General features: G+C 36.2%; 4 protein-coding genes and 1 non-coding gene across 5 annotated transcripts; 4 read left to right on the plus strand and 1 right to left on the minus strand.

The window, feature by feature from the left end:
- Positions 1 to 28,987: 28,987 nt before the first annotated feature.
- LOC124387885 (regulator of G-protein signaling 20) lies at positions 28,988 to 34,836 on the plus strand. The gene is made up of 5 exons (XM_046852503.1): positions 28,988 to 29,101; positions 30,164 to 30,351; positions 30,917 to 30,997; positions 32,099 to 32,333; positions 32,426 to 34,836. Exons 2-5 carry the CDS (start codon positions 30,167 to 30,169, stop codon positions 32,618 to 32,620), a joined length of 696 nt encoding a protein of 231 aa, XP_046708459.1. The 5' UTR covers positions 28,988 to 29,101; positions 30,164 to 30,166; the 3' UTR covers positions 32,621 to 34,836.
- A 331-nt stretch (positions 34,837 to 35,167) lies between these two features.
- On the minus strand, positions 35,168 to 39,509 carry lypla1 (lysophospholipase 1). Its single transcript, XM_046852504.1, has 9 exons — positions 39,207 to 39,509; positions 37,437 to 37,468; positions 37,281 to 37,346; positions 37,125 to 37,172; positions 36,957 to 37,027; positions 36,810 to 36,883; positions 35,900 to 36,001; positions 35,614 to 35,787; positions 35,168 to 35,513 (listed from the first exon to the last, which is right to left on the minus strand). The coding sequence occupies exons 1-9, from the start codon at positions 39,273 to 39,275 to the stop codon at positions 35,460 to 35,462; spliced, it is 690 nt and encodes a 229-aa protein (XP_046708460.1). The 5' UTR covers positions 39,276 to 39,509; the 3' UTR covers positions 35,168 to 35,459.
- Positions 39,510 to 41,450: 1,941 nt separating this feature from the next.
- Positions 41,451 to 41,522, plus strand: trnaa-ugc. Its single transcript has one exon. It is a non-coding gene; the product is annotated as a tRNA-Ala (tRNA).
- Positions 41,523 to 41,721: 199 nt separating this feature from the next.
- Positions 41,722 to 45,275, plus strand: mrpl15 (mitochondrial ribosomal protein L15). The gene is made up of 5 exons (XM_046851793.1): positions 41,722 to 41,889; positions 42,773 to 42,930; positions 43,039 to 43,204; positions 43,828 to 43,951; positions 44,829 to 45,275. Exons 1-5 carry the CDS (start codon positions 41,785 to 41,787, stop codon positions 45,164 to 45,166), a joined length of 891 nt encoding a protein of 296 aa, XP_046707749.1. The 5' UTR covers positions 41,722 to 41,784; the 3' UTR covers positions 45,167 to 45,275.
- A 13,469-nt stretch (positions 45,276 to 58,744) lies between these two features.
- Positions 58,745 to 60,418, plus strand: sox32 (SRY-box transcription factor 32). Its single transcript, XM_046852090.1, has 2 exons — positions 58,745 to 59,104; positions 59,382 to 60,418. Exons 1-2 carry the CDS (start codon positions 58,810 to 58,812, stop codon positions 59,984 to 59,986), a joined length of 900 nt encoding a protein of 299 aa, XP_046708046.1. The 5' UTR covers positions 58,745 to 58,809; the 3' UTR covers positions 59,987 to 60,418.
- Positions 60,419 to 67,963: the final 7,545 nt, after the last annotated feature.

Consider the following 67,963-nt stretch of genomic DNA (forward strand, 5'->3'; position numbering starts at 1 on the left):
CAGACCAATTTCAAATCTCCCATTTATGTCTAAGATTTTAGAAAAGATTGTCGCTGCACAGTTATGTTCCTACCTGCAAGAGAACAATATCTTTGAAGAATTTCAGTCAGGTTTTAGGCCCCATCATAGCACAGAAACTGCTCTAGTTAAAATAACTAATGACCTGTTTTTAGCTTCAGACCAAGGCTTCATCTCGCTGTTGGTTTTACTAGATCTTAGTGCTGCATTCGACACTATAGACCATGATCTCCTCCTAGATCGCTTACAAAATTACATCGGCATTCAGGGACAGGCATTAAGCTGGTTTAAATCCTACCTGTCCGATCGTTACCATTTCGTAGATTTAAATGGAGAGCTATCCAGGCTAATGCAAGTAAATTATGGCGTGCCGCAAGGTTCAGTTCTAGGACCCTGCTCTTCACAATATACATGCTTCCGTTAGGAAATATTATTAGAAGGCATGGAATTAGCTTCCATTGTTATGCTGATGATACTCAGCTATATATTTCATCTAAACCAGGCGATACAGCTCAATTAACCCGGATAACTGAGTGTGTTAAGGAACTAAGAGATTGGATGACCCATAACTTTCTACTTTTAAATTCTGATAAGACTGAGATTTTGCTCATCGCCCAAAAACTAGTATACAGACGCCCAGCATCTCAACCTGCATTTAGACGGATGTTCTGTAACCACTAGTTCAACGGTAAAAGACCTGGGTGTTATTTTAGACAGCGACTTGTCTTTCAAAAATCACATCAATCAAGTTACAAAAACAGCCTTCTTTCACCTTAGAAATATTTCTAAGTTAAGAAATATGTTGTCTATATCCGATGCAGAGAAGCTCGTCCATGCGTTCATGACCTCCAGAATAGACTACTGTAATGCGTTACTAGGTGGATGTCCTGCATCATTAATAAACAAGCTTCAGTTAGTCCAGAATGCAGCAGCCAGAGTTCTTACAAGGTCAAAAAAATATGATCACATAACCCCGATCTTATCGTCCCTACATTGGCTTCCTGTTAAGTTTCGAATAGACTACAAACTATTACTTCTCACTTATAAAGCACTAAATGGTTTGGCTCCCATGTATCTATCCAGTCTTTTAACACGCTACAATCCGCCACGCTCCCTAAGATCTCAAAACTCTGGGCTTCTAGTAGTTCCTAGAATAGCAAAGTCCACTAAAGGTGGTAGAGCATTTTCACATTTAGCTCCTAAACTCTGGAATAGTCTTCCTGACGGTGTTCGGGGCTCAGACACACTCTCCCAGTTTAAGTGTAGATTAAAAACATATCTTTTTAGCAAAGCCTACACATAACACACATCACATCATAACCTTGTGCTCCAGAACATCTGATCACATGCACATTATCAACTTGTGCTGTTAATATCATGAACAGCAGCTACGCTAATTCCTCTCCACTGCTTCTCTTTCTCTCCCCATCCCGAGGCATCCTGAGGTTGCTCCAGCTCCAGTCACCTCCCACCTCGTGATGATTACGGACCTTTGAAGAAGTAGATGCCGAACTCACAAACATCCCGAACCATCTAGAGACGTAGCAGTGCCATTTGGATCCCGCTACATGTGTGGAGTTTTGACATTGGACCTCCTGGAGTGTTTAAAGGCTCTGGCATGGAGAAGCTGATGCTGGATCTGTGGTGATCACAAATGCTGAGCTTATAAAACTCGGAGCTACTAACCATATAGACTGTTTAAGACTGCAGAAAGAACATCACTTATAATCTTATACTCCAGTAATCATGTTAGTTCTCACTGTCCAGTGTTCTGTATTGTTGAAAGATTTATGATCAAACTCTTGATGTCACCCAGATGAGGATGGGTTCCCCTTTTGAGTCTGGTTCCTCTCAAGGTTTCTTCCTCATAACATCTAAGGGAGTTTTTCCTTGCCACAGTCGCCACGGCTTGCTCATCAGGGACAAATGCACACCATTCACCATCACTGTTGATTTGTGTAAAGCTGCTTTGAGACAATGTCTGTTGTGAAAAGCGCTATACAAATAAACTTGACTTGACTTGACTTGACTTTCAGAAATTCACTCATCTGGGTTTCAAAAGTTGTTTTTAACATGTGAAACTTATGCATGAGGTTCTTTTAAATCTCTTATAAGGACAAAATCTGAAAGTCTCCTATAGAAACATGGTGGCAGAGCAGGTGTTGTCAGTCCCTCATGCAGCTCTGGGTTTTGGGTTTCAAAGTGCATATTCCCCTGGTATGCCATTTCTGTGAACAAACTTGGTTGATCCAAAAGTTTAAAACCCACTCGCTGCAGATCCCAGAACATGGATAAGACATCACTCTGATGCCAGCTACCATCCGAGTTGAACATGATTAGAAATCTGTTGTAAGATTTTTATACCGTTCATTTCTCTCAGGACTGTGTTTTCCACTGGTTTTCTGATTGACAGGGAACTAGTAATTGTCATCAAACCCCAGACATCCTTGATTAATTTAATGACTATAACTCAGGGGAGCTCCTAAGTTGATATTTAATGTGCTTGTTAGGTGGTCTTTATACATGATAGTCCTTTCTTGATAAAATTGGGTTAAATCAATGGCTGTGATTTTCTGTATAGACTCCACAGAATGAACAATAATTTCAATGCATCAGCCAAAATGGTGAAAAATGTCAAAAAAATTATTTCAAGTTATAAAGACAGACACACACTTGAAGTGAAAAGGGAGTGAGAGAGAGAGAGAGAGAGAGAGAGATGCAGCTGTATTTAATATTTCTAATTCATTTAAATGTTTCAAATTTATAATAATTTATAGCACGTATCCTTTAAATACAAAACATTGTGCACAGACAAGTTGTAACCCTCTTGTTCAAGCCAAAAACAGCTTTAACACATGGTTCTCTTGTGTAATTTATTCTTTGATTGTACAATGTGTGCATAAATTATCTACTTTTTAGGTTTTTTTTAACTAAATAAGGTTCATGTGCATTATACCCATGGTTAAATTTCCACATGCACTTTCTTGATTACGGATGATGACATGCTTTGATTGTGCTAGTGAATTTAACTGAAATATATTAACACTAATACACATACAAGTTAGTTCATTTGTTAGCAGCTAGAAATCTTGCGTGTGTGTGTGTTGTTAAAATAGGAGATTATCCCTGCTTGGCCATTTAATCAAGCTGCCTGTGGTGTGTTCTCACATTTGCGCTGTGTGTGTGTGTGTGTGTGTGTGTGTGTGTGTGTGTGTGTGTGTGCGTGTGTGTGTCTTTGTGCTTTTTTCACATTTGCATGTTGTCCCACTATAATGAGTAGCCATGGAAAACTGTGACCACTAATCGAGAGACGCACACAATTTTGTAGTGTTCCTTCTATTTTGTCACTGTGTTCAACACAGGGTGTGAGTGCAAAGAACAAGCAGCTATGTACATATTACAGCACAGTAAAATCCTTCTCTTTGCATATTGCAGCTTGTTGTTCTAGGGTCAGAACACAAGGTCAGTTATGATACAGCAACTCTGTAGGGGGTGCAGTTAAAGGGCTTGCTTACAATAGCAGTTTGGTTGTGCTGGGGTTTGACCCCCTCAGCCTGATGAGTAACCCAGAGACTTAACCAGTGAGCCACCAAATGTTTTATATTTCTACTATGTAAAAGTGTTCAATAAATGATGCTGCATACTGTAGCTGAGTAAAAATATAATTATATACAAAATCCACCAGTGGCAGCTGGAATCATAGCCAAATTCAAGATGCAAAACTATATTGATTATATATATATATATATATATATATATATATATATATATATATATATATATATATATATATATATATATATATATATATATAGGTTTAGGTTAGGTTAGGTATATATATATATATATATATATACTATATAATCAATATAGTTCTGGCATGGAAACAAAGGGATAGACAGGGATATGCTGTAAAGCTTAAACATTTAGCAAGGGCAAACGATGGAGGGTATAGGGATTGATTAAGATTAAACAAGGCATAGTTGAAACCAGTGGCGGGCGGTCAGGGCCAGAAAGCCTTCTCTGCTGGCCTAAACAACCGGCCTATCAGAAGCACTGACCTACATTTACAACCAAAATTCTAATATTTGTTCCATGAAATTGTATCAATTTATTCCCAACAGTCTTCAGTCATCAGTCCCAATATTCATTTTATAGCGTTTCTCTTGGCTGCACTGCTTCCAGTATGTGTATGTGTATGTTAGATTGTTTTGTCCAATCAGATTTCAGCCTCTATGTGCTGCCATGTCAATCTAATCTGCTCAGGGCTTTTAAAGTCTGTCCTGGTGGCCCTTTCACCATAGAGATTATTACCAACGAGTCTGTTTCTTTAACCAATCACATTTCATATTCGCCTCACAGGGCAGCTAGCTGGCCCAGAATAGCATTTGCATTTTTCTGTCCTCTGATTGGTTGGTCAGAGGAAACTGTTACAGCCAAGTTCGACTGGTAAAACACATGTGTAGCTCTGCACACACTAATACATTAGATTTAGACTTTTTTATGCCTATGGAGGAAGAGAAATTGATTTGGTCTCGGACATACTTAAAAATAAAAAATTTTTCCAGAAAAGCTAGACATCTTGAGAAGAGGTCGACCAACCCTGAAGAATCAATGTGTGTCTAATAACAGCTAGCTGGTAACTTCCAGACCAGTGAATACTAACGGTACCACTGGCTTACAGCCTCTGAGGAGCGGTGCAAATTATGAGTCTGCATGTCTGGTGAGCAGGTTGTATTTTATTTAAAATTGTAATGTTTTTGTCATGTTATTAGACACACATTGATTCTGAACTGCTCCAGATGATGTAGGTGCACAGTTGCAGTTGTAGTGTAGAAGTTTGGAGTTGTCTTAACTGGGTATTGTCTAAAATGGTATTCACCCTCCACATGTGAACTGCTTCTCTCTCTGTAATACCACGCGTTGTTATACTGCGTTTTTGTATAGTATCGATGGTTAGTAGGATCGTTTCTATAATTGTGATGTGATAGTGGTGGTATTAAGAGGTGGATTAAGTCAGGTAAGTCCCACTGAAGGCTCAGGTACCAGATGCACGGCCCGCCACTGGTTGAAACAGGAACTAAGAACAGAGGAACAGGAAGCATCGATTACACCAAATTCTAAATAACAGTGGAATTACAAATCAGCAAATACAGCTAGAAGCATGCAAAGCATGGATTACTGGCAAGGTTCTAAAATTAAAGTAGTTAAAATGCCCACCAGAATTATTGGCACCCATCATGAAAATGAGCAAAGAAATGATAGGAAATGAAGCAACACATGCAAGTGGGTAGAAAAAGTTGTTTGAATTTATTTATTAAATTTTCTTAAGGTTGTCAATAATTGTTGCACATGTATATTTTTGACAGAAAATTTTTGTTTGACCAAAAGTTTCTTATTTGTTACTTTCTAATGACTATTATTTAGGTGAACGCATTATATTGAGTCTGATGTCAATGCCATAATGTAATTTGTTTTTATATAAACGGATAATGTAATGTAATGTAATGTAATTTGTTATTTTGAAATAAACGGATGCTAGCACATTTAAATAGCAGTTTGTATGTTTGTTATTTGTATTGATAATTAATGAGTGCAAAATTGTGCATGCCTGTGTTTATTTATATAGATTTACATACCATGTTAGGGACCAAATGTCATAAGGATATTAATATCTGTATGTGTGTGTCTGTATTTCATGTCATTCATAACATATCTTCAAGGCACACTCATCTTTCATTCATCATAGAGTCTCTCAATCACATTTCACTCCCTCAATCACACACCCATACATGACTCAATTTTTTGTCACACATGTTAATATATATGTAAATTAGGGTGGTGGAAAGGATGGGTGATGTCCGCAGGTGTGTGTGTGTGTGTGTGTGTGTGTGTGTGTGTGTGTGTGTTTGGGTGAGAGTGAAAGAGAGAAATGTCCTTCTACATTCCATGCTTGTAAATGTAAATTCTTAAAGCAATAATTCTTAATGGATTACATTTTTTTCAGCACCTTTTTACATTTTATAAAATTTTCTATATGCCTTTGGACATCTCTCTTCTCTCTCTCTCTCTCTCTCTCTCTCTCTCTCTGTCTCTCAGAGTAATTTATGTACGCTTGACTAGTCTCACATGCTTTAATGAACTCTGTATGTAGTCTCAGTGATTATGTGCTACACAAAATCCATGCTGCTTGAAACACTGTTTTTATGAGTACACAAGACGACTTTGGATTTCTCCCTCTTGTTGCAAGATTTATCCTTTTCTACCGGCAATAACCTGGCAACGTTTCCAGGCTAGTGCTGTAGCTGTCGAAATTGCAACACCATTCTGTGATTAAATTCACATCCGTCTTTCGTGATTTCTGTTAACCTCTGCAGGAGAGAAATTTATGATAACATTTATAGGCATATAGTGTACAACAATGTGCCGAAAGTCTTATAAATGTTAAATGTGCTTCAGGCTTTTACAGAGATAAACTGCATGCAAAAGTGTGTGCATACATTATGGATAGAAGAAAGTTCTCTAGGTGGATCTTTCATCATGAGTAAATCATAAAACACACATACAGTATATACAGTGGCATGTGTGGTGCGTAGTGATGAGACGTCCTGTGATGGTCCATGCTATACGCGTTTTGACTGTGATGATATCCTCCTTTGATCGTACTGTATAAATCTGCTCTAAGAGAACTGATTTGCATTTCCATAAAATATAAAGAAATCTTATGTATATGGTTGACTCAAGACGTCTGCGTGTTTACTGCTGACTTTGCAAGTGATAGAAAAAAAGGGAAATACTGGATGTTGATTTATGTTATGAAATGATTTATAGAACTGCTGTGAAACTTAAGTGAAGCAGTGGAAATGAAAGAAAACAGACTGAGGGATCTTTCATCCTTCTGAGTGAATGATGCCTGACCCTGAGGACTTGGATCGAACGTCTTCAGCTGAGGAGTAGAGTGGCTAAGACTTTGGCATCACAATGCACATCAGCAATATAAAAAATACACACACACACACACACACACACACACACACACACACACACACACACACACACACACACACACACACACACACAGGTAATAATGCTCAAATTACTGATTAGCCAGATTAATTATGGGAGTGGTAGCTCAGTGGTTAATGAACAGAAGGTTGGTGGTTTAAGCCCCGGTATTGCCAAGCTACCTATCTTGGGCCCTTGAGCAAGGCCCTTAACACTCTGTGTTCCAGGGGTGCCGTATCATGTCTGACCCCAGTTTCTAAGCAAGCTGGGATATGCGACGAAGAACGAATTTTGCTGTAATGTTTATGCGACAAATAAAGTCTATTCTTCTTCTTCTGATTAATAAATGTGTGCCGGGAGTTAAAATAAATCATACTGACAATGTTTGTAAGTTAAATGGAGCATGTAACAGCTTGAAACAATGTTCTATAAGTACTCAAATTTTGTAATTGATTTTCTACATTTCGACTGGCTGGCAGTATATAACAGTATCTAAGCAGTGAAAACCCATTATGAAAGTAAGAGTCATGCAGATTTGTGATTTGGGAGTCAATCTGAATTATGTACCACACAACTAAAATTAAGGACATAATGTACATTAGAAACACTGAGAAACACTGACCTCAGCAATGAGCTACAGAAAAAGGCTTGGCACCCTCTTTGAATTCACATAGTATAGATCAACAACATATGGCATGCCATTTTTTATTTTTTCAAAATGCTCTTGATTAACTGATCATGCCAAAGTTTTAGCAGTTTGCTGGTCTGGAGAATTCAGGTTGATGTCAACACAACACCAAGGAAGAAAGACATTAGCAATGATCTGCTGCTCATCAATTCAATAAGGGTTATGAGACCATTTTTAAGCAATTTAAAGAGTAAAGAACATTGTTTATGTGGAAAACATTCAACACAGTTGCCAACGATCAGTTGCCTAGATTTTCTCGCAAATTCAACCAAAGATCAGACATTGCAATCTTGCACTGCACAGAGAAAGTGACAGCAAAAACTAGATATATGTACTGTGTATATATATATATATATATATATATATATATATATATATATATATATATATATATATATATATATATATATATATATATATATATATATATATATATATATATATATATATATATATACAGTTCATTACTTTCAACTAATCTACTCTCAACTCAATATGTTCTTCGTCTTTGTAGGGCTGAAAGTCTATTGTGTATTTCTGTGCTACTGTGTTAATGCATCAGCCTCACAGTCTGCCGTCTTTTCCCTTTTATATGTGCTGTGTGCACATGCTCCAGTGTCATACAGCATGAACACAATAGAAATTCATTATAGCTTTGCTTGTACGTTGTGTATAATCAGACATTTTACTGACCTGAAATGTCATCAGCAGTGACAGAGCTTAGATTTTCTAAGAAAAGGGACTCTTTTCAGTCGTTGCTCGAATGTTTGTCAGGACTGTGAGCATTAATCATAAAATTTCCACAATTTGGCACAATGACAGCTGTTAGCACATAAACAACACCACCTTTCAGTATTATTACTGTACACTACATTAGTGTATACTGACATCCCAGTCCTGGCAACATACTGGCAGACAGAAGGCACACTTTTTACGGGTTCAGGCAAAAACGCAGTAACAGATGGAGATCTGGCATTTAGCATCTCCCACAAACCTAAAAAAACACACCACTATAACAGAACTGCTCTGACTCACTGTTTTGCTCTCATTGTGAGTGTGCATGTGTTGTTACGGAGGGTAGAGGAGAGCATATATTCAAACAACAAGAGCAAAAATGGATTATTTATGCACAAATGAATGAATTGAGACCTAGATATTTATACTTCAAAATCAACCTATAAAGATTGATTATAAAAAACCAAAGCTTTTACAAGCAGAAGCAGCAACAGCAGCAGTAGTAAAATAATAGATTTTCACAGCAAAACAATTACAATTACAAAAACGATTATTTTGTCTGCACATTGCCATGGCAACATGCAACACTGTCAGTTTGGACATAATGTGTCTGACATGTCAGTTACTTAATGTTTATTTCTCAATATTAATTTCTTCCCTGCTTGTCTAATCAGGTCTAATCACCTAACTGTTCTACAAGATGCTTTGTTTTTGTAATTCATTTATTAAAGATTGAATTTGGTGTTTGTATAATTGTAACAGATAGAATTACATAAGAATAATATGAACTTGCATTGTTCATTGTCCGTTGTTATGTACCAGTGATTACAGTGTGTGATGTACAGTTGCATTCTTCTTTTCTAGCAGCATCCTGGAACCCATTTCTCTAAGTTTGTATTAATTTTCCTATCTTTCACTGCTAAAATAATGCAAGACCTCTCTCATAAATCAATCTTTATTTATGAGATTTTTCTTAAACAAAGCCTTTAGACAGCAGTGCTCATCCTGCAATATATAATATTTATCAACACATATCACTGCCTCCTTTCCATGCCAAAATGATGATTATGTAAAAGTCAATTGAGAATCGCAAAAATGCTAAAATGATGTCTATGGAAGTTGCAGTCAAGCCTTTCATGTGTATAATGAAATCTGTTTTGGTAGCTCCTTATAACTTATATACTATATATACTATTTCATTAGTTTGATTTTTTTTTATGGGTTTTTGTGGAACTTCATGCTGTAAGACAAATAAAGTAACTATTTCAAAAGAGTATGATGTTTTTCTATAGGATATACTGTATATATATATATATATATATATATATATATATATATATATATATATATATATATATATATATATATATGGCACAAATTTAATTAATGCCGAAAGCTTTTATTTTTGGCCTTTTTTAGTAAAAAAATATATATGAATAAATATAAAAGAGGTGAAATTAAAACTTTCAACACACCACCCATTTAAGATGCACACATCTGCCACACATCTGCCACACATTTAAGATGCACCACACATAAAATATGCACACATCTGCCAATAAACTGTCTGTGTGGAAACCGCAAAAGTTCTGTTTGGTGTCCTGATGATTTACATAATATAAAACTATTTGCCCATGTTGATCAGATTATTAAAATTTGGAAAGTGTTTATTCAATGTACATTTAATAATAAAATGCGATTAAGTTGCGACATTATGACAATCATGCGATAATAATAATAATAATAATAATAATAATAATAATAATATATATATATATATATATATATATATATATATATATATATATATATATATATATATATATATATATACAGTATATATTTCAGTTAATTGCCAGATGTGTGCATCATGGAGGTTTTTCGTATTTGATTGGTGCTTGATCACAGATTTTGGCGGATCAGTGAAACTAAGTTTAGTGACTAAAAAGATTTTTTCGGTGGAGTTTATTTTTTTATATATACGTGTAAATAAAGGATGTCATGATCCTTTATCATGTGTGGTGCGTTGAAAGTTTTAATTTAATCTCTTTTATATTTATTTATATATATTTCATAGACTTTCAGTTATATTGAAGAGGTAAGGAATCATGTTCAAATAATTTCTGAATGTCTATATGTCAAAAGATATTTATGTTTATAAAGACGTTTATTCATTAAATGTTAATTAAAATGTTAATACTCTTTTCCATAAAGGTAGGAGCCTTTTGCACACTAATGCATGCAGATGCCTGATTTTACATTAAAGAAGCTTTTTGAAATATTTTGCTGTTGGAGCAGTACTAATGCTTATTCATTATTCAATGTCATGAAATCACGAGATAAGTCAGAATTGGCTGTCATAATGGCCTGTGATTTAATGCTGTCCTAAAAGCTGTGTTGTAAGTATAAAGAGAGAGCAATTGGAAAACTTTATCACACGAATCACAAAGAGCTTTGGTACTGAAAGAACAAATGAAAAAGAATGGCTTATTTCTGCATTTTCTTTTCATTCCTCATGTTGAGGGTGTTATAACCTTTATTTTTTGCAACTAGAAAGCTGTGTGAAAATTGACTAAATAGAATGTAAAAAAATAAGCGTGCAACTAACTGATTATTTTTTATAGTGAAGTGCCCCAAATCACATATTACTGTATAACATATTATAATGTAAATATAAATGTAGTACACTAAACGATAATATGAGTTTTGGGGCAAAACCTGTTTGATAATTGAGTTGTTTGTTAGCTTCAGCTGTAGTCCAATTGCAGAAAATGATTTCAATAATTTACACTTGTTTTTGTCACTATTATGACTGTGTTATATTTAGATTATATATTTCCTCAATTTTGCTTTTACAAAATTACAAACCCCACAGACAGATGCACAAACACACAAAAGGAAAACAGTTTTCACAATAGAGGCTTTTTAAAAGCCATTTAATTAGTGAGAGCCTTTTTTTATGTATGAATCTCATTTTCAGTTCTCAGCTAGACTGAGCATTTGTTTGCTGTGCTTCAATAGCCTTCATTTAAAATCTGTGTGCTGACAGTACTTCAGTCACAGGTCAAAGCCATGACAGCAGGCATTTGTCTTCCTAATGAACTCTGTCGGACCAGAAAAGCACACACTATCGTATCTTTTGAGAAAACAAGAAATAGGTGTCACGCTAGGTGTTATTTTGCATTCCAGTCTATCTAGTCTATCTTTGGTTAGCAAAAAAAGGACAAATTACACCCCCTACTGAAAGATTCAATGGGACATTTTGTTTGAGTTTTTTTTTACATTTTAAACAAGAGCCATAAAATGAGAGAACCCAATGAACCGTAGACGACAAGGATAAGAAAAGTTTTATTTTCTGAAATACAATTCATCATCCCTCACAAAACTTGCAACTGCATTTGAGACAGTCTAAGATATACCTCAGTACAAGTTGCTCTTAACCCTTTCATGCACAGTGCCCACACATTCTAAATATATTTCTTTTTCTCACCTGAGAATATTTCTGTATCTCACCTGAGATTTGACTTGTAATTGAATAATCATGATCCTGATTTCTTATGCTCTCCAGGCTATATGCAGTGCAGCATGTGTCTGACGCTACACACTTGCAAAAAAAAAAAATTAAAAATTAAAAAAACATAAATCCAGAAAAGAGCAAAAAAAGAGCATTTTTATTACATTATATTTTTGAGAATTTGGGTCAAATTTCACATCTGAATATTAACATTGTTTATAAACATATTGGAAGAATTAGTTTTTCATTTCTTTTCTTTTTAATTCATTGTGTACTTCTTCTTTTGGCTTCTCCCGTTAGGGGTCGCCACAGCGGATCATCTGTCTCCATACCCCCTGTCCTCTACATCTGTCTCTTTTAAATTAACTACCTGCATGTCTTCCCTCAACACATCCATAAACCTCCACTTTGGCCTTCCTCTTTTTCTCCTTCCTGGCAGCTCCATCCTCAGCATTATTCTGCCATAAGTTTCTTTTTTAATATAAGGGACACAGAGAAAAATTAATATGGCATTCAACTGTGAAACACTTCTAAAGAAACTGGATATGTTTTAAACAATTTATGCATTGAAAAGTATACTGATCATGTCAAAACTGTCAAATAAATTATGTTTCATTTCAATATAATATTTATCATAGTCATAGGGATAAATAAGGGATAGCGCATAAAGCTCACTTTGGGATTTTCTTCTGGGTTTGGAAATGTGACGGATGAAAAAGCTAAAATCTTATATCTAGCAGTAGCACGACAATATAAGTATTAGGTTTGCACAAAGCACTTGTGGTCTCATTGATAACATAGAAAGAATTTCATGACAAAATATTACACACATACACTTGAGAGATTCTAAGTGTATGAGTGAAGTGAGCTTAAAAATATCTTCACAAATGGAGAGAAAATTGAGGGGGTGTTTCACCATGTATCTAATGTATCTGTCACTGATGGGCAGCAGCACTTTACAGCAGTGGTCTCCAACATGAAGCTCGCGGGCACCTGGTAGCCTGCATGAAGTCTGTGAGTCGCCTGCCAGGCACAAGGCACAGTCTAGAAATAGCCTAAATTTGAATAATATATATATATATATATATATATATATATATATATATATATATATATATATATATATATATATATTTTTTTTATTATTTTATTTATTTATTTTTTTTTCAAAATGCTTACATAACATAAGAAAAATAACTACTTTAAAATTTCATATAACATTAAAGCATTATTATACATTATAAATGATATATATTTACATGTTATATAATATATTTATATATTATATAATCATTATACCTATTTCATATACAGTATATAATAATAATAATAATAATAATAATAATAATAATAATAATAAACTGCTACCACAAAGTTGAAGGTGCATAATTGTACAGTATAGGATGTATCTGGATGCAGTAGCATAAAATTTTCCCTTCACTTTAACTAGTAGACTTGAACCTGTTCGAGCATGACATTGCCCCTGTGCACACAGTAAGCTCCAAAGAAATATGGTTTACATGATTTTGGAGTGGAGGATCTTGACATCGTGACCTGCTATAGAGATTTGACCTCAACCCTGCTGAACATCTATGGGATGAATTGGAATGCTAACTGTACCCCAGGCCTCCTCACGTAACATCAGTAGTTGACCTTACTAAGATTCTTCGAGCTGAATAAGCACAAATCTCCACAAGCACACTTCAAAATCTTGAGGAACATCTTCAAGAGAAGAGTGGGTGTTATTATAACAGCAAATGGGGACTAAAGGTGAAATGAGATATTCAAAAACCATGGTCGGGTGTCCAGAAACTTTTGTCCATATAGATTTATATTTATATATTTATACATACTATATACCAGCTGATTGTTGAATAATAAGGATTGATTTTTGAATAAAAAAATCTTTGCTAGAAATCATTAATATTTATTAAACCAGCATATGAGGATATTTCATTATTGCTTTGCAGGATGCTGCATTTCTTTGCTGTGTTGTGTACCATTTCTAATGCAAATACATAATCAGTTAATACATATTACATACGAGTTCCTCTCTAGATGATTTTATCGCTTCAGTGAGCCCTCATTTACACATCTACTGTGTGAATTAGAAAAAAATGGTCTCAGTCTTTCTGTGTATTTTACATCCAAATACTTGACTTTAAGGTTACAATTTTTATAGATATTTTAAAATTGGTGTTATATTCATGTTACTGGGATTTTTTTTCACCTTAAATAAACATAGATTTGAAAAAGACCAATAGAAATATTTCATGCTGGCTTCATGCAGCTCGAATCCCTATGCCTCACCTCACATACTTACGTCCTGGCAGTAATCAACACATACACACACCTGCATATCTCTGGTTGACTTGGTGTAAGTGTGTATCAGTAATACCTTCCTGAAGCAGCAAGGTATGACTGATAGACTGTCTGGATGGAATCCATCCTCTTATTACCTTCAGATGGAAGGAAGCACCTACATTTTTCTCTCTTTCTGTCAACACTACCAAGCCAAAAGATACTACAGAACTTTTGGCTTATTTTTGTCACATTTAATGACAGGTCTGTCACATTAAATAAGGGTTCTTAAGCATGTGTAATTATTCAAACCTGGGTCTCTTAAGCTTTATTATGTTTAAGCTTTTGTTAAAAGTTCACAACTACACCGATCAGGCATAACGTTATGGCCACCGATCAGGCATATGATCATTATCATTCTTATTAGCATTATGGCCACCTACCTAATTTTGTGTTGGTCCCTCTTTTGCTGCCAATACAGTCCTACAATCTAGCCCTTGTCAAACTCACTCAAATCATTATGTGTGCCAATTTTTCCTGTTTCTAACACATCAACTTTGAAGACAAATTGTTTAATTGCTGCTAAATATATCCCATCCACAAACATGTGCCATGATAAAGAGTTAATCAGTGTTATATACTCACCAGTCATATTGGTAAAATGGCATAATATTATGCCTGATCAGTGTATATTGCAGTTACTCTGATGTATTTTATTACTAATAATTTTATTTGCTTTTGTAAAAGATTTATATGAAAACAGAGCTATACAGTACATAAGGTTTTGGTGTCAAGTCTCAGCAAACAAGCAACTCCATCTCCCAGAGAACACTATCTTCTTCTTCTTCTTCTTTCAGCTGCTTCCATTAGGGGTCACGGCAGCGGATAATCTGTTTCCATACCCCCCTGTCCTCTACATCTGCCTCTTTCAAACTAACTACCTGCATGTCTTCCCTCACCACATCTATGAACCTTCTCCTTGGCCTTCCTCTTTTCCTCCTTCCTAGTGGTTCCATCCTCAGCATTCTCCTACCGATATACCCCATGTCTCTCCTCTGCACATGTCCAAACCATCTAAATTAAACCTCTCTCATATTTTCTCAAAAACGTTCCACATTTACTGCCCCTCTAATAAACTGATTTCTGAATCTGTCCATCCTCGTCACTCCCAACGAAAATCTCAACATCTTCAGCTCTGCTACCTCCAGCTCCACCTCTTGTCTTTTACACAATGACACTGTCTCTAACCTATACAACATCGCAGGTCTCACCGCAGTCCTATTAACTTTCCCTTTCACTCTTGCAGATACTCTTCTATCACAAGTCACTCCTGCCACTCTTCTCCACTCATTCCACCCTGCCTGCACTCTTTTCTTCACTCATCTAACACACTGTCCATTAGTTTGCACTGTTGACCTTTAGGTACCTAAACTCCTCCACCTTCTCCACTTCTTCTCCCTGCAACCGCACCACTCCACTCCTACTGACTTCCCCTTCTCTCCAGCACATACCTCCACCTCTCCAGGCTCTTCTCAACCTGCTCCCTACTCTCATCACAAATCACAATATCATCCGCAAACATCATAATCCACAAATGCTTCTGTCTAACCTTGTCCGTCAACCTGTCCATCACCACTGCAAACAACAAAGGGCTCAGAGCCGATCCTTGATGCAGTCCAACCTTCACCTTGATCCAGTCTGTCGTTCCTATTGCTGTCACACTGTTCTCATACATGTCCTGCACCACCCTTACATACTTCTCTGACACACCTGACTTCCTCATACAATACCACAACTCCTCTCTCGGCACCCTGTCGTATGCTTTGTCTAAATCCACAATGAAACTCCTTCTGACCTTCTCTATATTTCTTCATCAACATTCTCAAAGCAAATAATTAGTCTGTGGTGCTCTTCCTCGACATGAAACCCTACTGTTGCTCACAGATGGTCACCTCTTCTCTCAGCCTGGCTTCCACTACTCTTTACCATAACTTCATGGTGTGACTGATCAACTTTTTTCCCCTGTAGTTACTGCAGATTCTTAAGGATTGGTAACAACACACTCCTCCTCCATTCCTCAGGCATCTTCTCACCTTCCAAGATCTTGGTGAACAACCTAACAATCTTGTTGAAATTTCCCACAGAACACTATAACCATTTTTAATGGTTGCCACTAACCAGGTTTCCCTCATTCTTACTCTGCAGTGCTAAACAAGTTTCTGATTGAGCACACAGACAGAGCACACCTAAACAGAACACACCTGTCCAACACAGCCTGAGGGGGTGCTATATTGCACAGTTTACATTTTTCCCTATATCTACATGATAAGATAAACATGAGCAATCCACTCTTGCTGTTGTTTCTGTTTATTTATTTGCATCAACCTCAGACAACAACCCATTAGCTTGACTTAATTTAAATTGATTTTATACTCTAACGACTTCTTTCATTTCATTGGTTCACTGCGGCAAAATCGGAATCCATTGGTCTGTTTAATGTACATGTATATGTAAATGTGTGTCTTGCACCCACACAACTGAAGCTAATCATTTGCTCTCAAATCTCTTTCAGATTTAATGTTGTACTACATTTCTGATTCAGGATTCACATTCCGTTAATTCACTCATTCATCATTGAAGTTCATGTCTGCACTCAGTTCTGCTCAACTTTGACAAATAAAGACTACTTTACCAAAACTGAAAATGGATGTGTTAGTTTTTAACTTTAACATCATTTTATCATATTAATCATTTTTATTCACAGTGTGAACATTACAGAACAACCCGAACAGATATGAACAAAGAAAGTGAAAAGTGCTCACTGAGCCAGCGTGGCTAAAAGCTCAAAAGCATGTAGTTAATTTGACTGGGTAAAATGCACTCTGAACAAGTACAGAGTCTGGTTTGAGCTCCAAAACTAGACTTAATTAATTCACCATTATAAGCAGCATTCAGGAACATTGTGAAAGCTACACTGGACTAGCGAAAGTAGCCCATGTTTATGTGACATCATATTTTTTGTGTTTACTAAGATATAAATTTGATACATATTTCGACAAAGACCACATTTTTGCTATTATGCAACATTTAACTTTTAATAAGGCATGCACATTTTGTATAAACACGTTTGTAACAGTAAGTGCTTTACAAGCCCTGCATGCTAAAGTGAAAAAAACATAATAAAAATAAAGCAGTTAGGCCAATTCCCCTCCCAAAATGTTTGAAAAATATCTACTAACAACATCATTTGGACTTTTCATTCCCCTACTTAGACATCTTTTATCCCACAGCATGTGATTTTATTCGATCTCATGCTACCGAAGGGGAAATTAGAGACCATTAATAATGAAAAGTAATGAAATAATTGCAGACTACCCGCAAACTGTGGTAAAAAAAAAAAATTTACTAAATACTGTGGCTTGGAATTAAGGAGAATAAAAGAACACCACAATAGCACATATTCTTATAACCTGTTTTTATGCCTGAACAAATGAATTGGCAGATATGTCCTGATGTGAAATACCCTGCTATATACAATATATGGTACATATTCATATAATGTTTAGTAGCTAAATAGCCAATTGAAGCTCTCTGAGCCAACAACAGTAAGCCTTCTTGAGGTACAGTATGTGTGCTTATTTCTAATACTTTTGGAAAAGAATATGGAAATATATTTGTGATAAAAATACCACAGCTGTTAATATTCCCTATGGTCCAATAGAAAGATAAAATTTTTCAGTGTAATTTTTTATTATTATCTCAGTCAATGACATTTGTCATCAGTTATATATGTACATATATGTGTGTGTGTACATGTGTTCAGGGATTTTGTAGGATCAGAGTCAGGTGTATGATTAACCAATTATACCAAGCAGGTGCTAAAGATCTTCAATTTCATATAAAGGTTGAAACTCAGTTGTTAACTGAAGGAGGCTTAAAACTGTTTGATAATCAACTAAACTCTGCTACTCATGGTGAGCCTCACTATGGTGAGACTGTGGAATACAGTTTTATGTTACTAGCCATGCACCTTGGCAAGACTTAGCAACATGATACAAGGTAGGAATACTGCATCAGCAAGATCTTTCCCAGGCAAAGATTTGAAAGCAGACTGGGGTTAGCAGGATGTGCTGTTCAAGCTATTTTTTAAAAGCTGAAATAAACAAACAATGTTGAGGACCATAGACCGACAGGAAAGTGGTCAGCCAAGGCAACAAATGGAATAGATATCATGCTTAATTCTCTTTGACATTGGGAAATGCCCTGTAGTGCCATTAGTAATGGATCTGAGGAAATCAGTGGGACACAGGTACACCCATCTACTATCTGAATTAATCTGGCCAGAAGTGGTCTTCATGGAAGAATTGAGACCAAAAAGCCATACCTCTGACATAAAAAAAGGTTAAAATGACTCAACTATGCATGAAAACTTAAGAACTAGGGTGCAAAAAAAATGCAGCAGGTGCTGTGGAATGATGACTTTTTAAATATTAGGCTGAAGCATTAAACAAGTTGTTTGCTGAAGGGCTAGAAAGCATAAAGAGAGTCTGCAAGCAAGAGTGAAGCATGAGGTTTCATGCAAGTTTGGGGATGCATTTCTGTAAATGGAGTTGGTCAGGATTATTGGTGTGCTCGATGCTGAGAAATACAGGTAGATACTAATCAATCATGCAATACCACCCAGGGAGATGTCTGATTATCCCCAAATTGAGTCTGCTGCAGGACAATGACCCCAAACATACAGCTAATGTCAACATTATCTTTAGCATAAAGAAGAAAGTTTGGCCCCCACAGAGCCCTGATCTTAATGCCATCGAGTCTTTCTGGGATAACATAAAGAAACAGAAGGATTTGAAGCAGCCTACATCCTTAGAAGATCTATGGTTAGTTCTTGAAGATTTTTAGAACAATATACACATCAAGTTCCTTAAAAAACTGTACCTAGAAGAACTGATGCTGCTTTGCAAACAAAGGATGGTCTTCTGTTAATTTGCATTTGAATTTGTTAATTGAAAAAAGTTCATTATGAACACATGTATTTTATAGCATTCTTACTTTACAGCATTTTTCATCAACTTATATTTATATAGTTGTTATATTTTCATTGAGATCACTATCCATATTGCATGGCACGCCAACACACATACACATGCATAATGCATAACCATTCCACCCACTAGCATGTTTTGGACACCAGCACAAAACCCACATAGGCATTTATAGAACATGCAAAAAAACTACACAAACAGTGGTGTAAACTCAAGATTGATTTACGGACCTTAAAGCTGTGAGTCAACAAATAAAAAAAAACAAGATAATACAGCTTTAGCAAAGACAAACTGCTAGTTCCTCTTAAAAAGGGGTGGGGTTTGGGGTCAGAGCTTAGTCCACTGAGGTTCATCCACACCAACCTTTGATAACAATGTCTGTATGGACATTACATTATGTTTAAGGGAATGGTCATCCTGGATTAGGTTTCGGCCCTTGATCTTATGTAAAGGAAAATCAAAGGCATACAAAGACTACATACAAACACATTTTAATATGTGCTTCCAACTTGATCGGAGAAAAAACATATACGGGTTTGATGGGCAGGTCATAAATTGTGTTTATTTTTTTGTTTCAGGTTTTTGTTCTTGCAAAAAAGTAGATTTGAAAAATGACTTCCAAATGTTTTGTATGCCTTGAAAGGATGGTGACAAATGCACAGCATACACCTAAAACCTAATATTCCCTCATACATATTCAGTGTACATTTGAAATAAAATAAAATTCTATTAAGTTTTTGCTTGACTTTTATTAGATAAAAGCCTAGTTTTTATATATTCAAAACATATAACAGCCAGCATAAAAAAGTATGACAACTAACCTACAGTAGCGTCCCCAACATCAACATGATTTATATTTATATTTTCCCAAAATGAAAGTTTAAAATGTAGAAAAATAGCTTCATTACAGATCTTTGTGTAGCTTGTTTATAACCTATCAGTTCTTTCCATTTAATTTACACTGGCTTCACTGACAGATGAAACAAAATGCTGTTTAAATCAAAGCAAAGAAAACATATGCATTTTTTGCATGCTCCCTTCTATTGTATTATGTTGGCCAGATAAATCTAGACCAGAACTCTACATCACTCATTTGCTTTCTGGCTGTCCTGCATTGATAAAAAAAAAGCTGCTCTGCCATCCAGCTCTTGAACAGCAGTGATCTGATTGCCCTATTCATGAGCATTCGTCATGTTTCAATATGGCTCAGCCAAAATAGCTCAGCCATTTTGATTCTTTTTTAGCTTCAACATTCCTAAGTAAAAAGAGATTCTTAGGGTTATTATCTTACTGCAAATGGCTTTACTTGGAACCCGTTCTGATTGGGAAGACGTTTAACATGTATAACTGCACTAATAGCTGTACTAATCTTAACACTTGATCAAAAATAGGTTTTATGAAAGATTATAGCTAATAGCAAACATAACACAAACTATTCCTTGGCACCCTTGAAGTATTTTTTATCACCCTACTTCTAGATGACTTTGACACCTAAATGAGAAATTCTATTTAATTATTATAGCTATATAATGTCTTATTTAAGGACTCATCCACAGTAAGGAATTTGGAGATATGGCATAGTCAAATGCCATAGACAAATATCTAAAGGCAGACTTTTGTTAACCATCGGTAATTAAAATGCTTTTGCTGTTTCAAGGGAAGGTGTATTTGTATAAAAGGCTTTAATAAAAAGAGAAAACACCAAAGAGACACACAGGCTTTTGTGAATGCAGCTTCTCTAGTAATGAAACCACTAGCTAATCAAATTACACTGTGACACCCAAAGACTCTTGGGAATTGCCCTGACATAAACACTGTGACAGAATCAGGGACAGGGAGCTGATGCTGAGCATTGAGGGGATTTGAAGCGAGATTCAGGTTTCATTTTAACAACAATGAAACTAATCATCTGTCAGATCGTCATAGCCTTAATGCCCCTGAGGTTGTATAGTTAGATGGCTTGTGTGCTCATTTATAAAACCTTATACCATTATGGCTCACATCTGGCAGTGGTCTTGTTTCTGAAATACAATAGTGTCTGTTTTTCTTTTAATGAGAGTTTTAATTAACCTACCAGTCAGGTGCCAAACTGCTGTTTCTTGTGGCGTTCACTGGTCATAGTTTAATGTGAATAAAATCTTTCCATCTTTTTGGATGTTTAAACAAATAGAGAGATCACATTTTGTAATTAAAATTTAATATGAAAACAGAGTTATTGTTATATCTGAGTGCTTGATTAAGTTTGACTGAGTGTTTTACGGCTGATGTTTTACTCTTATTATTCAAACTCACTCCAACTCTTTTGTCTTCTCCTGTTCTTTGTATGTGATTTTGAATATGGTGGAAACACAAAAATGTATAGAAGCTCTTTGATGAGTTTTTTTAGATTGCAATCTAAGTCATAAGTTATGTTCTATGTAATTACTGCATAGTATTAACTAAAAAACAACTTGTGTTACAATAGCTCTTCTATGGGATTGGACCAAATAGCCTTCTTTCCCCACACACAACAATGAGCCTTGGGCCCCACTACCTCCACTGTTGCAGGTTCACCACTTATCCTTCCTTGGAGAACTTTTGGCTGCCTAACAAGATGCCCCACAAGACCTGCTGTTTTGGAAATGTTCTAACCAAATAAACTAACCATCACTATTTGGCCCTTTTCAGTGTCACAAATATCATTACTTTTTGCCCATTTTCCTGCCTTTGAATACTTAACTTCAAGAATTTAGCTTTTACTTGCTAGCTAATATATTCCACCCTTTGAGAGAAGACATTGCAATGAGATTGTCATATAGTAGAAATGGTTTTAATATCATGGTTGATTAATGTAGAGTATTTGATACAAATTGAAAAACAAATATGATAAAAACCAACATGTGAATTCATATATAGATTTAATAGATTTAATCCAAGTATCAATAAACATAAACTGATAGTTACTAAACTGCATTTAATGCATGCAAGAGCAAAACAACAGGTTGTGGCAAAGCTGATTTAGTGTTCCAAATGGCACGAGTAAACAGATTTTATCTATCAGCAGATAATGGAATTCAGCAGTGCTTACAAACAGAAAGAGTAAGACAAGAGCGGGATGCTGATTTATGCTGCTCAGCACTGTGACATACATCTGTGGTGTAAAGTGGACATGATAATATAACGCTAAATCTTCATTCTGTCAAATTAAATAGCCTACTTCATTTTCTCTCACGTGTTTCAATGACACTGCGCATCCAAAACATGGCTCACAAATGAAAATCATGTATTGTATATATAATGCCAAGTCATGTATTTTAGGGACACTGTTAATGTGGCATTCATTCCAATTTGCCCAAAAAAAGGGACTCACAATGACGACAATTTTCAACTCGTAAGAAGTTTAAAGGTCACTAGTTAAATTGCATCTTGGTTTATTTCAGCTTTCAATTAGTTTTTAATCTATGACTGCTTTAATTTACTACAAACATTATGTGTGATGCAAATGTCTACAAATGACCTTTCAGTTATTTAACTGGCTGCTATATTTACTGGCAGTGAAATTGTCACTAATGAATTAGACTGAAAGAGGAAATGCCTTGGCATGGCCTCTTGAAAGAGAACAATACACCTTCTAGCACAGTTCATTGAATAGTACATGGGATCAGATACACAGCAGCACACAAAGAACAGTTTTAAACATTTATAGAGCTGTAGGGCTGCTGGGTAGAAATCCAGTCATCCTAGCTGTAGTGCATATTTTTTGTTAGCTTTTATTTTCCTTTAATCCAGTGCTCTCTATATGGGCAGACAAATCGCCAATATGTCTGGCAACTGTATTTTTCTGAAAGATATATATTTTTTCTCATTCTTTTTCAGCATCCTGACCTAAAGTGTGTATATACTATAAATATATAGTAGTGTTGATTGTTTTAGATGGTTGTTGATAGCAATTTAAAGAATAATAACACCCAAGCCATTAATTTTACAATAATGTTCCTTGTTGTGTACTTCCAACCTTGAGGTTTGCATACGAATTGAGCATTATTGTGCAGGATACTATCTTGAACTTGTTACCAATTCTGAAATCTGGTCCCATATGATAGGGAGCAACTGAAAACTGTCTTCCGTGGACGACCAGCCTTCTTGGCGGACTTGAATGACTTTGTGATGTTGTAAAGATTCAATATCCTTGAAATCACAGATTTGGAATGACCAACTTGTCTTGCTATGGCTGATAGGGTCATCCCTTTGGCCTTCATCTGGACAACCTGCTGCCGGAGGCTTTCAGTCACTTTAGAACGGCCCACCATCTTGCAGAGTCAGTGAAACTGGAAGTTAGGCTGCCAGTTAAATAGGGGTTGACAGATAATCAAGGAAATTAGCACCAGGTGCCAGATTAACACCAATAACTGGGAGGTAACTGAAAGTGTTCTCTAATTTTGATCAGTGTGTTTTCTGCAAAAGAATGTTTTTTTTTTTTTTATGCCTTAGTTAATTTGTGGAAAAGGTGCTCTGGTAGCATGGTATAAACAGGACAAAAACTCGTTCAACAATTGAGCAGTAAAGATGACATTATTTCAGAATTGTTCAATTGTTTATAAATTGTTCTCTAATTTTGATCGCCAGACTATATATATATATTCTTTCAAAGGCAAAGATCTTTCTTGTATTGACAGAGAACAGAGTTTGGAAATGAATAAACTGAAATGTTCCCCCGCCCCAACCCCAAAAAACACTCACACACACAACCTTCAGTGTATATTTATCACTTTTAATTTACATCTGTACAGCTGTTTATATATGAGACTGATGTATATCTTTTCCCAAGTTCTTTTATGATTGCATTTTTTTTTTTTTTACTAAATGCAACGTACTCAGACTGATCTTAATGCATGTCCTTGAGAGGCTTCAGTGTCAGACTGTGTGCATTCATTCTATCAGGCTCTATTATATCTTAAGTTATTATCTCTTTTATAAATCTGATACTGTGCAGTTTCAACCTATTATAGATTTAAATTTAATGTCATAATGACATCCACATGTCCTGCTTTTCTCCATGCTTCGAGGTGGTTGGGATTTTTTGGGGGGGTGTTTTGTTACAATGCATTATGACATTGTCTTCCTTTTGTTTCACATTGGTTAATTTGCACTTTATATCTGAGTTCATCCTTGAATATACAAAATTAATTTACATATAAAACAAATGTTGTGTTTTCCACACAGTTCACATGTGCAAACAAAAAATCATAATCAGCAAGTTATGACTGTCATTTTACATTAACAACTGGTATCATCACTGAACAAGGTTCACTACAATGGTGGTGCGGTGATTGTCTATTTAGAGCATTGTGCAATGAGGTACAGGTAGAATAAATAAAAACAAAAAATAAAGGAAAACCTATCGATAAAATGAATATTAAATGTGACTGAATAAATAACTTACTCTAATAGTGGCAGAACTGCCTAAAACTCTTATCACTGCAGGAAAACTTTGGCTGTCATCGCAGTTGACCCTCGGGAGCAGCCTTGTAGGTGCCTACAACCAGGAAACCTGGATGTTATGATCACAATGTGTTGGATTGCTCTCCTTCACTGGCAAAAAGAGCACCATGACAGAGAGAGAAAACAGAGAGAAGAGATCTGACAGGTCATTAGTACAGATTCAGTGTTTCTCCCCATGTTCTCACTCACTCTGTGCATGTTCCTGTCTGGAGAGCACAGCAGAGCCCAGAGACTTCGTCATGCTTCCTCTGCTGCAGAGCTGATTAGGTAAAGTAGCTATTAATGAGCTTTCAGAAAGCTTCAGCAGACTGCCAGAGTACACTTACCAACTGAGGGTCCATTAAAGGTGCACATTCATAACGCTAAGGTGGTTTACTACATTGAGTGTCACAACTAAACATCAAGGATGCCTTTGTGTAGTCCTACAATAAAAAACATTTCATACTGAAGATTACATCTGTTCAGTCTTTCCGTGTTGCTGTTCATAGGTCTATCTAAATGCTAATGACTCTACTTTTTCTTGTTTCTCTGCTTATAATGGGATACAAAAACATGAAAAGCCTCACTAACCTTTGAAACTAAAAGTGTATTTATTTTATGACACCTGGGTTCACCCCAAAGAGCATAAGATGTATATAAGATGAGCAGGTCATTCAAGGCATCAATAGAAGCTATGCACTGACAGAGATTGCTCCCTTCAGGGCTCTGACCCATGGAAAATAAATCTTCCATTAAAACGACAGCCAAGGAATGAGCACACTGTAGAGTCACTGTACTTGCATTCCACTGCAGCATTTTTGGCACTCTTGGTAAAGATGCATATACATGGGATTATGCCATAATGTTTTTGTGGTTAATTACGTTAATCCCTCAATAAGATATTATAAAAGATATGTATTTATTTGAACAAAACCATATATTAGAAATATTAACATCTCTCAGTTTAATATGTTGTGCAACCTCACTCTTCCAGTATAACAGCACTGAGTGTTGTCTTACAATGCTTAATAAGAGTGAAGAATACAGAGAAGAGAGTCTGATACTCTCTGAAAACACAATCTCGCCAAACCCTCCAGGTTCTTATGACTTCTGTTCAAGACACATGATTTCAGTGTGGTCAGGAGACAGTAATGACCATGTGATCAGGCTTTCAACTAGAAATGTGTTAATTGGTTGTACTATATGTTATGAGTTATTGCCCATATTATGCCTATTGCTAGAGGCAGAAAGATTCATTTCAAGTCTCCTGTTACTTCATGGAATCTGCAATGCCATGTTTCCAAAAGCAGACCCACACTACAAATACTATATTTTGTATATATAAAACCATAAAACCTGTTTTCAATCTTTGATACCATTTATTAAATATGTGCTTGTGTTTGTGGATTTTCAAAAAAAATGTGCCTTTAGGCATTTTGTTTCAGAGAGCTTTCTTAATGTTCTGGTTGTTTTACACATTTTAATTCTTGCCCAAAGGTCTTATAGCCATTGCGTGAAAAGCAAAACAGATGTGTATGATTTTGATATTAATCTGATGCTGAGAAAATAAATTTTTCTTCTGTGAATTTATATGCTATTAGAACAGGAATTTATAAATGGCTGCTTAGTGGAACCTAAACACTAAGCTGAGTCTAATGTACATCATGAGAAAATCTTTACTCTAAAAAGCAAACTGCATTGCTCATGTTTTAGGTAAAACCCTTTTGATGTATTCTTTATTTAATATTAGGTCATAGCAAATGGTGGATAAAAATATTTTCTTATTTAACTACATTGCAAAGGTGATGAAAGTCCCTTCCACTGGCTTGACATTGCTGTTAAAATTGGCGATGAAGAGGGAAAAAAAATATCAAGCCAGAAAAGCCTACCATTAGAAGGGCTACTTTACATTTCTTGCACCACTCCAACGTCTTTGTTAAATCTCTACCGTGACAACTCTAGAGAAGTATCTAGCTTTGCTTTACAAAAGAGAAAATGCTAAATGGGCTCTGTAAGAGCTGCAAAGTGTCTATTGTTCCTTCCTGAAGGATTTGGATAGAGATACATAGCAATTCTGTGTAATCTGGCTGCACGTCATTAGCACTTCAACATTTTTAAAGTTGTGTACCATCTGGTGTTCTCTAACGGTCCCAAAACAGCTCATGTGGTCAGTTTGCATCTTACCGCACATTTAATCGAATGTACTAAGTAAGATGTTTTATATGTCATTCTTTAATGGTTGAGAAAAATGAAGAATTAGGGTTTTTTTTAACACTTAGTGCGTCAACAAATAATAGTGTTTAAAATATTGAAACATTTGTATGTAATATTGAAAGATGGCTAAAAGGTGAGAGGTAGATTTTGATAAAAAGGTCTAGCATAATGTTTTTGCTCAAAAAAAGATCATTTATTCTGGCAAAATCATTTACGATTAAATATTTTAAATATGAAGGACTTGTAAATGAAAACAAACACTAACCAAGAAACACCAGCAACTGAGTAGTCAGTATAATTTAGAGTAAAATGAAGAAAAAACAAGTGAGAAACAGCAGCAAGGTTTACTTCAGACATCAGTAGAAGCACAATCTGTTCAAAACATAATCATCAGACATGGTTAGAGAGAGAGAGAGAGAGAGAGAGAGAGAGAGAGAGAGAGAGTAAAGCAGTGAAAACCATTTATCAACTGTAAGAGCAAGGAAACTGCAAAATAACATGCAGAGAAATACAGCAGCATCCGGAAAACTGCCTTATCTTCAGATGAATCCAAATGTAACCACCAGGTATGTGTTTGTGATGGTGAACGCCAGGAGAGAAATTCCTATCAAACAGCAGGTGGATATGTCAAAGCCTGGGGCTGTATCTCCTGCAGTTTGTGTTGGTGAACTTGTGTTCATTAATAGCATTATAAACTCAGAAGTGCAAGGAGGCAGTCACAGAAGTCACAGAAATCAGCGAAGAAATTAAGCGAGCAACAGACGTGTTTTCTTCAGCAGGATAATGATCCAAAGCATACCAGCTGCCCCATCTTTGCCGAAAAGAAATTTAGACTTAGATTACCCCAATTCACCCTCACCCTCTCCTAAAGTGCAGTGGATAAAACTGAGCAGATTGTTGATGCACTAGTATGGATGAGCTGACTGTTTTGTTGGTTGAAACTTGGAGATTTTTTTCACCAACCCTATTACAGAGAGTAAACACTAAACACTCATACACCATAACTGTGATCTTAAATGAAGCCATAATTGATCACAGACTGTTTAAAAATGATAGTTTTGTCTCATAGTTAGAAGAGTAGATATTATTTGGATTTTTTTAACATGTTTTTAAACAGAAACGTTTGCCTGAAAGGGTTCTTGTAGCTTGTTTCCTAAATGTATGTTCCGTTCAGTGTATGTACACTCTCAAAGGCCATTTAAGCATGTCTGTACATCTACGCATTTATCAGACAGTCATGGCCAGAATGGTTCAAGCTTAAAAAGAAGAAGTGCTCAAGAGACAGACAGAGAGAGAGAGAAAGAGAGAGAGAGAGAGAGAGAGAGAGAGAGAGAGAGAGAGAGAGAGGCAGGCACATTTCCTCTCAGTTTAGATGTTCTCTCTGATTGTGTTTCCTAATCTTTATAGAAACAGTGCTAGTGCCCCCTTGTGTTAATGACCTGTCATTGCACGGATCCCTGGACCTGTATCATTCTTTCACAGTCACGGGGACAGTTTATGGCGGCGATCCCCAAACCTTTAATGGTTGTTTTTTTTTTTGTTGTTGTTGTTTTTTTTTTTACTCGACAATTTTTAAAAACAATTTGGCATATTATTTACGTTATATGATTTAATTTTAAATGTAATTACCTATATAATAAAAATGTAACTTACCATAATGCAGAATCATTGGGAGCTTAATTTATTAATACATATAAAAAAACAATTCAACAAGTTCCCGGAATTTGCATGGGCGGAAATATTTTATTTTATTTTCTATATTTTTTTATTTTATTTTATTTTATATATATATATTTTTTTTTATTGCAGACCGTAAAAGTCAATACAATTGTAATAAAATACGTTTTTATTTAATATAATAAAAAAATTAAAATTTTACTGATACTTTAAAAGCTTTATTTCAACCAGCATTAGAGAATATTGCTCGTCGTCACGCGCCCGTCAGAAGAGCGCGCGCTCTCGTACGCGCGGACGAAGGACAAACTGCGCGCGCATGCGCACTGGGGCGGAAGCGCGCAGACCGGAGCGCAGCGCAGCGCGGAGAGCCGAAGATGGGCGTGTGAGCAGCAGCGCCGCCGCGATTATTTATCCACGCCAGGGGGGACCAGCGGTAATGCGGTAAGCAGAGCTCGAATGGACACGATTCACACGTTTAAACCGTTTGCTCATTTCGAGCGTATGCCGGAATTGTGCTGGGATGTAACACGTTTGGCGTGAATAGACTTGCGTGTCGATGACGCTCGCGCTTGGACAGATTGCTCCAGCTGTGCGGGGATGTGAGGATGCGCTGGTGGAGGAGAGAAAAAGCGACGCGACGCTCTCCGGTGTCTGTATATGTGCAATGTTCGCTTTACAATTATCAAATACTGTGCATTGCATTTTATTTCAATTGCATTAGAAAACAAAAGCAAAATCGGCTGGAATAGTTTCACACACAGCTTTACAAGCTTACACAGAGGGCCATTTAGTATATATATATATATATATATATATATATATATATATATATATATATATATATATATACTGGTGTCCTTCTAAAAACGTAGGCCCTACATCCTATACATCCTCAATGCAATTTCTACTTCAAGCCTTTAATTTATACTTGTATACTTTATAATGTGGAATTTAAATACTACTACTACTATAAGTCCTTATAATAATAATAATAATAATAATAATAACAGCAACAATAATGGTAATAATAACATGCAGCTCATTCAGTCACAAAACTATAATTGTATAATTTGCTTTTTTTTTTATCTTGGATAATAACATGCCATTATTTTATGAAAATCACTGTAAGAGCCATGCATATGTATGTGTATGTTGTGGTGGTGCTCAGGTGTTGTGCTGTAATTGATCTCAGTGGATTTTCATTATTTGCTAAATGCCTGCTGTGTATTCTGGCATGCAGGCTTTTTTTCCGGACTAGTCCCAGTGGACAGCTGCTTAAATGAATTAAGAGTGTTACAGCTTGCAGAGATTCTGCCTCACGTTATTGTGTTTTCATTGCAGTGCATTCGCCTGCACAGTCAGACTCTAGCCTACCACCAAAGTCTGATTACACGTTCTGATTATATTCAGTAAGGTGATGTCTGATTTATTCAGCTGAAAAGATTGAATGTATCTTTCTTTTTTTTTTTTTTTTATACCATGTGTGATGTTATGATGTTGTAGCGAATGGGGTCTGAGGGGGCGGAGATGGGGAAATGTCCAGAACAGGACACTGGAAATGCTGTCCAGACGCATATCACTCCTTCCAGCAAAGATTTACAGGACAATGTAAACAGGTACACTCTTGGCTGGCTGAACGCTCCACCAAATGCTTGCTGCTTCTGCTGGTGCTGTTGCTGTAGCTGCTCCTGGTAAGAAACTTAATCATTCTAAATGTACTCTACATAACAAGACATGCTGGGCATGCATACGTAAAAATCTGTTGTGGTTGTGCATTAAACCTGCACTCAAATCAGTTCACTTCTATAAACTTCAAAGCATCCAGACAATCATCTTTTTTGCTTAATCCTGCATAGATTGCAGCTAGCCGATTAAATATTTGTGCATATTGTAATGCGTGAGCTTTTGCCACTGTTTTTGTTTTGAAGTCATAATAATTGTTGGTCTCTGGGGATTTTTGGGGATTTCATGTAGACCAGTTTACACAATTTACTGTATACCCTATTGTGAACAATGTTTTTATTTGTGTGTGTGTGTGTATGTGTGAGTGCTAGGGAGTGAGTCAGAATTAGGTCCAGGTGTGCTGGGAGCCTTTATTACGCTTATTGGAAGGGGTATTTGTTTACATGATATTCCCAGTGGACACGTGCACGCACAAACCCGTATACACAGCGGAATACTGCTTATACTAATGTGTTGTACAGTGTAGAAAAAAGAGGAAAAAAACAAGTTGTTACATCGTATGCATGTACATAGTCTTACAGTAAGAGCTTCGAAGGCAGAGAAGATTCAAGAGACGATACAAGAAAAGCAAAACGAAGCTACAGCTGAGGAACCGTAAGTACTACTGCATTATACATGTATGAATGTATAATATATATATATGTGCATTATTGCAATATAGCTTCCTTTGACCTACATTTTAGCTCTAATGCTTAAACACTGTGCATACATTATTTACAAGTTCAACACTTTCAACCTACAGCGTGTACCGGATTTGTGATGGAGAGAAATTAAAGCCAATATAAAACATGGCAGAATTTTTTTTTTGGCCTCGATGTGAAATTAGTACATATTAAAAAATATTAAGTGGAAAAAACTGTGAAATTGACAGAAATGTTTTAGGGGGGAAAAGGAAAATAAAAGAAAATTAACTTTGGATCTTTTGATTTTATTATACAGTTCAGCCCTTTTGAATAAGAGTCAGTGTGGCACATCTTTACAATATTTTTCTATTTTTCTTCGCTAATCAGTTAATGGAAATCAGTGTAGCAGATCATCAGGAAATCATTTTATTAATGAAAGCTGTATGATAATTACTAATGGACATGAGATTATTCTGTTTTAGTCCAGAGTTTAATTCATTTTTATACAGTACTCTTTAAATAAAGGGTTTTGACATGCTTTCTTAAATCACAAAAAAACGTGCTATTTCAACAGGAGACATATTATAGACATTTTATTTTAAAAGTATGCAATTTCCTACAGGGACAAATAATTACTGTTTAGTGCAAAAATAGAACCAAATACTATTTACTCTAGACTTGTTATACTCGATGACTTCGGGGAAAAAAATATGTGATATAAAAGATCACATCTATATGGCGTTGTTTCCATACGAAATCCGATACATTTCTGTTTACTTCTGTATGAATACATTAATTCCTCAGCAAATGTAGTCTAATCTCAGACAAGATTAAGTGTATATTTAGCTTTGTGTACTACACAAATAGGTGATGAAATTCTTGACCCTTACAAGCATAAAAAAATACTATAAATATTATGAATAGAGAGTGATATTGTTGAAAATCAACGTTATACATTTAGTGAGTGTATACACATACCACTGTCAAAATTCTTAATAGAATGTAAAATAATAAAAGATTAATGCCTTGGCTGAACAGAGCTGTAATAATTGATGAATATTTGCCTGCACAGAGCTGGTCTGACACTAGAGGAGGCCACTTCGTGGGCAAAATCATTCGAGCACTTGATTAAGAGCCCGAATGGCCGGTCTAATTTCCGCCAATTCCTCAAGAGTGAGTTCAGTGAGGAGAACCTGTTGTTCTGGCTGGCCTGTGAGGAGCTGAAGAAGGAGACCAACAGAACTGTGGTGGAACAGACTGTTAAGCAAATATATGAGGATTATGTCTCTGTGCTGTCACCTAGAGAGGTAAGTTTACACCCAATAATACACACACAAAACAGTTTTATGAATGGCATGAATGGCTTTTATGTTTTGCATCCTGTTGTGTTTTTAACCAGGTGAGTTTGGATTCCCGTGCACGCGAGGTGATTAGCAAGAACATGATGGATCCGTCTTCGCAAACCTTTGATGAGGCACAGCAGCAAATATATACACTCATGCAACGAGACTCATACCCACGTTACATGAACTCCATCGTTTATGCAGATCTTATTGTAAGTTTGGAATCAACTAAAACAGCGGAGGAGTCCTAACACACATACAGACTTACATACATGATCGATTGATCTATCTATCTATCTATCTATCTATCTATCTATCTATCTATCTATCTATCTATCTATCTATCTATCTATCACAAACTGTACAATTCAGGGACTTCTGAAATGTACAGTAAGATGACTTTCTCAAACACAGGTACAGTCCTTACTGAAAGCACTGGAATGACAAGGCCTGTTCTCTTGTTTTTGCTTCACACTAAAGACATTTGGGCTTGAGACCAAAAGATACAAGAATAAGATGATAAGACAGAAACATCAGCTTTAACGTCCTGATATTTAAATCTATTTTAGATGTGTTAAAAAGCGTAAACAAATGTACCATTTGTTCAAATCTGTCGTTTCTTCTAGTGATCTGAATTATTGTAACAAGTGACTGACAGCTGTTTCCTGATGTGCCCTGTTGGATTGATTGTTTAAACAATTAATAGCTATGTCTGTCTTCCGATTGTTTGAGATTTGGGCATGAACAGTTTAGGATTAACCTGTAGAATAAATCTAAATAAAGTGGGGGAAAGAGCAAGCCATTTTAAAGCTGAAGAAATAGCGGAATGACCAAGAATGGTGATCTAAAAGCTCAAAGTGTAGAGAAAAAAAGGATTTTAACATGATCCAAAACATGGAAGCTCAATTTTTAGGTACAATGGATGTATAATTACTTGATTTGAAACAGGCTCACTTATCCTTAATGATGCATTTTGTGATGGTAGCAGCTGAATTAAATCAGTAGGTCAGTGGCTTTATACAACTATTGCAAGCAAAGGATATGCCACCAAATATTCAGTATTACTTTAAGTGTAACTGTTTGAATATTTAAAATATTTCAAATCTGGGTGGTCTTCTATCTTCTAAATCCATGTTCTAAGTATCATGTCTAGTTTTATTCATCTTTTGATCTTAAAATCCAAATGTCTTCAGTATCGAGCAAATAAAAGAACTGGCCTTGCTGTTTCTATACTTTCAGAGAGAACTGTAAATCATCCAGCAGCACACAACCTTATCCAATGACTTAAATGGATTTTTGCATACCTCTCTGTCAGGTTACATTCATACACCTTGTACACTGCCCTCTGACCACCCTGACTTTCCAGTGTCCTGATGTACTGTTACATTCGTATGGATTTTATAACACCGCAACTTATTAGTTAGTGGTTATAAGGGAAAATGCTATTATCCTGCTTTGGTCTTAGAGTTTTACAAAGGACATAAAGATTTTATTGAAATATTTCTCCGCCTTAGTTGTGCAAAGGGCACTGAAACGGCAGATGAATACTTGTGCCTTGCTATACATACAGAAGAGCTATATGAGGATATATAACTACATAATATAAAGTTAATTACAAATCAAGGTGCTTTCAATGATAGTAGAACAGCAACATTAATGACTACATATAAATTGTATATATAATATATATATTATATTTCTCTCTCACACACACATACACACACCTATGAACATCTGAAATTGTACTTGGACCAACAAAGCTCGGATTTGTGATCTTACAAATTTCTACATGCATGTTTTTGACGTACAGAGGATGCATTTGATATATTCACTTGTGTATACCGGGATAAACTGTATAAAGAGATATAAATCAGTAGTAAAGCACAATTATTTGTCAATTTGTCTCTCTTTTATCTTCCACGGAATACAAATCAACTCAAAACTTTTTTTGAACTTTATTTTAAGACTGTATTCAAAACATGCCTAAGGGCACATTAGTAGACCAGGCTTGGCCCAAATGAAGGTATATTCCTAAATATTTGATTAATTCCTGCATGCAGTGCACAGCTTTTATGTGGTGGAATTATAAAAGAAAGGTATTTATATATAAACATTATTCAAAGATGAGATTTCTTTAGATTAGAAAAAAGGCCAGTGGGGAGGCTAATGCAAAAATTATCACCTGTGATGAGCAGAAAAGCATATTGCAACACACAACATATCAAACCTCAGATGGTTTAGAGCAACAGAAGCTCAAGAGTAGACAAGGACAGGAATCCTTAGCTACAATGGGCACAGGATTTAAGACCGTGTTTCCTTCATTTTGTTTGATGAACATAATCAAAGCTATGTTTTAATGCATAGTGATGCTGCTAAATGATTGGAGGTTTTGTATAATTGAATGATAAGGTTTGTAGGTGTTCCTATGAAAGTGGCTGGTGTGAATAATAAAGTGTTATGCAACGTGTTTATGCATCTTCCACATACAAAGTCAAAATCGATATGTTTAAATTTATGTCTTTTATTGCGTATCATTTTGTCATTATTAACCCTTTGTCAGCCACATGTCTTATTTCATTAGCTATTAAATCAGAAAAGTCCTATAGCCAATTTGGAAAAAACATGTACATTGAACAAGTGATGTGTCCCATGTGAGCTCAGTGTAAGAAAAAAAAAAAAGGTCACAAGGTCAAAGGTTAATATGGCAATATTTGCCCTAGCCGTGTCTGTGTTTGACGCTTGCAGGAGTCCTGTTATCTATAACATATCTACAACCCAGTGAGGGAGAATTCAGAATGCACGTTATTGTTTTCCATTTATTAACACACAGCAAATCATGGAGGATTGTTTGATTTGATCGCATGGAAAAGCAAGAAAAACATTAAAATATGCAAGACTGGCTGAAATCAGAACAAAGATTGAGAACCTTTGCTGTGTGGTTCCAGTTAGGTTTAGTACCGGGCTTGAAATCAGAAACAGTCCAGAATTTGAATTTGGTTTTTCTGTTGTCAGTTCAGTCAGATGATGAGAGCAGCTGAAGAGAGCTTGTGAACCACTGATCAGCACAAAAGATCATTAAGGCCATATTGATTAGTCTATCGGAGGCAGCTGCTTCTCAATGAATTGTTTTATATCCATCATTTCCTGTCGAACAGAAAAAAGATAGCTTGTTTATGAATTCACTAAAAGGTGATTCTTTCAGTTTATTACATATTATCATGTGTATTAACTAAACAAAGCAAACCTCTGGGCAGGCGCTGTGGGGCATCCCGGGATATGTTTTGAAAGTGATGCTGTTGGGATTCAGTATTGTCTTGAGTTTTTCCACAGTAAGACACCCAAATATCAGTGGAACCAGAGGATCTGCCTCACCATGACATTGCAGCACTGGTATTTCCTTATTAGCACCAATCACTGACTATACAGATACAAAGGGGAGAAAGTATACAAATGTAAATAACTAAGCTTGAGATGGTTTCATTCATGCAAATTGGACAGAAAAAACTAAAAATTGGAAATGTACTGTATACCTTCGAGAGGGAGTTCCTGAGAGGCAACCAACAGCTCAGAGCAACAACCCCTGCAAGCATCCGCTGACTTTTTAGAGCTGTATAAAGAGACAGTGCACCACCCTAAACACACACATACAAAGAGATTAAATCCATAACATACTGCAAGTTAACAGGTTTGTGAGACGCAGACGGATGCAAGCGCGGACCGTGTTTATTTAGTGATGTCCTGGCCAAACCAACATTACAATAGGAAAGTAAATATGAACAATACACACAATTATGAGCTATATCATGGCACACAGACCACAAAGCAATTTGGGGGCTTTGATAATACAATTTTAGTCCAAAACAAAGCACGGTTCACAATTGGCATTGTAAAAGCTGTCATGCGGAGCTGGAACAGAACCACGGTACCGGACCCTTGACAAACTATAGGAAGTGGAGTTTGGTTGCATTTGATCTTTGCCATGATTCCCACAAACATGAACATACTCGGGTCGGCGCTTGTTCAGGAAGTATGTGTTTTAACCAGTGACAACATCTTTACATTATCATCATAATGTTATATTATTATTATTATACATTTTACATATACATAAGAAATTCTGCTGTGTTTAACATGTTCATTTGTGATTCTGTAAGATAAACAATAGCAAATGCACTGGAGTTCGATAGAATCAAGAGTCTGAAACCAAATCAAAGCCGTGTGTGTGTGTGGGGGAGGAGTGTGATCAGTGTGGCATGCGACAGAGCCATGTGATGTACTGAGTTTGGTATAATCATTACTTCAGTACTCTGTGTGTAATTGCAAATTTAATTATAGCAAACTAATTAATTCAGTATGCTCATAATAGGGACTGAAACCAGTCACAGAATTCATGTAAAAAAATATTTTACGGTAATTTCATTTCACTGCATAGTTTCTTACCTGAGAAAAGCCACCTAATACAATGCGATGAGATGGAATGCCATTCTTTACTTCCTGATCAATCAAAGCATTGACTGTAACAGAAAATAGAACTTAGGGGCACATAAGAAACAATTTGTCAATATTAAACAATAAAGAAGCACATACTGCTTTCTGCAGCTTTTTTTATCCCAGTCTCATCCTCCTCTGCATTCGGACCCAACCCAATGATATCAAACCTGTGAATCAGGACACAAATTACAGAGATGATCAAGAAAAAAAGAAAACTGCATCGGAAAAAACTGCCTTATTGAGGACAAATTCGGGAAGCATTACCAAGAAGGCATTGCCATGTTCATGTTGAGGGTAACTGGCATGACTGGTCTGGGAAAATCCATGTAAGAAAGAAAGAGAGAAGTGAAATTAATGACCTAACCGGGGACATATATTTTATTTTTGCTTGTATTTGATTATTTAGTTCATCATACGTACGCATGGGGGCAAATATACTTGACATGAGGTGTCCGGATTCCAGCCATAGCTTCAGCCCAGCCATGCCTATGGAAAATAATGATTAATAATAATGATGTAAATGGGGCAATTCAATTTTGTTAGCTCATGTTTAAGTCAGGGGTGCGTTCTCCTTACCCTGTATCTCCTAAGCCATGGAGAAAGATTACCTGGAAATGTAAGCAAAAATCCATGTCACTGCTAATAACTATGTGGCACGTTTATAATAATTGCACGGTTTATAGTCAGACCGAAAAGATAATCCTTTAGAGTATGTTTCAGAATACAACACAGTACAGCCATTGGGCATTTTATCTGACAAACCAATCATATAGTAGTATAATGTGCAATTACTGACTATAGCATATTTCCTGCTACGCACAAATTCTCAGCCTAATTCTAACTTTTCATCAAGATACATAACCTTAAGATCAGGGGCGTGTCTAAAGTGGGAAATACAACCTACATCATATACCTAATCATAATTAATGTGATAATTAATTAATGTATAAGTATTAAATCATAATTATAAGCCCATATGTATGTTGAAACTCTTCAAATCTATGTTGAACGCCCCTGCATAGGATCAATGCTGACACATGATGATTTCGGTACGTGTGTGTGTGCTGCTGGAACAAAGTGGATTATTATCATGATTTTTAAACAGTGCACACTTAATGGGCACATGGTACTGTATTCCCAGGAGTTACAACACATCCTGCTGGGATACCTCAGAGAATACAGTGTCTCAGTGGCAGCCCAAGCATTTCACACCTAGGCCTACCTGAATCAATCCACCTCTTAATACCATCTTTATTACGCCACAGTATAGAAACCATCAATATTAACCTTGTAAAATGACTCTGGGTTTTCCATGCATTTTTTCGTATTAGTTTTTTCTGGTGATTTGAAATGAAGGGAAATTGTAATGTTTATTTTTTCAAATTCTACAGGACATTAAACATAAATAGTTCTTGAAAAGCTTAATAAACATTTCGAAATGTTTTGCCTGACCTTTCCGAACGATGTCCAGCTATTCTTGTAAAGTCTGTCTTGAAAATGGCCTTGTAAATATATATGCGACCAAATCAGTTTATTTTCCTCTCACCCACGTAAATATATTTTAGCTTGTGCAGTTAGCTACAGATGTGTTTCGCGAACTCAGGAGTATAGTGCGCTCTCTGACCGTCCAATCAAAGTGACGTGAAAATGCCAACGTTATTGTATGCCTGCAAGATGGCTTTATTGTAGCCAACTTGAAATCTGTTGACTCTGTAGGCAAAAGGCAGATAACTTTGACTCTGGCAACATGCAATGTGATAGCTGAAACATGATTGGATAGAAACTCCAACATAAACATACAGAGAAAATATAAGAAAATAGACTATTGGTAATATATGATTACATAGTCATGGAGTGATTCTGAAAGTGTTTAGGCCAGCAGCGAAGTCCTTGCTGTCCCTGATGACCCACTACAGCAGAGTCAGAGATGAAGAGGTCCTAGTGTTTGGAGTTGCTCCCAAAGGTGTTCAGTGGGGGTTGAGGTCAGAGCATTTTTTTTCACTCCAACCTTGGCAAACCATGTCTTTGTGGTGTTTACTTTGTCATGCTGGAACATGTTTAGGTGAAAGAAAATCAGGCTACAACAAACAAACATCTTAATCTACTGGGAAACAGTTTGGGGAAGAATCACAGGTGGGTGTGATGCTCAGGTCTGCTGATATATATTTATATCAAGGAAATTCATTTGGATTCATGTCACTGCACAATCTGTACACATTTCCCATTGGGATGAATAAAGTATATATCTAATATATAGCAGATTATTATACAGGTATGTAGATACTGTATATCTCTGCCTCTTCCTCTGTGTGTGTGTGTGTGTGTGTGTGTGTGTGTGTGTCTTACCGCCGCTGTAGCTTTGCGGGCGGCTGGCACTATGGCAGGGAGCGGCGCGGACATGTTATTACCGCACATACACCAGAGATCAGGATGACATTAAGTAGGAGAATAAGCCTGCAAGCTGCCACTCCAGTTGTGTCGCCTGTAAATGAGGACTATGGTTTTCTAACGCAAAAAAAGACCAAATCAAATGAACCAATTCAGTAATATAATTCAATAAATATCAGCTTGGCCTCGAAGCCGTGCAGATCCTACTCTGAGCTGAGTGTAAACCTCTCACTCTCAGACTGATAACAGATGTCCGGTCAGCTCTAACCATACATGGTGACGTCTTAAACACGTTGCGTGAATGAAAAGCCTGATCCTGGATCAGCACTCTGTGTTGTGGGCGGTCCATACCAACAACATACATACCCACGCGCCACACTGACACAGGAAGTCCCGCCTTTTAAAACGCGCCGTCGTTCTGTCTTCTGATTGGTGGAGTTGTAAAGCGATGAAAGATTCGCGTTTGCTATTGGTTCCTAAAGAACCAATAACAATCTGATAAAGTGGTGGGTGGTATAGCGGGGTCTATCGGCATTGGCATTTTCATGTTTTGTCGTTCAGAATGCATTGAAGCCTGCATTTATTATTATTATTATTATTATTATTATTATCATTATTATTATTATTATTATTATTGTTGTTGTTGTTGATGATTAATCAATGAATGACAGACATTGAAGAAATGCAAAATTATAAATTACTATAAATAACTATTAAATAAAAGTTCAACAGTGAGTGGACTTTTCTCCTAATTTTCACTTACTAGGTAAAAAAAAATACCAAATTTTCAAATTTATTTGAATAAAACAAAATAAAGAAAGAAAGAAATATAAATGTATTTATTTATTTTAATTCATACATGCATTTAAATAGAATAATTAATCAATTACGTATTTATTTATTGCCCTGAAATTATAATTATTATATATATTTTTTACTTTACCCAATATAACCAAAAATTAAGAAATAAGTCAACTCAGCTATAAACATTTTGAAATACTCTCTTCCCCTTAAGGATTGATTGTTTTGTAGATTATATTTTAAATTAAAAAAATTTTTATGATTAAAATGTTCGCGTTATAATAATAGACATTTTGTCAAGGAATGCACTTCTTTAAAAATTCTTCTGAAAAGGTACTTTGGCTGGTGGCTATTTATTTAGATAAAACTGAATATCTTCTCATGGTGTCATTGACAAAACTTCTTTATTAATTTATATGAGCAGACGGGTTGCCAGATTCATTCTACATTGTTCATGTATTTGTAGATATATACAGAAAAGCAGAAATCAGCACTAAATATAATTCAGTTTTTTTCCTTTCAATTCTTGAAATTGTCAGTTAATTAAACTTTCTATGTTTCTGTATTCATATACAGGATTATGATACTAAATAATTCTAAAATAATTTTTCCCTGTGAGAGTATTATACTATATGTTGGTCCACATCTCAAATGTTGCACTATTTTATGAGTTGCTCAGTAGCTCCTCAAATGACTGTATAAGACTGTACAAAGGACATTACTAATACTCTTACACTCCAGTGCTCATGTTAGTTCTCACTCTCCAGTGTTTTATATTGTTTTAAAGATTTATAATCACACTCTTAATATCACCCAAATGAGGATGGGTTTCTTTTTGAGTCTGGTTCCTCTCAAGGTTTCTTCCTCATAACATCTAAGGGAGTTTTTCCTTGCCACAGTCGCCCAGGCTGCTCATCAGGATAAATACACACCATTCACCTTAACTCTTAAATTTTGTGAAGCTGCTGAGACAATGTCTGCTGTGAAAAGCGCCATAGAAATAAACTTGACATCAGACCATAATTTTCCTAAAAAATACACATTCAATGGCGTTTTATTTTTGCATATATATATATATATATATATATATATATATATATATATATATATATAGTTGTAATTATATTATTTTGACCCTATTTCATACTTTTTAGTTATGCTATACTTTTAATATACTAAAAAAACTTTTTCTTTTAATTTATTTTTATCCTGATGTTCCATTTCTATTTTTCATGTTTACATGTTGGACAGTCGTAAATAAGCATTCCACCACATGTCGTATTCTGTATAAATTTGTATGTGACAAATACAATTTGAAATGTATATTTATATTTTATAAAGCAATAGCAGAATTTCGCAGCATCTAATGTTATTAGGCCGTGATTAGGTGCGGTTCGTACTGGGGATGTAGCTCAGTGGTAGAGCGCATGCTTTGCATGTATGAGGCCCCGGGTTCAATCCCCGGCATCTCCACATGGTTGAAACCTTTTATCAAATACTTCCTCATCATTTATGTTTATAAATATATGTAAATAAATATAAATTTTGAAAATTCAGATTTTCATCTGTTTTAAGCTTCAACGTCTATACACCTTGAATTGTGTACAGAGATTTGACACTTCTCTGCACTTCCTTATCCTGCTTCATGTTTTTCCGGTGCTCTATACCACGTGCTTGTCCGCCATGACACTTGCCCTTGAATATTAGGTTGACTAGCAAATGTGCAGCAAGAGAAATGTCTGCATCCAAGACAACCGGTGGGAAAAGTATAGACATTGTGAGAAATTTACCACGGATAACGTTAGCTAACCTCCGGCCCAATCCCGGTGCAAAAAAAAATGTAAGTAACAATTCTTTAGCAGTGTATTATCATTTGCTAGCAGGTTTAGCTTGTTAGCATGTGCCTTTAGAGTTACTTTGCTAGCTTTAAAAACAGATGCAAAATGTTGAAGCATAGAAATCGTGTCTGTTTATTAGACTCAGACTTAGTCACTGAAGTTACAAAGTCACTTTTTATACTTGAATTTGCAATGAATAACCACCAGCCTGTTAAACTGCATGTATGTGCAAATACAGTGGATTTCTATAAAGAATATAGTAATAAAATCTCCTGGAAATGTAGTTGTCAATATAGTTCAGCACGTTTGCTTTTCTTTAGCTAACCTCATATATATCTTTAAAAAAGTCCTCGTTCTCCATGTTCCTTTCAGTCAGTAAGGTAAATAAGAAGATACAAATAAATATAAATAAGGAGATATACATTCCTATATTGGGATTAAGGGGTTACCCCCTGTTACAAACTAAGAAGTTATGATGTACAGAATGAGGTGTAAAAATACGTTATATAATGATTTTTATTAATCCATGATTCTTCGCTAATTACTGTATATACTTTTCTTCCATCACTGAACTCAGATTGAGCATCATACTCCATTTCACTAATAATAGCTGGCAAGCAGACCTGCAGATCTTTTAGTACTAGGAACACTGGAAATTGAACTTGTATCTGAAACATATGTATGATAACCAGGATTTATTTTGTGTCCTGCATACATACATTCATGCATACTGAATGCTCTGGAAGGATGTTCAAAAACATCATTATAATGGACAGATTGAGCACAAAATTCTGAAATAGGGGTCTAGTCATGGTCCTAAGATCCTTAGGGGGGAGTGTATATTGGAGTTCAAGGTTGTACAGCTTAAATAACGCTTGTCTTCAGGAGAAGCGTCGTGGAAGGGGGATGCATGGTGGAAATAAGAGCGGTCGGGGTCATAAAGGTGAACGGCAGCGAGGGAATCGCCCCCGTCTGGGTTTTGAGGGAGGCCAGACGCCCTTCTACCTGCTTATTCCTAAATATGGCTACAATGAGGGGCACAGGTGATCAGACTACACTTCTCATGTTCTCTCTTTCTCATCTAATGTTATTCGAATTATACATCTTTTTCATAGTGATTTAAACTGGGCGTTATGTGCATTCGTCTACAGTCGTCGCCAACAGTACCCACCACTCACTCTGCGGAGGCTGCAATATTTAATAGATCTCGGTCGTGTGGATCCTGCTCAGCCCATAGACCTCACGCAGCTCGTCAATGGGAGAGGAGTCACGATCCAGCCACTCAAGCGTGACTACGGTGTCTGTCTTGTGGAAGAGGTTTGTCTGTTATCATTATTATGCATGCATGATATAAAGAATTCCTATACTTAAGAAATCATTTTCACTGGGTAGGGAAATGCAGTGAGAATTTGCCATTACTTTTCATAAATGCCTATTGGAAATAACGAATGCAAAACAATTCAATCTTGATTATGTTGCTTTGTGGTTGCAAGAAATCCTGAGTGGAAAGTCATTGCTTTAATTTAGAAGTTATAACAATCTTTATTGCAATTTAATTGTATACGCCTCTGCATATACAGAGGCGAATCAATTAATCAGTCACGTGTCCAGTTATAAGTTCTTTGTCAACATGATACTTTACATGTAACTGTAAATTCGCAGGTTGTTTATTGTCGTATGATACAGTGAAAACCTTTTGGTTCTCCCACATTTACTACACAGCACAATGGAGTGCATCCAAGCTGAGATAATTAAATTTTTTTTATGATCTCGTACTGAATTTTTATTTTTCATAATTTAACTTTTGCATAAATGCCTTACAACAAAATTAAGTTGAAGTTCATGAAATTGTCCAGATGGGGGCAGCAGTCAGTCATTTTTCAGGTTTATGCATTAAGAGCACTATGTTAGCCAACTAACTGTTCTTGTGTCTGTTTAAGGGAGCTGACATATTCTGTGCTAAGGTGAATTTGGAGGTTCAGCGTGCTTCTGAAGCTGCCATCGCTGCAGTAGAACGCAATGGGGGTGTAATCTCGACCAGCTACTATGACCCTCGCAGCTTAGGTGAGTCACACAGTGTGCATAAACGGAGCTACTGGACTATACAGTAGGCATAGCACAAACAACACAAACAACGGTTGTTTGCAAACTATACAAGGCAAGAAATTGAAACAAAATTGTTTAACCATCAAGAAAGCACCTATGGAGTTTAGCAAAAACATAAAAACGCACAAATAGAGTTTTTGTGTGCCAGAAACAGGGCAAAAAATGACACCCTTTGTAAATCAAAAATAGCTGTTCAATAAAGTCGACATTTTATAACCAAACAATGGCAAACAATCGAACTCTAAAAAACAAGCATTTCAAGCAGCCAATCAGTTTAACCTCTTCATGACTTTGGCTGCACACATGCTGATATTCAAAAACCCCGAATTTTTGCTTATTTTAAAAAGTCCAGTTCTCATACTGTTTTCAGTATTAACATTTTCTCTGTTACAATTTTTTGTAAAAGATTTATTGTACGTGGGTTTTTTTTTTTGTTTTGTTTTTTTCCTTTTAGTAAAATGCTCACTTTAGAATAATGGACGTTTTGTCAATGAATGCACTTCATTAAAATAATCTGAAAAGGTAGTTTTTATTATTAATTATTAAGCTAGTATTTATTATTTTACTTAGCAGTTGTTTTTTTTTCTTTCTTTCTTCAGAGATCTATTTCAACAAGTTTGGGTGATCCTTAATCAGAAATAAAATTGAAAAACCGTGATGTAAATCATTTTGCTAATATCATGGATGATGTCAGTATTGTAGAATTTAGTCTAACCTGCTTTTGTGTGTGTGTGTGTGTGTGTGTGTGTGTGTGTGTGTGTGTGTGTGTGTGTGTGTGTGTGTGTGTGTGTGTGTGTGTGTGTGTGGGCGTGTGGGCGTGTGTGTTTTACTGCAGAAATCCTTGTCAAACCAGTGCCATTCTTCATGACCGGCCAGCCCATTCCAAAGCGTATGCTCCCTGGAGAAGATCTCCTTCCATATTACATAGATGCAAATAACCGCGGTTATCTCGCTGATCCAGAGCAGGTCCAGGCCGCCCGGGTTGCGCTGGCAAAGAAATACGGCTACACATTACCAGACATATCAAAGGAAACAATGTGCAAAATGTTAGCAGAGAGGAAGGACCCACGACAAATCTTTTTTGGTTTGGCTCCAGGCTGGGTCGTAAATTTGGCAGAGAAGAAGATCCTCAAACCAACTGACAAGGATGTACTGAAGTACTACAATTCATAATATTTATTGCAGCTTACTGACACTCAAAAGCCCGCAATATCTGATTGATATTTGTGTAAATATGTATCATGTTTTTGTTAATCAGTAATAAATTGTCACCATGCTTTAAGCTTGACTCAAAGTGGACTTGTGTTTGCGTGCCTCCATTAGATGACTCCTAATAGCAAGATTTCTCACTTGGTTTGATCACGGTTGTAATTACGAAGACAAATGTATTACTAACATGTCTTTATGTCTCAATAAGGACACCTGACCACAAACGCTTTTTTTCTTAAACATCCAAGTCCACATTAAGTCCCCGTTTGCTCTTCTAATAATGTCCACTCTTCTGAGATGTTCCACTAGATTTTGGTTTGTGGTTGTGGAGATTTGTGTTCATTCTTTCAGTCAGGCACTGATTGAAAGGTGAGGAGATCTGGGGTCAGCCAAATTCATCCCAAAGCTGTTCAGTAGGGTTCAAGTCAGTGCTCTATAGCAGGAGATCTTCTACTCCAGCCCATATAAAGGATATCTTCATAAATCTTGGAACAGGTTTGGATCTTCTTCGCAAGGGAAAGTTTAATGTTACTGCATCCAAAGACATCCTAGATAATTGCATAACTCCAACTTTGTGTTAAGTTTGGAGAGGAACCACGTATAGATGTGAAAGTCAGGTGTCCATATTAGTCATTGCTGTTCCTTATTTTAGGATTTTAGAGTGTGTGTGTGTGTGTGTGTGTGTGTGTGTGTCAGGAACTTTACAGTAGTATGATCCACACATACTGGCAGTAAGTACAAAGTAGAATACATTTCTACTTCTCTTACTGTTGAAAGAAGCTTACTGTATTGCTAGACACCACAATAATCATCAACCTATCGTCCTCATATAATCTTATTTTACACATCTGCCACTAAAAGACAAGGCTCTTAATGGACCATGTTGGAAAATTACTTACTTAGTCTGACCAAACTACAGACCAAGATAGTAGGTGATCTTCTGTCAAAGAAAAAGCTCCTAAATTACTGCAAAAAATGTATGGTAAATTACATTTATTTAAGTAATGTATAAGTCAGAAAATATTTTACCAGCTGGCAAAGATGTTTTACATTCTAAGAAATAAAGGGACCCCCTGTACTTTTCCTTAGAGAGACACCATTGAGAGCATACTGAGCAGCTGCATCACTGCCTGGTTTGGGAACTGCACCGTCTTGGATCACAAAACTCTACAGAGTGTAGTGAGAAGATCATCGGAGTCTCTCTCCCCTCTATCGTGGACATTTACACCACACGCTGCATCCGAAAACAGCTAACAGCATTGTGGACGACCCCACACACCCCTCACACACTCTTCACCCTCCTGCCATCGGGAAAGAGGTTCTGAAGCATTCGGGCCGCCACATCCAGTCTGCAACAGTTTCTTCCCTCAAGCCATCAGGCTCCTCAACACAGAACTGAACTGTACCAAACTCACACACAACTGTGTGTTACTGAACTGTTACAACCTAAACTTAACACACAATACATGTCTTTAGCACCACCCATATTATATTAATCATATTACTGTTTACATTGCTGTTATTGCTGTTTTTGCACAACTTTGTGTTTATGTTTGCAAATACACTCTTGTTTAAAGTTCTCGTTTGCACATTGTGCTGTATAACACATTATACAATAGATTTACTTGTCCGCGCTATTTTGCGTTTTGTGATTCTGTCCCACACTGTCTTGTGTTATCTGTTTGCACTCAGGTGCACACGATGCGCTTTATGTAGCCAGAACAACTTACTTTAGTTCTTAGCTTTGTGTTTTGTGATGTCGCTCTATGTTGTTTTATGTAGCACCAGGGTTCTGGAGGAAAGTTGTCTCATTCCACTGTGTACTGCTTCAGCTATATATAGTTGAAATGACAATAAAAGAGTCTTGACTTGACATGTTAATGAGGTAATAGTCCAGCCTATGTCTTTTGCAATTTATGTCTTCTTATACACCATGTCCACTTGTAGGTGGATGCCTGACTCTCACATCCAATTGCTGAATGACCCTTCCCAGTTGGTCCACTCTTCTAAGAAGCCTTTTAATAGATTTTGGAGTATGACTGAGGGAATTCGTACTTATTCACCACAGGATCGTTTAAAAACCAGTTGGAATTCCATTCAAAAGGTGTTCAATGTGGTTGAGGTGAGGACTCTTAAAGTGCTTCCACACCAGTAATAGGAAACCATGATTGTTGCTTTGTGTACAGACTCGATGTCATTCTGGAACAGGAATTCTTGTGAAGAAAAATGTTTATGCTACAGTACAGCCTTTTATCTGAACGATTTGCAATTCTCATTTATACATCTGAACAATTGAGTTTTTCTTCTTCAAGGGCCCAGCAGTGGCTGAACTTAGATTTTACACTCACAATCTTCTGAAAGCCAACGTCTTTATGAGTCGTCAGGCATTTTAGACTTTTCTGTGCTTTCACCTTTGTAGCAACAGTAACCGCATTCATACATCCAGACATATACCAAGGAAGACAAATTATATATAGTTTTAAAAATATAACAAAAATGTACAGTTTAGAGTTCCTTTATTTCTGAGAGTGTACCAAAGGCATTTCTGAAGTGAAGAAATTAGGATCAAGTGGAGCAGGTGAGCGGGAAACGCTGGAAAAACACAAGGCTTTGGGATGTGAAAACAGGAACCAGCTGCATTTCTCCAGCCTCTGTTTTGTGTGTATGTAAATGGCAACCAGGCTAAGCGGCTGTGAACGTGGTGTTACTCACAAACAGCTGTATCCTGACTGAGGTGTTGATTCTCCACCAGCATTGCTGGAGGGAAAAAAAATTTGATTAGGCATTAGAGATGAAGTCTGATACAAGAGGAAAACCTTTTGGTCTTTGCAATGACATCAAAGGTGCGAAGATATTTCCTGTATACTTTCCAAAGCTTAGTGATGATCGTGTTATAATATGTCCTGAGGTGAAGGGTCCTCATTTACCAGACACATTCCTGACATTCTGACTGAATTCTGGAAAAAATGTGGCTAATGAAGAAAATACAGATCAAATAATGGCATTATTGACTGTTGCACAATAGGCAAATATTTCACCCATGAGCACTGATAGGTTATGACTGGAAGCTGGGTATTGATAGTCTATAGGTTTTATCGTCCAGTTGAGTCTCAATAAGTTTTAATAAGTATTTTATCAATAAGAAATTAATAAGTAATTTAAATTACATTTTCCTGCCTTCACTTTCTTACTTCATGGGTGTTACGTAAAGACAATATTTCAACACAAACTGGCACACGAGTTTAGGACATATTTCAACAAAGTATATGAGATCACTTGACCCTTTTCAGCCATTTTTTCCCCTGAGCTTTGCAAACAGGGGTTACTACAGTCTATTTATAGCACAGGCTTACAGATATTGTCACAAGGCAGCCTGAGTCTCCTTTGGCTTTATCGAAGGAAGCACATGTTTGTGTTGACTTTGGTGTGTGTGTGTGTGTGTGTGTGTGTGTGTGTGAATGAGAAAAAGAGAGATATGTGCTCAGTTTGCTTAAATCATGATTTCTTTCATACAAGATTCAATAAAGCATTTATTTATTTTCAATTTATTAGCATTTGGTTTTACTATTTTAAATAATAAATTGTTCACTTTTTCAATACGTTGAGCTGGAGAATAGCCCATGTTATTATGTAGGGCAGTTCATAGTTGATTAGGTCCTGCATTGTCTTGTTGGTCATTTATCACCCTGGTCCTGGAGTTGCTGTAAACTGAACTTCGTCTTGGAGCATTTTAATATCTTTTTTCCATCCAAGTCCCAGTAGGCCATTCTTTTGGGCCGATCTGTCCACACTGGGCCTTGAGGTGAACTGAGGGTGGCGCATGTGTATGATGGAGTGTTTTCCTGCCGCCAATAATAAAGCGAGATTTACATGGCCAGAAAAGGGCAGGAAGAGAGGTCCGACTGCTCTCAGCGCAACTCTCTAAATAAATCAAAATCTCAGGAAAGCGAGGCCACAATCAGTGTTTATGAACGAACACCAGTGCTTATCTTCAAAGCAGCAGAGAGCCAGTGTTCAGCACACACTGAACACCAAACCCACTGAGTGTGTACGTGTGTGTGTGTGTGTGTGTGTGTGTGTGTGTGTGTGTCAAAAAGTGAAAGAGAATGACCGATACAAATTCAGTAAACTTCTCTTGAATGCATTAACTATGGACTCAAGTATAACTTTTTAATATTTAGGTAAATGGATTAAATTTTTTTTTAAGATTTTCTTTCTAGGGTTAAAAATGTTCCTGCGAGAAAACAATCTGTTTTGTATGTACTCAGTGCTCAGTTCAAATGAGAGCAAATACTTTCATGTCCAAAGATTTAAGCTAACAAATGTAGCTTTGTGTGAACTTCACTGATCCATTAATTTTGGGTGGTGAGTAAATTGTGTAAACTCACCCCGACCCCACCAACACCACCACCACCACCACCACCACCACTGTCTGTTTTTCTTAAATTGTGTCTAACAGTGAATTTTAAGGACAAAACAATCCGGGGTCTTTTTCAGGTCACACATCAACACATAGATCATGCAGATGTTCATGTAACACTATGTTAATCAGTTATTAGTAATTGGATGCCATAGCTGCCTTTTGAGGTTCTAAAAAACTTTCACTTTTACTAATAACCATGACCTGCCCCATGCAGGAAAAAAACATTTTTTGTTGTGTCTCTGTTTTCTAATGAAAACAGACATAATACCTACTTCATTTAATAAACACTGGCTATTCTCTACTTTTTTATATTTGTTTTGTAAATGCTTTCAACTCTTTTTTATTCAGTGTAAAACATTCTTGTTTTTACATGGTCAACATCTTAAACTGAGGAGTAGTACAATAATAATTAGAGTAAAATGCTATGCCACCACAGGTTTTGCTAATGTACTGTACATCATAACGATAACAATATTCTGGAATATAATTTAGAAGAGTAGTGAATGATTTCAAAAATTGCCACGATTAAACATGTCATCCCTATTACTCACGATTTATAAGACCTCCCACAGTTTTCATTAGTCATTAAGATTGAAAACAATAAATGCTGCTCAAATGATAAGCATAAAATTATGTAGTCTTGGATATATTTATAAATTACACATGCATATTAAATGTATACATACACTGTATGGATAAAAGTATTAAGACGTTTTTCGTCTATATGTGGTTCTTCCCCGAACTGTTACCACAAAGTTGGAGGCACATACTGTAAATGTTAAGCGTGTCTTTGGATGCAATAGCTCTATTTATTTTTACTTGAACAAGAAGACCCAGTCCTGTTCCAGCATTACAATGTCCCTGTGCACAAAGTGAGCTCCAGGGAGATATGCTTTAGTCGGTTTATGGTGTAAAATCTTGAGTGGCCTTTTATAGAGCTCTGACCTCAACCCTATTTAATACCTTTAGGATGATTTGGAAAGCTGTTTACACTCTACATCAGAACCTGACTCTACTAACGTCTTTGTAGCCGAATAAGCATAAATCTAAAGCAAAATAAAACTAAAATAAGGCACACTACTGATTCGAGTGAAACATTATTAAAACACCAAATGGGGAATAAAGGTGTACTGCCAAAGCTCAATAAACCCCCAGCTTATTTATGTATGAAATGTTAATTAATCGAAAAGGCTATATAGGAATGAAACAGATAATAAGATATTAATAATCAATTGTATTGAAATTAAGGTCATTTGTATAATACATCTGTATTACATAATGCTGAATTTTCAGGTTTTCGGCTGCTTCACACAAAGATTTGTTCAAATTTATTTACACTTTATACTATACTATACTATACTATACTATACTATACTATACTATACTATACAGGTAGTCGTCGACTTACGACTACGATTGGTTCCGACAGACCTGGTCGTAACACGATTTGGTCTTAAGTAGAGTAGGCTATATGTACAGTACTGTGAAATGATGTTATGAAAATCTTTAAGTAGTATTTGTTCATTTTATGCCATTTGTATAATCTCTACACCATTTTGATTCACGAATTCTTTCTTTATCTTTCAAAGGTCCGCAGATGGTAGTGCTGCCGGAAGCTGGTCGTACGCCGCGGCTTGTGGTCGTTAAAAGTCGAATGGTCGTAAGTTGACTACCTGTACTATACTATACTATACCATACTATACTATACTATACTATACTGTAATGTAATATACTGTACTGTATTCTATACTATACTATAATGTAATATACTGTACCGTACTCTATTCAATACTATACTATACTGTAATATAATATACTGTATTGTACTCTATTCTATATTATACTATACTGTAATGTATTTTATACTATACTATATTTTAATATAATATACTGTACTGTATTCTATACTATACTATACTATACTATACTATACTATACTATACTATGCTAAAAGAACCAGAATAAATCCTTTGCTAATATTAACTTACATGTGCATTATGTAAGGTTAGTATTAGGTTGCCTAGACAATAAATAGCAATTCTGTATAAATTGCACTTTGGAAACCCCCTTGTAAAAAAGTGTGTGCGTGTGTATGTGTGTGAACTGGAATGCCTCTTTGTATGCGTGTGTGTTAGGTTCAGAGCTGAATACAGTGCAGTAGCCTGCTGTGACATACAGTAGTTGATCACAGCTGCTTGAGAGGTGAACAATAGTTTCAGGGGGGCCAGGGGCTGATAATGCCGTCTTATCACATACACCAACTGGAATACAATTCAGCATTAGCACTGAATGCTAGTGTGCTATAAATCCTTTAACACACACAAACACACACACATACATACACTTACTCTTACTCTCTCTCTCTCTCTCTCTCTCTCTCTCTCTCTCTCTCTCTCTCTCTCTCTCTCTTTCTCTTCAAAGGCTCATGTGTTCCAAGTGCACCTTTGACATGACTAGGATTGGACTGGTGTTAGGGGTCAACAATGTGTGGTCAAAAATTAGATAGAGATAAAACTCTAAATAATTAGTCAGAGATTTAGCATTTTTAATATGATGTATTTTCCATTTAATGTTATTTGTACAATAACTACACTCACATTATGCTGCTGTGGTTTCAGTGGCAAAAAAAACTGCTCAAAAACATGTGTAGGGCATCAGTTTTATATTACAATTCCAAATACACAATATAAAATGCAGTTTCACAGTGAATATAGAAACTAGAAACTATAAAATGTATAAATATATATATATATATATATATATATATATATATATATATATATATATATATATATATATATATATATATATATATATTACTGTCTTACAAAAGTCACATCTTGTGTTGATCATATTGGAATTGCTTAATTCAACTTTAATAAAACTTGAAAAAGCACTTAATATAGCAAATTATAAAAAGATGTACATATAAAAAGATTATTCTGTGTGTGTGTGTGTGTGTGTGTGTGTGTGTGTGTGTGTGTGTGTGTGTGTGTGTGTGGCGGGTGCGTGCAAATGCATGTGTTTGTGTATTATCTACTCTGAGAGGTGGGGTGTCATTGTGTTTCACTAATGAGGCCTCTGTAAGCACAGTGCCCCAGGGGTCTTGTAATCCTCTGTGGGTGTGTGTTTGTGTGTTGTCTTACAGGCCCCAGACCCCTGTTTGAGGAGGGGGTGTGGGGCAATACACTCAGACTGTACTCATACTCACCTGCTTATCTGCTGGAGAAACAGAGGGTGAAAGGATGAGGTCTGTACACCTATCTGATTCCACTGGCAGCTGACACAATGCAGTTTGATACTAAAACAATGCCCATTTAATGCAGCTCTGTAGGGAAGAGCCTCTTGCTCTCACACTCTCTCTCACCCACTCTCTTGCACACACACACACACACACACACACACACACACACACACACACACACACACACACACACACACACACACTCAAATGTTATGTGATAAAGATCTTCAAAACATAGTTGCCTTCTGCTTTTGTCATGTTTGTCTCTACCAAAAACAAAATCGTTCTCAGATAGAAAACCTTTCCTCATAACTGTCATTAAATAAAATTTCACATACAAAGTATAGAAAGTTAGTACATAAAGGGATTCAATATACAAACATTTCTGCAAAATCCCAAAACGTATTATGTAAAACAGCCAAAAAAAAAAAAAGAAATGAAAAGCTTCATCAGACTTTTAGTAGTCAGAAGAAACACTTAGTCCATGTAGCCCTTAGTCCCACCCAGTCCAAGTATGCAGTCCAAAGCAGCCCAATGTTTTGCGCTGCCGTATCCAGCAGGTAAATCCAACCAGTTCTACATGACCCAATATTTCCAAGAAGTATATCCCAGCATAACATGATCTGGACATGGGGAAAGAGGTGCAAATTCTCCAGAGTTCCTCACACTTACTGGCTCTGCTCTGTTCTGACACTGTTCTGCTCAGTCTCATATATGTCTGCTGTCCAATACAATGGAACATTGTGTTCAAGACAATCCCCATTCACACAGCACAGAGGTCATTCAATTGCACACAATCTAGCTGTGGATTACCACATTCCAGATGATCTGCGCCAACATTTAACACACGCCCACACACAACTCTATATACAGGTACATATAAAGGTGAAATAAAAATTTTCTAAACGGTATTCCAAAGAGAATCTTATATAATATTTTTTATTATTTTATATTTATATTCATTTATCACTCTCTGGGTGGTGTATTCTGCATTATTATTTCAAATAGCATTTTTGCATTTTGCAATTTGTATTTCTTCACTTGTAAAACTATTTTGATATAAGTAAAAATTAATATGTAGATATTAATATTGTGTACTGCAATGGACATTCATCCACTGCAGTATAGCAGTAGGATACCTAATAGGTGTTAAAATAATAATTGTATTAATAATAATAATGATAATAAAGTAATTGTCATTATTATTATTATTATTATTATTATTATTATTATTATTATTATTATTATTACTGCCATTATTTTCAGTTAAAGAAGTCATGAGTTAGAGATGCTGACTTCCCACTTTCATGTTTATTCAAATCTTGTACCAAATGTTTCCTGTAAACTTGTTTCCTGTAAAATGATAAATGATTGAGTGAATGAGTGAATGAGTGAATGAATGAATGAATGAATGAATGAATACATGCCCTTTGGGTTTATTAGGCAGGTTGAATTTTCTTTGCATTTAAATACGAATACCCCGCCAAATCCTACAATCTCTGGAAAAAAACACACAACTTTTTTTTTATTAACATTTATTTGAAAATGGATCGTGTACAATTTTAACCTAAAATTGTACACGTGATGCATTGTACCGAATTTAGACGATGGCTAGTTTTCATCTACATTCCCTTGAGAGGTAGTAATAATAAACAAACACGTACAATACAATTATTCAGCAGTTTCAAAGTACAAATGCTTGGGTGTTGGTGTTGCCCTCAAATACCTTATAGATTTCAAAGTCCTGAATGATTGTCCTTTTAGTTAGAGTAATATAATTGAGAAGGAATATTATTAGGGTACATAATTGCATTGTACTTTTACTTCTCAGATTCAAAATGTATTAGATTGAAATAATGTAAGTTTATTTTACTGTGTGTCTGTTACATGCAAATATCTGTATATATAAATATACTATTTTTTAAACATATATCAATAGATCTCAAAAGACTATTGTTGTAGATACTTTATACTACATACACATTTTGCAAGAAAAATATACACACTTAAGATGCAAATTATGCAATGACAACGAAATATGGCATTGGCCAGTGAGTAGGTTACAATATACAGTTGATATATATATATATATATATATATATATATATATATATATATATATATATATATATATATATTTCAACTGTATATTGTAACCTACTCACTGGCCAATGTGATTTTGAATTTAATTAAATATGATTTGCAACATATATATTTCCTGTGATGGTGCAAATGTCAACCGAAACTACTAACATTATTGTATTCACGCTGAGTCGCGCGCTGTTATTAACTAACCCCATTAGCGGCCTGCGCTCGCGTTCACGCGCACATGTGGATTCGGCACTTCTGCTCCACAGCGCAGCTTTTACCCAGAAAAAAGGAATCACTTATTAGTGTAAACACACATTAAGCCACCAGAGAAATGTGTATTGGTGTGCTGTCATTTCGCTCCTTTTGTATGCAAATCGATACATCATAAGAAGTGTATTCACATTTGGGAAGTGTACAAGCTTAGAAGGTGGATATGTTTTGTGGATTGCATTATCGATACGACACTGCACTTCGACTCCTATTCCTGCAGCTGCTATCATATTTATTTGTACATTTATTTCATTTTTTTTGCGAATAAATTCCACCAATCTATCAATTGCACTGTCGGATTACATTCTAAAGCAAGAAAGCAATGTTTTTATTGCATATTAACAATATAATAAATTGCGCAATTATTAATTGTATGCACCCTTTATTAAATGCATGCATATCCTTCCAAAGGCACCATAATCATTTGAAGTTATAGATGATAGATGGAAGATTTTGGTTTTGGATTTTTTTCAATGCATTAAAAAACCAACTCAATGCTTTTGATCATCCCGAACATCATCTTGTTGTTGTGACGGCTTTTGTAATGTTGTTACTTGGTCTTATGGAGCATTTTACTTCATCGCATCATCTCAAGATCAAATTAGTCTCTAATTAACAAATACTTAATCATCCTCGTTCTCGTGACCTCAGTGATGAGAATAAAGCACAACCCAAAATAAATAGCACGAGGCGCTTCACTTCCAATTTGATTACCCGCAGTATCATTAGACTGTCTAACATGTGTGTTATACCTGAAGTGTATCGATTAACGGACGCATCGTCTCTGCTTTGTGATGAGGGGAAACAAGTTTCAGTGCAGCCGGCCGGCGCGCAGACATGAGCTAGACCATCCAGATAAAAATCTAAACCTTGATCATTGGCCTCATTGAATTAACTGCGAGGCCAGTTCTGAATGGATGACTGTGTGTTTGATCAAGGTGTCAACGCGATTCTGTCCATGATTATATTATGGCTGCTGAGGTATTAACAGGGAATTGGAGTCTCTCTCTCTCTCTCTCTCTCTCTCTCTCTCTCTCTCTCTCTAACACACACACACACACACACACACACACACACACACACACACGCCACCACCACCACCACCAGCAGCAGCAGGTGCATTAATCCAACCAGAACTCCCCTCCACTATTAGTGCTCCTGTGTGTATTAGAACTGCAAGATCAAAACTCCAATGTATAATCAGTTTTTCAAACACACATAACTGCAGTATGCACAATTTCTAATTCATTTTGGTCATTCTTGCATAGAAGAGACATTAAAAGAACAAAATTGTACACAAAGGGGCATAACAATCAGCAGGGGAATTTTCCCCTGAATATAAACAATGCGTCAGATTGAACTTTCTTTTTTTTTTCAATTCTGTGAAAAATTTAATGGAATGAATTTTCATCATTTAGCAATCTCACTTATGTCTTTATCATGTACATATATCCTCGTGCTATTGCAGTCATGTGAGGAAGAATACTACCAAGCTTAATCCATGACAGAGTGTGGGTTCTTTATAGACTGAGGGTGAGGGTTTGTTTTTTTTATTATGACATAAAGGAAGTTCACTACATTGAGTAATGAAGTGAAGTAATGAATGATTGACTTGTCTGTTGTAAAATGTAAATTAAATGAATACTTTTCAAGTTTTTAATTCTTTAATCAACATGGGCATGGACAAATATGAATGCTTTATGCAGATGTATGTTCAAACCATATCTAACATAGAGCATGAAGACAAAATAATCTTGTAAATGTTTCAAAGTAATTTTGATGTTTTAAATTACATAAATCATCAGGAAACCATACAAAACTTTTGCTATGCTTCCACACGGACGCTTTTAACTGCCGGATATGTGCATCATGGCGGATTTTGATGCTTGATTTGAGACTTGGCTAAACTAAATGTTTAGTGTTCATTAGTTGATAAAAATAGTGCTGTTAAAATTAATTTGTGCTAATATTTACAGCCCACATATTAACATTCTGAAAGTCAGCAAGTGCGAATGTTAGCATAGGTTGTTTTGAGATTCAATCTTTTGTTTTCTGGGTTGAATCAAGGCTATTTGATTCAAATACAGTTTATCATGTTGCCTAACCATGCAGAAGAAAGCAGTTTGAAATGCATTATTGGTACCAGTTACACAAGGCACAATACTTTATCAGAAAAGGTGCTATTTGGGTAAATATGGGTGAATAATGAATGTTTTACTGCAGGTAGAAAGACAATTAACCCACCAGTGTAGCAAAATAAAGTGCAGACTATAGTGCAGTTCTTCTGCACCTCAGTTGCAAAGCATGATGGACTGACTACAAGATTAACTATACAGCACTTTGTTTCCATAAAAGATATTGACATTTCGGGTAAGAAAGCCGCCCTTGGTTAATCCCATAGGGAGCTCTGTCAGGGAGTTTTGATGGCCGGGATTTTTTTTTCTTTTTGTGTCCGAAGGGAAAATAAAGTGCGCACGGCTTGTTGCGCTCGTGCACCACTCCAAGGCCACATTTCCTTCCTACAGTTACAGGTTTCCGTGCGCGAATCTTATCGTTCCCAAAAACCTGAGGCTTAGCAAAATAACCTTCACAACATGCTCTTTCAAGTCTCAGTCTCACGCACGTCTGTCAATACATGCCTTTATAATAACATATACATGTCATCATCTGCATCCTATAACTATGTACATAGACTTACAATGTACATTATACTGTATAGCTATTGGACTGGGTCGGAGTATAGACATTTTGGCAAGGGTGGCATGGTGAGACTGGCCTGAACGTGAACTCTTTACTGGTAAATATTGAAGCATGCTCAGGTCTGGCAGCAGTACACACAGCAGCAGTACTTGATCTTGTCTAGCATTGATGTCTGACAAGTCTAAACAAGAAACATGATATAAATAGCTAACTAGAAGGACATTGAAATTGACTATGAAAAAATATTGGGCAAAAAATCCAAATATTAAAGATTTATTGGCCTTAATATGAAATCATTGGCAAAGCAAGAATGAAAACAAATCCATTTCTGACACCTTGTTGGCAAACACAGGAATGCATTCAACTGTTTAGTGGCTGAAAGCTAGAAACTCACTAATATACATTTTGCAAAAAAAAGTGAACTCAATCCAAAGACCCATGAAGATATTTATATTTAATTAAACTACATGGACTCTCCTTTTTGTAATAAAACTGTCTGCAAGTTTACCCATAAGCCTTATATATTCAAATAAAATAAAATAAAAGAAGGGAAATCCTTTCCATGATTAATTTTTATTATGTTATTTGTGTTTTCTATTTTTTTACACGTTTATTCGATCTTGGCCCATTTTTGTTTTGCCCAGAAGTGCATGTATTTAAATTTGGTAGGCTTGAAAATTAAAAAACAAAATGAATGTATTTGATCATTTCTTGAACTCTGGGTCTTGCTCTGAGTTCTCACTTAGGTGGGAAACCTGCGGAGGCTCACACCTTTAATCCACTCCTCTGTGCGCCCATTGGTCCGCGCTCCGCTTAAAGTCCGACTGGGACTCTGGGATTGACATGGACAGGCTGAAGAAGAAGTCTTAAAGACAGTCATGTACTTTGACAGAATGTTTCCGTCTCTAGATATGGTCGCCATGCAAGACATACTAGAGAGCGAGCAGCGCTGTTATGCGCCGTCTGGACAGCCCGAGATTTCTGTCTCAGGGCCTTCCAGCCCGGCATCGGCTGACTCTGAGCTCAGCTGCTCCAGTCCGGAAACCAAACCGACACCGGAAACACGAGTGAGGAGACCCCTGAACGCCTTCATCATTTGGACGAAAGAGGAACGAAGACGTCTTGCGCAGCTCAACCCAGATCTGGAAAACACCGACCTGAGTAAAATACTTGGTAAGTGAAACATATATTTTTTTTACCTATAATGTATACACACAGATAAAACACACAATATATGTTGCACACAATAAACACAAAATGCCATTCCAAATCTTCCATTAGCCTATATCAATTTAGAGCCACATCTAATCAGAGATCAGTGTTCATGAAGGCCTTTCGAATCATCTGATTGACTGAATCAGGAATGCCACTGTCCAGAACTGAACACGGACAATTAAAGATTGATATGTTTTCCGGGCCTATTTCTAATAATTTTTTTTGTGCTCTTTAGGCAAGACCTGGAAAGCCATGTCTCTGGCAGAGAAACGTCCATACATGCAGGAGGCGGAAAGACTGAGGGTCCAACACACCATTGACCATCCCAACTACAAATACCGTCCCCGTCGTCGCAAGAACAACAAGCGTGCTGCCAAGATGCCTTCAAATGAAACCAACGTCTCACCCAACTTTCACCTCAGCTATATGCTCCAGAACCAGGCTCTTCAATATCCGTACACACACTCACACACTCTGCCTAACTCATACACACACCCTCACAGTCCTGGTTTTCAGCATCACCCTGCCCAATCACAGAATATGGCAGCATTTACGAATGGAGGGCTAACGTTTCCAGATGGAGCAGTGCTCTTGAACTCATCTTTAGCATGCCCACAGCAGTCTGTATACTCAGCAGAACCTCAGCTATACTACAGTTCCCAGCATGCAGTGCAGCAGAGAGGAGACCAGTGGGGCTGGCGGGGTGCAGAAGTGTGTGCCTGTGTCCTGTGTTCTGGAGGACCATCGCTAGAATTTTACCTGGAACAGGTACGAGTGGACATGCTTGACCAGCTGGATCGCAGTGAGTTTGACCAGTATCTCAATCCTGTCCAGCCCTAAGACCAACATTATCAATGAACACCATAAACCCACCACACTTCAGTGTTATAACCCAACAGATCAAACCACAGAGTGGCCTGTTTGGTACAACGTTTGGTTGGTTTGGTTTAGTTTCATTTCCTGTTACGTTTGTGCGTTAAAAGAGATTTGTGTATAGAAATATTTGTATTTATTTTTGATGTTCAATGGTGCTTGAATATAAAATGATTTAAATCTTACCATCAGTAGACTTCATATTCTAAGATGTATTATCTGCCTCACTTTAACTTGTTCAAAATTTGAACAATTTGTTGAACAAATTGTTCAAAATGCTGCTTTTTTTGTCTCAGAGATTTATATGCTCAGCATATGTCACTGTATATTTGGAATGTGTATTTATTACTTGTGGGAAAAGTCCAATTACAGATTCTATAAATAAAATGTTTAAATATACGGGTGTGTTTTCCATCTCTAAAATCTTGAATGATGTTAAAAGGCTTGGGTCTATTTCCTCATTTCCAGAAATGTTCACAAGGTTCATGTAAGGTCAGGATACAGAGGTCCTGCTATTCTTTCATTGTTCTTCATTTAGACCCTTTTTGTCTGAGTGGTTGATCATGTCAGGAGCATGATGATGATTGGTTCTTTGGACATATCTCCACTGCTTATCTTTCCCAACAGTTAAGGTTTTTCACAAGCCTGCATTTTTATATTGCACACACAACTTAAGCATTTCAGAATTAGGAGGAAAACATTTATAATGCTACTGAGGAGATGTTTGCATACCGCTGGGCTTGAATGTGTGTTTGTATAACACTGAGTTTAATCCATTCGGAGTCCACCTAAATAATACATGTTTGCATTCTGGGTGGAGTCACAGTCCTGGATGTCAGTCAAAGAATAACATTAACTCCCCAAACTTCATCAACGTAGGGAAATACAGAAATTATACGTAAATTATAGTGTTGCAATATAAGCAATCGAAGCTATATATTGTGGGTAGAATTGTTGATTTGTCAGATGACTTTGTCTGAAAAAATATTTCAAAACATTAAGAATTTGAACGGTCCCTAGTCACAAGCACAAAAAATTGTATTCATTCTGCTACCAAAACTAGTGCAAAGATTTTTACATAATGTATGAATGCTATAATTCTGCATATGTTTTATTAATTTTTTTTCCTTCAACTAGCTAACAATACGAACAATGCATAACGACGTTTTAATTATTTCCTGTTAGGGAGTTTTACCTTTATGATCTATGACAATTAGCAAGGGAATTTACAGAATTTGGAAATTATTTCATAAGTTATATGATATTTAGAAGGAACTAAAAATCGAATCCATTTCCATATACAGCGCAAAACTTCGGAATGTGAAAGATTGATTTTTACAAGTTATGTTTTAGTTATGTTTGCTCAGTGTTACAGGCTACAGAGTTATGTGCTAAAAGGAAATAACCCTCATTAGAACAGGAGTACTGAATATTTCCTGTTGAACAAGCTGAGTGGGCTTTAAGCTACATGGGTAACTGTGTGAAATAATGTTCCTGCTTGAACTCTCATGTGGCAAATGTTCCAGCAATGCTTTGTAAACGCTGGAAAAAAAAAATTTAAGGCAGAAGAGAATAGAAGGTGGAACATGTTAGGAAAGATTTGGAAAGAAATGGAAGTGAAGCAACAATGTGGAGTAGCAACAAATGAATTATAACACTAAAATATTTAGACAAAAAAAAAGGAAAAGGTTTTAAAAGAGCTTAAAATTATAAAAGAATTTATCTGTAACGTATAATCATACATTAAACTTATTTATACTGTGTAGTATCCTTGTTGTAGTAACCCTATAAAGTCATGTCATATATTTCACATACTCATTCCAAAGAACATTATTTATTTATATAGTGTTTGTTTGTTAGTTTGTTTGTTTATTACTTTTACATGTATGTATGCATACCTTTAGACAAAGTGTGCCTCAAAGGTTGATTGGACCAGGGTAGAAAAAAATGCTAAACGCAAAGATGCCTTCAATAACAATTCAATTTATTATTTTTGTATTAATCAAAATGTATTTAAAATGCATCCAACAGCAGTAAACTTAACAAAGGGATTAGTTTTAGCTTGACAACTGTTAGAATGCATCTGTGCAGTTTTCTAAGAAAATGGTCTTGCCAATTTTAAACATCTTGGAGAATCTGTCACAGTTTTCAGAATTGAACAAACCTATTTGCTTTAGATTCTGCAAGATTTTGTTATTTGTTAAAAAAGTGGTCTAATGCATAATATGTTACCGTTTTGTGACAGAAATATTTTTCTAAAATATTTCATTTGGAATATAATAAATATTTTTGGGAATTATTTTCTTATTTTTTGTTATACTGATTTTATATTATAAACATCATAAAATAAATACCCAAAAAAAGAAAACTGGTATAAAATTGGGTGCTCATTAGGGTGCACAGAAGCATGAGAACCCACTTACATCTTGCAAAAGTTTGATGCCAATTTAAGTGCTTTTTATTCACAAACAATACTTCATAAATGCAAATAAAGATGTAAAAAAGGATATCACAGACAACATACTAATACATAGTTACAATAATCATTAATTTAAATCAGTGCAATGTTTCAAAGCTGGTCATGTGAATGGATGACGCATATGGAAGGATAAATGTAAAACAGTGTTTCAGTATCTTACAGGTAAGAATGTAGAATCAATAGGCAGCTTCATTTTTTTTGTTTGGTTCTCTATACAATAATGTTTCAGTAAAGCAGCACTTAATGATCATAAAAGATTACCCGGAATTATTTAATATTTACCTCATTATAATAAAAATGGGTGTAGCTATCGATTTTTATTTGATTAAAAGAAAACGATCCAGGTTGCAAAAAAAAAAATACATTTTTGTATCTTTTTCACTTAAACATTAAAATGATCATCAAGAGACATTCATATATTGGTGTAGTTTTATCAGTACTAGTTAATAAGTGTTTGGTCTGGGCAGAGCTTCTGTATAGAGAAGTAGTGTGATCGCCCCATGTTTACTGAAGCTCTCAACATCGATCCTCTTCCTCTGTTTGTATGAGCTTGTGTCAAGTCTTTGATGTCTCACTCTGGTATTTTTATACCCCAAGACCTAAACTAGTGTGTATATTTCTATGTAAGGGCTTGTGTAAAGATGCAGTCTGATAAACCGGCAGAGGGAAAGATCTCACATTTCCATACAGTGGCAGTGTTTGAGAGACCCAGTGTCATACCACAAAGAGACAGCTGTCCTTTCTTTGGTCTCTTTTAACATCCCCTCTTAGTTAGCGTGAAGCGTGAAGCACTTCGTTATCTGTTTCGCTATGTTTACGTATGTGTCTGAGTATGTGTGTGTGACATTACGCTGAATAGAATGACTCGATAAATATGACTTGCCTTTAACATAACATACAGACTCTTTTAACAAACACATGGAGAAAGTTCAGTGACTTTAAAGAAGATTTCTGTGAAAAGACACAATAAGCCAAATCTCCAAAATGTTATGATGTGTTATGATGCTCTTTCACAAGATTTTGCTTTCGCATCCCATGTATCAGTAAAAGCAAAATATATACAGTGTGTGTGTGTGTGTGTGTGTGTGTGTGTGTGTGTGTGTATGAGAGCTATCAACTCCAATAAAAAGCTGTCAAAAAATGATAATCGACACCAATAGCATGTCAATTTACAATAGCAATACAACATATAACAGTTACATAATAAATAAGCAGATGGTCATGCTGGGTTAGCTTTTGTTAACAACTTAGAATCCATTTTCGAAATTGCGATGAATAACCATTAGTACTTTGGTTTGCAATCATGCAGCTAAAACACGGGTCATTTCTCATGTCTCATTGTATGTTAAGTAACTCTAATATCTGTGTAGATACACATGAACAATATAGACAACTACAGTGTGATCACTGAGGATGTTTGCACTATTATAGATATCTTATGTAAACACACAACATGTATGTCCAACTTCGTATAGGTTCCTGTAAGTGCACACAGTATCATTACATTTTTAGACATTCTCTGAGATTTAGTAGACATACATACAATTGTAATTGGACACATAAACATACTGTATAACGAAGCAAAGGGGGAAATCAGTGGGATATTTTCTTTTCTTTCAATCATGCCAGAGTCAGATAGTTATTCTGTTGAAGCAGGGCTGTGTTTTTCCATGGAATGATCTATACATGGTTAATCTTACTGTACTAAATCTTGGGCTATTGTTTGTTGAGTATCTGGCCATATTTTATTTGTATTATGTGACAAATGGACCTTAGTTGGTAGGTTAGAAAACATTTACATTTTGCCTTGTGACAGATACACTTAACCAGTAAGACTTAGTAGTTAGATGTCTCTAATGTCTCTAGTTGGATGTTTCTATTAAAAAAGATTTTCCTGTACTGATTTAGGTCATAGACTAAAAATAAATCCAGTCTAATAACTCTGTTGACAAGGAATGTAAAAGAATAAACATACAAAGAGTTTTAGTTTTAGTTTAGTTTCAGAACAGACAAAAATCTTGATGCATGCTTCCCTTGAACCCTGAGAAATGGTGGGACCAGATAACCAGTACTAAAGGATCGAGGGAGAATAATGCAGCACAGAGTGAGATCAGTGCCATGAGGTAGAGGAGTTCTAATCCGTTTTTATTTTTGTGGTCAAGCAGCTGCTTGACCACAAAAATAAAAACGGATTAGAACTCCTCTACCTCATGGCACTGATCTCACTCTGTGCTGCATTATTCTCCCTCGATTGTTTTTAAACTGTTTTTAAATCTGATTCAGGTTACTACAGGAAGTCAGTGGAGGAAGCATCGAAAAGGGGTGGTGTAGGAGAAATTAGAAAGGTTAAGAACAAGTCATGCAGTTGCATTTGAATTCAGTTGCAGAAGTTGAATGTTGTTAGGAAGCAAACCTGCCAGGAGTTGCAAGTCGCAATGACAAGTGACTGAACAAGCACCCGAGTGGCCTGTGTGGAATGAAATAGAAAAATCCTTCTGATGTTTGAAAGGAGAAATCAGCATGAGCATGTCACAATAGCGATGTTGAGATCGGAGGTGAGATCGAAGAGTTGTCCAGGGAGATCACAGGATTCTGACTTGGGATGTGATGAAGAGTGGGAAAGTTGTGAGATACATTTGGAGCAATGACTCACTCAGGGACTTTTCTCAAGAAAGGATTATCACGTTCTTTTCTCAAGATTTTCTCAAGATTTCTGAAGAAATGTTTTTCTTTAATAATATATCAACATCACACGAATTATCCACTTGATGTTACACTTAACTAAGTCAGTTACTAGTGACCTGTTGTCCCATCTGCCTTTATTACCTCATTTATTATTTATTACACTAGATGGTGAAGGCATTATGTTTGCAGGTTGTCTGTGAATTCTTCTGATTCTCTTTAGCCCGATATCTCAAGAATGATTGGTTGTGTGAAAATTTATGTGAACTTATCATTCAATGCACCAGATAAACTGATACGATTTTGGAATTAATCCCAATAGGGTTGAGGTCACCTCAAGGTCAAATGTCTGAAATGTTATTTTTTTCTTTAATAGTTTCCTTCCTGCTTGAAATAGATTACAAGCAAAAAGGGCTGGTCTTGTTTTCAGTGGAGGTACCCCCACTGACATAATTGGTGTTGAGTTCTCCTTAATGCTGAAAATAGGTCTTTACCTCTTTGGTATTCTTTAACATTTTGCTTTGAAAGGTTGACATATAATATATATATATATATATAATTTCTTTTTTCTTCTGAACCCTATTTCCTATTTGCCTCAAAATTACCTGACATGATGCAAAATGAGAAATGTCTATCTGCTGATGGCGTGTCATTGTGTTAGTCATTATGCATGTGGGTGTCAGTGTGTGAGCTTTGAGGTATGATCTCAAAGACCTGCTGTTCAAACTTTCTGAATAGGTGTGGTGTTGATTTGAGATTGCACTCTGAGCTGTCACAATCGTAAAAATTTGCGAAGAAGATTATTAACATCTGTGTTTGGCTGGCTAGCGTTAAGTTGTGACATCTTCATATATGATTTATATGTTGAGATTTCAACAGTGAAATGGAATTGATTTACATTAATAATCCAGAATCAGTATTCAGTGGCAGCTGTTTGACCTGCATGATTATGCACTGCAAAACATACAAAGCTGTGACTCTAATTTTGGAGTAAGGCTCTGTGTGTGTGTGTGTGTGTGTGTGTGTGTGTGTGTGTGTGTGTGTAAGTTTAAATAGGTTGGATAGGCTTATTTACCTCTTCTGCTAGAGATGAACCCAAAACCAGATTAAGTGATCAGATTAGCAAAAATCATTTTCAAAGGTATAGCATGATAAGAAAGAAAACAGTCCGTGCCTATGCATCCTGTGTATGACCAGAACTGGCTAGCTACTTCCTTTCAGTTTCCTACATACTAATCTAAACATACCTACATACTTATATACATAGACACATATAATGATAAATCTATACACACATGTACATACCTATGTACATACATGCATACATACACTATATGGACAAAAGTGACATCTGTCATGCTGGAACAGTTTTGTTCAAGTGAAGGGAAAATTTTATGCTACAGCAGGGGTGGCCAACCAGTCAGAGACCGAGAGCCACATTTTTGACTGTGTTACCGCAAAGAGCCACATCATACACATGGGCACACATGAACATCACCCATCCCTTCCTCTTACACACACACACACACACACCTCTGCTCAGCCAGATTTATTGTAAATGTCACACACCAAAATAATGACAGAAATTGACTCCTACAGTTCTAAGACCACAGGACAGTCATTTTCAACAATGAACATTGTGTGCACTGTCTCGCACACACAAACTCTGTTTAACCAAGTCCACAAAAAAATATAATAATTTACAATAGCGTTTTTCTTTTACTATGCATGTTACTTAGTGGGACTTTTGGCATTCCTTGCCTTGAACAATCCCCTTCAAATCTGCCTCGTATTCCGTTGTTGCCACTCGAAGCAATTCTTTCACATGGGTGTCAGTCAGAACAGATCGATGCTTTGATTTCACGTGTTTCAGGGTAGAAAACACAGACTTTGTTTGTGTTTTTTTTATGTGCGTGTTCACTTCGCTTGAGTTCAATACGGTATTTTCGTCAAATGCGCATGTGCGTGAGATGAATATGGTGGGCAATTAATTTTTACAAGGGGCCACATGAGAAACCTGAATTGTGTCAGAGGGCCACATCAACGATAATTATTTAGGGATGCACCGAAATGAAAATTCAATTAAAATGGCAATGAAATCCATAATTCTTTGTGTTATGCCTTTTGCCTCGGCACCATCACTGGAAAACTTTCCTGCCTTTTCAAAAACGTCCTCTACAGACGAAGTGCGCATGCTCGGATTGACTACGTTTCTGCGCCGCGTTCTTCTCATATTTAGAATGGCAATCGGGATGTTTGGATTTCAGGTGATAAATTAAACCCAACTTGGAGAAACTCTTTGCAGATACACCCCCTCTTGAAATTTCAGCATTGCATGTTTTGCAAATCGCTATCCGCACACCGCAGACATGTTGCTCTTATCCAGATAACCGTGTGCTGCTGCGCTTTTTTATTGCGTCATTACAATTGTGTTTCTGCCGTGTTGTTTCGGTGATTTAGGTCTTTCCGAAAACTCGGTGCATCCCTGTAATTTATGATTGGCCTCATGCCAAGGTCTGATATACCGCAAAGTTTTCCAGTAGGGGCAAGCTCATTTAAGTCTTAAAAATACCGTATTGAACTTAAGCAAAGCGAACACGCACATTAAAAATCAAACACACACAAACTTTGAAGGGAACGTAAGAGCCGCATGCGGCTCGGCCACCCCTGTGCTACAGCATCCAAAGACAACATCAAATACAAGTGTGTGTAGCTTATTTTGTGGTAACAGTTTATGGAAGAACCACATATAGCTGAAAAGGTAAGGTGTCCCAATACTTTTG

Source organism: Silurus meridionalis, chromosome 6 (genome assembly GCF_014805685.1).
Source record: "Silurus meridionalis isolate SWU-2019-XX chromosome 6, ASM1480568v1, whole genome shotgun sequence".
In the NCBI taxonomy this organism is placed as follows: Eukaryota; Metazoa; Chordata; class Actinopteri; order Siluriformes; family Siluridae; genus Silurus; species Silurus meridionalis.

Bases quoted from the DNA above. Each gene is read 5' to 3' on its own strand.
- lypla1 (XM_046852504.1), bottom strand. From the start codon at position 39,275: ATGTGCGGTAATAACATGTCCGCGCCGCTCCCTGCCATAGTGCCAGCC. The intron at 36,884-36,956 runs GTATGTGCTTCT...TTTCTGTTACAG, and splicing joins AAAAAAAGCTGCAGAAAGCA to TCAATGCTTTGATTGATCAG. The intron at 35,514-35,613 runs GTTTGCTTTGTT...TCTGTTCGACAG, and splicing joins CCCACAGCGCCTGCCCAGAG to GAAATGATGGATATAAAACA.
- mrpl15 (XM_046851793.1), top strand. From the start codon at position 41,785: ATGTCTGCATCCAAGACAACCGGTGGGAAAAGTATAGACATTGTGAGA. The intron at 41,890-42,772 runs GTAAGTAACAAT...GCTTGTCTTCAG, and splicing joins ATCCCGGTGCAAAAAAAAAT to GAGAAGCGTCGTGGAAGGGG. The intron at 43,952-44,828 runs GTGAGTCACACA...GTTTTACTGCAG, and splicing joins CTATGACCCTCGCAGCTTAG to AAATCCTTGTCAAACCAGTG.
- LOC124387885 (XM_046852503.1), top strand. From the start codon at position 30,167: ATGGGGTCTGAGGGGGCGGAGATGGGGAAATGTCCAGAACAGGACACT. The intron at 30,352-30,916 runs GTAAGAAACTTA...GCATGTACATAG, and splicing joins TGTTGCTGTAGCTGCTCCTG to TCTTACAGTAAGAGCTTCGA. The intron at 30,998-32,098 runs GTAAGTACTACT...TTGCCTGCACAG, and splicing joins GAAGCTACAGCTGAGGAACC to AGCTGGTCTGACACTAGAGG.
- sox32 (XM_046852090.1), top strand. From the start codon at position 58,810: ATGTACTTTGACAGAATGTTTCCGTCTCTAGATATGGTCGCCATGCAA. The intron at 59,105-59,381 runs GTAAGTGAAACA...TGTGCTCTTTAG, and splicing joins CGACCTGAGTAAAATACTTG to GCAAGACCTGGAAAGCCATG.